This window comes from Pyrus communis, chromosome 9 (assembly GCF_041283825.1).
Source record: "Pyrus communis isolate YQ-2024b chromosome 9, ASM4128382v1, whole genome shotgun sequence".
Taxonomy (NCBI): Eukaryota; Viridiplantae; Streptophyta; class Magnoliopsida; order Rosales; family Rosaceae; genus Pyrus; species Pyrus communis.
In genome coordinates, this window is record NC_142573.1 from 20,737,719 (window position 1) to 20,809,807 (window position 72,089).

Consider the following 72,089-nt stretch of genomic DNA (forward strand, 5'->3'; position numbering starts at 1 on the left):
AACCATGATTATATTTGCAATATGAATTGATTACTTTCAGTTGTGATTTCATAAATTGTGAATACAATTTACTTAACTGTTTCATTAAGAACTTATTCTTGTGTGTTGATTAAAAGGGCCCGCTTAGTTTGTATGCATGAATATGATGCTAAAATATAAGGGAGTGTCACCTAATCGTTATGAACTTATATTTATAAGTAGTGGAGGTTGCAAGTCACGATCGTGTTAAGTAAATTCCTGGCAAGAGTTTCATGCTTTTCATAATTACGAATGCCTTATCAATGCTTATGATTTTCACAAAGCTTAATGATCTTTGATTGTATCTCTATTATGTTGTTCATGTAGGGAACGATTGAAGAATAATTTGGTTGCTGATGCGTATTCCATCCAATTCAATGACTTAAGGAAAATCTAAGGGTTAATTAGTGCTGTTTACGGTTAATCTGGGGTGTTGAGGTTCATGGTTTATTGGAAAAGCAACTGGAAATCAATTTGTATGCAAGTGTGTCATGTGTGGAGAAGGACCCTCTAGCTAGCTTATCACCATATTTTTCCTTAATTTCGTCCCAAGTTATTTAAGTCTTTAAATCTGTTTGTTTTTACCTTAATTTCGTCCAAAATCCAATCCCCCTTTATTTGGTTGTGTATTTTAGTTAGAATTTGTCCAAACTTGTGTTTTTAAGTGTTTGGGGTCAAGTTAGAAGAATTTTCGTCCAAATCATCCTTTAGTGTCTAGTTTAAGTCTATTTGATTATTTTGTGCTATTTTGAGTCTTTTTAGTTTGTTTTGAGTTGTTAGAGTCTAGTTTTCTGTTTTTGAGTCTAGTTTAGTGTTTTAGAGTTTAATTTGAGTATATTAGCATCCCTTCTAATCCCCGGCTTAAAACGATCCCTACTTTCATATACTACAATCATAGGGTTTTAATTTGAGTGTTAGAATATTTCACATCATTTGGTTGGGCCGGAGGTGGTTAAGGTTTCATTGGTGCGAATGGCCTTTGAAATATCCCAAGGGGTGGCTGTCGAAATCCTCCTTGTTGTTGGGTTTGTTGAGGCTTCCTCCACTTCATGTTTGGGTGATCTCGCCATCCCGGATTGTATGTGTTGGCGTACGGATCAAGCCTTTGTTGATTTTGGCCTTGAAACCCACGACATTGGCATTTTCCCATCACCTATTCTCTATCAATTGAGGACATTGATCACTGGAGTGTCTTTGCATAGTGCTGATAGGATTAAAAGCACACCACAAAGTCGCACACAAATGTCCTATTGATTTTCCTTAATAACACTAAGATTTGTCAATTGTAGCATATAAAAATAAGGGTCTTTCCCGCAGAAGATCGTTTTATCTAACTACTTAAAATGTCACAAAAACTGGGCTAATGTCCCCACTGACCAGCCACCGAAAAATAATTATTAGACTGACTTACACTTATCTAAAGTCTACGAAATTTTATATGCAGATACTAGACACACAGAGCTACACTCACACAATTTGTTGGGATTTTTGGAGTTGACTTGCTATTTAAATTAAATCGAACAAAAACAGAACAGAGACAGATTTTTGAGTAGTTCGCAAATTAAGAAAAACGAGTTAGGGGAATTGCTATCCACCACCAAATAATCATGCAAACATGTTATGTTTCATTCAAATTCCCTTCATTTCCAGATGAAGATGCTCAAGTTGGCTCAATGTTAGAACCCAACCTATTACTCTTTCTTACGTAATATGTTAAGAGAATGGCGTTTTCAGCTTAACTTAGTCCCTAACATGCAATCTAGAATGGTGTGTTCATAGATTTAACAAGTAGAAATCATTAAGAACGAAAAGAGTTTGGGTCATCACAAGGCATCGTAAGTACTAGCGTTGTCTTACTTATCCTAGAAATTGATTGACATGTTAATCGCAATTAACAAGTACTACTCTAGAACATATGTAGGTCCTCATTTGACAAGGGTAGGCACACACATATTCATAGCATTAGAATCCTAGATATGCTTACTAAGTATGCATCCGTAGAAAACACAAAAAGAATTCATCAATGAGACAAGTAGTGAACCAATTTTCATCCATTCGTAAAAGTAATTCAAACGAAATGTCATAACAAACTTGCAATCATATTCGGGGCTTCAAAACAGCCCCTAACTACTAAAAATTAGTTACACATAATTCTCAAATTAAACCAAAAGAAAGACATGAGTTTGAGAAGATAAAACCGAGATAAGAGAATGCCAAGATTTCCTTCTTCCTTTCCTTCCTTCCCCAACGCAGCAGCCTTTCCTTTTTTCCTTGCTTCCTTCCTTGTTTTTCTATATTTTTTTTCACACTTTTTCTCCCCCTTTGCTGCTGCAACCTGTAGGTCTTTTCTTCTTTTCTGCTGCCACAGTTTTTTCTCCATAACTCACCCCACTAACAGCCATTTAGTGATGACAATAAGTGGGAGGAAATGCTAAAACAATTGTAACTCTTTGGGCAGCCTTTATGCCCATTACCCTCACTTAATTTTTCATTTCCTCTGATATTTGAATAGGTGTTAGCTGGCTTGTTCTTGGCTGCATCAGTTTTGGCTGTTAGTTTTATGGGATTTATTGCTTTCAATGCTTTCTTGTCAGTTAGAAATTGCTCAGCCTCCTGGGAACCTTTCAGTGTTAGAACGACCATAACTTCTTCTAGAAAAATGATATTAACAATCCGTGAAATGCTCTAGACATCCGTAGTTTTCCAAGCATATAAGGCTCATTCTCTAATTCATTCTGAGCTGTCTGCAACTTGCTTCCAAAGTTAGCTGACCTGCACAGGCAGTTTTGACGAATTTATTACTTAAAATTCCACTTGTGTTATTTTTTTTTTCTTTACTTGACAAATCCTACAAAACACAAAAACAAAGTAAATAACTCAAAAATATAAGGAACTAACTAAGAAAAGACAAGTGAATTTGATATAAAATATATATAAATATGAGCTTATCAAGTGCACACGCTACAAACACTTGCTCTTTGCACTTTGGATCCATCAACAACCTGTGACACAAGAATAGTGAGATTAGCCAATTGAGATTGAATTTCAGAAATTGCACTTACCTCATTCACTTGTTGTTGTTGCCGTGGGGTGTCCCTTTGTCCAACTCCTTCGTATTGTTGTGCATTCAAGGCTCGATTTGCAATTAGGGTCTTGGCATCAATTGATGTTTTGCCAACCAAAGCACCTCCTGCCGAGGCATCTAACATTTGTCTCTCAATTGGAAGAAGTCCTTCGTAGAAATATTGAATTAAAAGCTCTTCTTTCATTTGATGTTGAGGGCATGATGCAACTAGAGTCTTGAAACACTCATAATATGCTAGAAAGGATTCTCCTTAGTTTTGCTGAATTCCATTAATCTTTTTCCTCAAAAGAATGACTCTCGAAGTTGGGAAAAATTTCTCTAAGAATGCTCTCTTCGTGCTTTCCCAAGAGGTGACGGTTCTAGGTGCCAATTCGTACAACCAATCCTTAGCCTTTTACAGAAGAGAGAATGGAAAAGCTTTCATCTTCAAAATGTTGCCATCCACGTTGATTGGGGTCATGCTTGAACATACCACTTCGAATTCCTTCAAGTTCTTGTTTGGATCTTCCATGGATAACCCATGGTATTTGGGAATATGATGCAGCAAGCTAGACTTCAATCCGAACTCATCGGTCTTGTCTTAAGCTGCACTAGGATATTGAATGCATAGGGGTACGACATTGTCCAATACCGAGGTTGAAAGTTCCTTAATTGTTCGATTATCCGTAGCCATAATTTGTTCTTCCTCTTCCTCGTCTTCTTCTTCAAACTCGGATTCAGAGCTAGAACTAGGTGGATTAGGTTCTAGCTCCTTCCTCTTTCTTCTCAAAGTTCGCTCAAAATCGTCGTTAAACTCCAAGATATGTGCACAAACAGATTGAGAACTTTGAGTCATAAACTAGTACCTAACATCAACAAAACAAAACAAAAATCAGAAACGAAACTAAAAGACATGAAAAAAAAAAAAAAAAAAAAACAGAGGTGATTAGCAATTTTGCTAATCCCGGGCAACGGCGCCAAAAATTTGATGTGATATAAAATAGCACACAAATTAAACCCTCTTTTTGACAATTGTAGTATGAATAAGTAAGGATAGTTGTAGGTTGGGGATTAGAAAGGACTACTAATATACTCAAATTAGATTCAATTACACTAAACTAGACTAAAAAACAGAAAACTAGACTCTAATAACTCAAAACAAACTAGAAAGACTCAAAACAGCACAAAACAAGCAAATTGACTCAAAACAAAAAATAAGGGTGATTTTGGATAAATTTTGACTTAACTTTGACTCAAAACACTAAAAGAAACAAAATTAAACAGGTTCTAATTAAGTAAACACAAAATATAGAAAGGGGATTGGGTTTTGACTAATTTAAAGTAAAAGCAAACATATTTAAATACTCTAAACAACTTTGGACGAATTGGGTGTTTTAATGGGTGATAGGCTAGCTAGAGGGTCTTTCTCCACACATGACACATATGCTTACAAATCGATTATTAATTATTATTCCAATAAACCATGAATGACAATGCCCCAAGTTAATCGTTAACTGCATAAATTAACCATCAGATTTCCCTAATTTCATTGAATTGGACTCAGCGACGCAATCAAATTATTCCTATCAAGTTCCCTATATGAACAGCATGATAGAGATACATATCAAAGATCATTAAGTTCTATGGAAATCATAAGCATTGACATGGCATTCGTAACTATGAAAAGCATGATACTCGTACCCAGAATTCACTTAACACGATCGTGACTAGCGACCTCCACTACTTGCAAATATAAGTTCATAACGATTAGGTGAAAATCCCTTATATTTTAGCATCAAATTCATGCATGCAAACTAAGTATGCATCCTTAATCAACATACAAGAATAAGTTATCAATTAAGCAGTTAAGCAAATTGCAATCACGATTTATGAAACAATAATTGGATGAAATCAATTCATATCACATATATGTTCATGGCTTTGAATTCTCCTTTAGCCAAAACGAGTTTAGCTCCTCATGTTCGCAATCAAACAAAGATAACTTAAATTAAACATTGAAAACAAAAGATAGAATACACCTGAGAACGTTCCAACTATCCAAACTTGAATGGCAAGCATGGCTAAAAGGGTTTCCTCTCCTTTCTCCTTGCAAAGTTGCTGCACAAGGGTGGTTGTCGTTGAAATTGGGTTATTGTGTATTATGGATGAATGGTGCGAATTCTGGTGGTAGAGGGATGAATGAATGGTGAATGGTTATGTCCCTTATGTACCGCAGAAAACTAAGAATAAGGAAAGAAGGCACGGCATTAATCAAATAATTTTAGGAAATATTTGCTCTCCACATCCCAAAAGAAAAAGGGTAATTAAATGTCAGAATCCAAGAGGAAAAGGGAAAGGGATATGCGGCAGGATCCTAGAGAGAAAGGGAAAGGGTTTTGCGGCAAGGGCAAGGGTGTTCTAGAAGGAAAGGTGCGGCACCCCTTTAGGAATAGGATTTGGCCTTCTAGAAACATATATTTAGGTGTCCTAATGTGAAATTGATTCTTCTTTGAAGCTGGAACTTAAGTAGGAAAAGATTAGGAAAACTAAGACAAAATAAGGTAACTTGGATAATGTTTCCTTCTTTGTAGCTGATTCCTTGTCTTCCAAGTGTTGATTTAATTTCTTCAACTCTTTAGCGCATTCGTAGCCCTTCTTGAACTTCAAATTAGTCCATCCACCTTGCTCCAAGCCCAAAGCTGCTCTAAAATGCTCCAAATTGCCTTCTCTTGCCACTTTAGCTAACTGAACCTACAAACACACGAAAATAGCTTAAATCACTATAATAGATGAAACTAAGTCACTAAATACAAGGAAATAGGCTAACAAAGTCACATAAATATGCTCCTATCATGCTATTTTATATCGCATCAGTGATCAAACATTAAGATTAACAAACAAATTATACTATAAAATCTGTGAATTAAACAAGAACACATATTGGTAATTTGAATACTTTAACTTAATAACATAGAATAGGTTTGCAAGGCTACATCAAAATCCCCAACTATGAACTTAATTACATAACATGATTACATAATACTATATATCAAGAACAACATGAGTGAAATTAAAGTTCATAGAAGAAACCCCCCTTGAAGCAATTCTGATGTTGAACTTCTCCAAGAACAGTGTGCTCGCATGGTTTCTTTGGTGGCTGCGGATGGTGAATGGAGAAACGATTTTGCTTCTGGAAGAAAGGTCAAAGAAAGAGAAGAGAGAGAGCTATGGGCGTTCCCAAGGGGAAGCTTATGTAAAAGTGGCTAAAACCCTCAGTTTTATAAGGTTAAAGAGGTTGTTATAGATTGCCAATACATCCCAGTAATTGGGCATTTAATTACCACATTTTTTTGTTGTTATTGGTCTTATAAAGAGCCATATTCATCACCATATTCAGTTTCCACTTTTAATTTTTTGTCTACATTAGCGGATTTGTTCAATTCTCCACTTTTAGCACCATTTTCCCTTATTTGTCCTCAACTAAGCTCCAAAATACAATTAGTTGCACACCAACACAAAAAAGGGTAAAATGCAACTAGTTTAACTTAAAAATATCACAAAGGGAGTAGAATGGATGGTATAAAATGTATGAAGTATATGAGTTATCAAATACCCCCAAACCTGGTTTTTGCTGGTGCTCGAGCAAAACTAAAACTGAAAACAAACAAAACATAGAAAAATCTAACTAAACCACTTTCGCTGGCTATACGATTACACTGAGCATGTGCAACAAGCCTTTAAACCTCTAGGTGTCCCTAGTAGGAGGAGTTGTGTCTCCTGAGGGTTTACAGCGATAACGCCCACAAACATGTACAGACTCTACAAACAAATTGGTTAAAGAATACTTGAAACAAACTAATAAGAACCAATGAATGCTTAGTCATACCATCAAACAAAACACTACCTCTTCAAAGAATCATATCATGTGTGTAGTGTAAAAGTATTGCACCATACTCAAATGCCAAAGATAGAATTCACCTCAACTCTATTCCTTAGAGATATCACTCAAATTTTCTGAGTGAATTCTCAATTCATGAAATCACAACTGGAAGTAATCAAATCATATTGCAAATATAGCCATGGTTTCGAAATTCCCCCTAGCCAAAAGGGGATTAGTTCCTCATACTCGCAAAACAAAGATTCTTGAAATTAAACATTGAAAAACACAAGAAAGATTACACCTAAAACGTTCCAGCAATTTCAAGTCGAATGGCATGCACGGCTAGGGCTCTCCTTCTTTTTCCTTGCTACGGCACAAGGTGTGGGTGATGGTTTTGGGGGTTATGAACAATGTATTCTTGCTTGGGATGATGAATGATGGCTGATTATGGTGGTAGGGTTGCGACATGTTGTATATGGAAGTGTATGGAGTGAATGAATGATGGAGAATGGAGGCTAGGGCTTGCGGCAAGGATTTTCTGAATGGCATAAGGGGTTCATACGAATTTGTGGCTGAAAATATGTTTATATAGTCCTAGGGTTATTTAGATTAGGGTTACACTTAGCAGATTTATTGGATTAGGGCCCTAGGGTTCGACACAAATGAGTTAAATCCACTTAGGAGAGGGTTTGGCCTAATTAGTTTCATAAAAGGATTTATATAACCCAAATCCACAATGAATAAGGCCTAATATATCAGAATCCAAAGGGAAAAAGGTTTAGGAAATTCGTCCAAAATTGGGCCTTCTAGAAACTAGGTGTTTTGTGGCTGATTTTGGGTTTTCTAGAAGAGATAAAAGGGGGAAGGGTGCAACACCCTTTTAGGGTTAGATAAGGCTTCTAGAAATCATGTTTTTAGGTCCACTTGCAGCTAGGATTAAGGTGGAACAAGATTACATTAGGATAGGATAAGATAAGATAAGGTTTTGGATCATGTTGAATAAGGTTTTGGATAATGTTTCCTCTTTTGAGGTAATTCCTTATCCACTTTGTCTTGAGTTTAATTTCTTCATCTTCTTATCAGATTTCTAGCCTTTTGAACTCCAAATTGGTCCATCCATGTTGGCCCATATACAAGCTATCCATTTAGTGCCCAAAACTGCTCCAAAATGCACCAAAATGCATTTTCTTGGTACTTTAACCCTTTGGACCTACAAACACACGAAAATGACTTGAAATACTACATTAACTAAGAAATAATAACACAAATGCAAAAGAATAAGCTAGCTAAGTCGCCTAAATATGCTCCTATCAGAAACAAACTAATAAGAACCAATGAAAGGAGCATATTTAGGTTACTTAGTTAGCTTGGTTTCTTACATTTATGTTGTTAGTTCATAGTTATTTTAGTATTTTAAGCTATTTTCGTGTGTTTATAGGTTCATTTGGCTAAGGAAGCAAAAAGGTGCACTTTGGAGCATTTTGGAGCAAAATTGGACTTGGAATGGATAACATATGCTTGAAGCAAAAGGAATGGATGAAATTGAAGACCTAAAGGTGTGAGGATTCCTAATCACAAAAGGATTCCTAATCAAAAGAGGAATCCTAGTCAAAGAAGGTTTCCTATTTGAAGTAGGAAAGTTAAGCCAAGGTTTCTTATTTTGGTTTAACCTTTCCTAATCCTAAAAGACCTTATGTTTCAGCAACATTGAAGACTCTTATGCATTTTAGGACACAAACCAAGCCTTCCTTGCAACCTAATTACCCTTGTCGTGCATCCCATAGACTTTCCCTTCCTTGCCGTGCAAGGGAAAGGCTTATTTCCTATTCTATGTCACAAAATCACATTCCTATTTCACCTTAGTTAATGCCGCACATTACATACCTTTTCCATCCTAAATCCTTGCCTAATTTCATACTTAAACCACATTCTTTTCATATAATTTATGCCGCAAGTTTCCTTCCTCTTTCCCTTGGATTTTCTGATTTTATATCTCCTTTTCCTTATGGATTTGGGGGTCCAATCCTCTCCTAAACTATGTAATAAACCTTAGGATTCTTTCTCTTAAATAAATACCAAAGCCACACCCTTATTCTACCCAAATCATTCACCCACACAATCTGCCATCCTTCATCCTTTCTCCAACCCTTTGTCGCAGCCTTCAACCCATCTTTCCACCATTCTCCTACTTCCATACCTTCACCCAAACACCCATACACCATTCCCAACCTTTGCCGCACCACCCTACTAACCTAGATCCATTCACGACCCAGAAATCCATCCAAAATCACCCCTAGACTCTTGTGCCGCAGCTTTGCAAGGAAGAAGAAGAGAAGAAGAAGCCTTGGACGTTTGTGCATTCAAGTTGGAGTGTTGGACGTTTTTAGGTGTAATCTATCTTTTGTTTTCAATGTTTAATTCAATTTTCCTTTGTTTTGTTGTGAACATGAGAGGCTAAACTCATTTTAGCTAGGGGAGGCTTTGAAACCATGATTATATTTATGATATGAATTGATTAAGTCCAGTTGTGATTTCATGAATTGTGAATGCAATTTACTTCACCATTTGATGGATAACTTATTCTTGTATGTTGATTAGGGAGGCCTACTTAATTTGCATGCTTGAATTTGGTGCTAGAATATAAGGGAGTTTCACATAAACGTCACAAACTTATATTCACAAGTAGTTAAGGTTGTTTTCACAATCATGTTAAGTAAATTTCTAGCATGAGTATCATGATGTCATAGTTACAAGTGCTTTATCAATACTTATGATTTTCATTGAACGTAATGATCTTTGATTGTATCTCTATTATGATGTCATGTAGGGAACTTTTGAAGAATGCTTTGGGTTGTCGTATGATGTCATCCAATCCAATAACTTAAGGAAAATCTGAGGGTTAATTAGTGATGTCACGGTTAATCTGGGGTGTTGAGGTTCATGGTTTATCGGAAAAGCAATTGGAAATCAATTTGTGTTTCAATGTATCATGTGTGGAAAAGTATCCTCTAGCTATCTAATCATCCATTGTTTTTCTCAAATTCGTCCAAATTGCATTTAAGTCTTTTAGTTATTTATTTTTGTTTTAAATTCGTCCAAAACCCAATCCCCTTTACTTACTTGTTTCAAATCTGTCCTAAAGTGTGTTTTTGAGTCTTTTGAATCAAAACCAATTCTATTTTCGTCCAAATTAAGTCCTAGAGTCTAAATTGAGTCTTTTTTTATTGTTTTGTGTTGTTTTGAGTCTTTTAAGTTTGTTTTGACTCATAAAAGTTTAGTTAAGAGTTTTTGAGTTTGTTTAAGTGTTTTTAAGCATATTTTTGTATCTTTGAGTCAGTTTTCATTAGATTAGCAATCCCTCCTAATCTCTAGCCTAGAACGATCCCTACTTATAGCTATACTACAATTGTCAAAAAGATGGTTTAATTTGGTGCTATTATTTATCACATCAAATTTTTGGCGCCGTTGCCGGGGATTAGCAAAGTTTGCTAATCCCCCGTTCTTTCTTTTTGTTTCCTTTTCATATATTTTTGTTTTAGCTACTAACCTTGTTTCTTTTCTTGTTTGTAGGTACTAGTTTATGACTTGTAGTTCTCAGCCTATTCGTGCAAACATCTTGGATTTTGACGACAATTTTGAGCGCACTTTGAGAAGAAAGAGGAAGGACCCAAAACATCACCCATCAAGTTCTAGTTCGGCCTCTAACTTTGAGGAGGAAGAGGAGCCCACGGCAAGGGAGGAAGAAGAGGTCCAAGCTATAGCAACGGACAACCGTACAATCAAGGAGCTTTTTGCCTCGGGAATGGACAATGCCGCACCATTATGCATCTAATACCCAAGGTCGGCTCAAGATAAAACCGATGAATTTGAATTGAAGTCAAGTTTGTTGCACCACATTCCAAAGTTCCATGGGCTGTCCATGGAGGATCCCAACAAGCATTTAAAAGAGTTCGAGGTGGTGTGTTCAAGCATGACTCCAATTAATGTCGATATCTATATTTTGAAGATGAAGGCCTTTCCATTCTCACTATTGGAGAAGGCCAAAGATTGGTTATACGAACTAGCACCCGGAACGGTCACTTCTTGGGAGAGCATAAAGAGGGCATTTCTTGAGAAGTTCTTCCCTACTTCAAGAGTCATTCTCTTGAGGATGAAAATTAGCGAAATCCAACAAAGTCAAGGAGAATCTTTCCTGGCGTACTATTGATAGGAGCTTATTTAGGCGACTTAGCTAGCTTATTCTTGTGCATTTGTGCTACTATTTCTTAGTTACTGTCGTATTTCAACTCATTTTCGTGTGTTTGTGGGTCCAAAGGGTTAAAGTACCAAGAAAGTGCACTTTGGTGCATTTTGGAGCAATTTTGGGCACTAAATGGATAGCTTGTATATGGGCCAACCTGGATGGACGAATTTGGAGTTCAAAAGGCTAGAAATCTGATGAGAAGATGAAGGAACTAAACTCAAGACAAAGTGGATAAGGAATTAGCTCAAAAGAGGAAACCTTATCCAAAACCTTATCCAACATTATCCAAAACCTTATCTTGTCTTATCCTATCCTAACCTTATCATGCCTTAATCCTAGTTGCAAGGGGACCTAAATAGATATTTCTAGAACCTATTTCTAGAAGCATTCTCTTCTAGAAGCCCCAAATCAGCCACAAAGCTCATTCTTTCTAGAAACCCTACAAAGGTGGTGCCTATTCCCTTCTAAAAGGCCTTGCCTTGCCTTGTAAGCCATTCCCTCCTTCCCTCCAATATGTGCCGCACCCTCTAGGCCCTATCCCTGATTGAATCTGATTTTTAAGGCCTCATTCCTTATGGATTTGGGTTACACAAATCCTTTTATGAAACTAAGTGGGCCAAACCCCCTCCTAAGTGGATTTAATCACCTATTGCCGAACCCTAAGGCCTTAATCCACTAAATCTGCTAAGTGTAACCCTAATCTAATTAACCCTAGGACTATATAAACATAATTTCAGCCACAATTTTGTAACACCCCCTTATGCTATTCAGAAACTTGTGCCGCAACACCTTAGCCTCCATTCTTCATCCTTCATCCACTTCATACACCTCCATACACAACCTGCCTCACCTTACCACCATAATCAGCCCTCATTCATCATCTTAAACAAGAACACACCATTCAAAACCCCCAAAACCACCACCCACAACTTGTGCCGCATCAAGGAAGAGGAAGGGAAGCCTAGCCGTGCATGCCATTCAACCTGGAATTGCTGAAACATTTAGGTGTAATCTTTCTTGTGTTTTCAATGTTTAAATTCAAGAATCTTTGCTTTGCGAGTATGAGGAACTAATCCTCTTTTGGCTAGGGGGAATTTCGAAACCATGGCTATATTTGCATTATGATTTGATTACTTCCAGTTGTGATTTCATGAAAGGTGAATTCAATTTACTTATCTATTTGAATTAAAACTTGTTTGTGTATATGAATTGAGAGTGCACACTTAATTTGCATGCATAAATCTGATGCTAGGGTATAAGGAAACTTCACCTAATCGTTGGGAACTTATATTCATGAATAGTTAAGGTTGTTAGTCATAATCATGTTAAGTAAAATCTTGGCATAAGTATCATGCGCTTTCATAGTTACGAATGCCTCGTCAACACTTATGATTTTCATAGAAATTAATGATCTTTGATTGCTTCTCTATTATGCGCTTTCATGTGGAGAACTTTTGAGGAATAATTTGATTGCAATGCACTAATTCCATTCAATTCAATGGCCTAAGGAAAATCTGAGAGTTAATTTAAGCGTACCTAATTAATTTGGGGTGTTGAGGTTCATGATTCATTGAATAAGCAACTGGAGATTGTTTTGTATGCAAGTATGCCATGTGTGGAGAAAGACCTCCTAGCCAGCCTACCATCCACTTAATTCTACCAATTTCGTGCAAATCTGCCTAGTTAAATTTCTTGCTTTGTTTGTTTTATTTTCGTCCAAAACCAAATCCCCATTTATTCTAGAGTGTCTAACTAGTTAGAATATGTTTTAGATTGTGTTTTCAAGGGTTTTGAGTCAAGTTAGAACCAAATTTCGTCCAATTTTGTGTTTAGAGTCAAATCTGCCCAGTTTGTATTTTTTAGGCAGTTTTGAGTGTTTTCAGCTCATTGTGAGTCTTGTGAACTTGTTTTGAGACTTTTGAGTTGAGTTAAGTGTTTAAAAGCTTTGTTTTATTTATTTGAGTCAGTTTAAAGTGTTTAGCAATCCCTCATAATCCCCGGTTTAAGAACGATCCCTACTTACTTATATGCTACAATTGTCAAAAGAGGGTTAATTTGTGTGTTAGTTAATTGTCGCATCAAATATGAGCATTTTAAAGCCCTTGTTGCATCATGTCCTCAACATCAAATGAAGGAGGAGGTTCTACTTCAATACTTCTATGAAGGCCTTTTTCCCATTAAAAGGCAAATGCTCGATGCTTCGGCGGGAGGTGCGTTGGTGGACAAAACTCCCATGGCAGCCAAGACCCTAATTGCAAACCGTGCTCTCAATGCACAACAATACGAAGGAATTGGGCAAAGGGACCCCCCACGGCAACAAGTTCATGAGGTAAGTTCTCAATTCGACATTCAATCTCAATTAGCTAATCTTACTTCTATTGTGTCTCATATGGCCGAAGGAATGAAGATACAAGGACCAATTGTATGTGGCGTATGTTCTATCCAAGGACACCCTTCGGAAAAATGCCCTTGATTGAGAATGGAGGATGGGAGAGTGCAAATGCCATTGGATTTCCAAACCAAAATCAGCCAAGGAATGATCCCTTTTTCCAACACATACAATCCGGGTTGGAGAGACCATCTAAACTTCAAGTGAAGGGAGCCTCAACAACCTCAACAACAAGGAGGCTTTAGGCAACAACCCCCGGGGTTCTACACCAAGCCATACGGCTCCAATCCAAACCAATCCCAACCTGCCCAAATCAATCAAGGTACGTCTTTGGACAATGATACACTTCTTAAGTTACTTACCAATTTGTCTCAGGGGCAAGAGAATCAAAACAAAGCATTGCAAAATCAAGATAGAGCAATGCAAAACCAAGACAAAAGGGTGGACCACTTGCAGAAGCAAATTGGGCAGATTGCAGAGTTTGTAGGGCAATTTCGAGACCAAGGCAAGCTCTCTCGTTCAACCATTATCAATCCAAAGAGAGGGTTCGAATGTGCCAAAGCAATCACCTTGAGAAGTGGAAAAGAAGTTGGCACTAATCCAAAACCATCCAAAACAAGTCCAAATCAAGACGAGAAGCTGCAATTGGAAAAAGAAGAGTCAAGCAAGGCCACAGCAAAGGTAGAAATACCCTTGCCGCAACCACCTAGAGACCCTAATGCATCCAATTCATCCAATTTGGCCACTAGAGGTAAATTCGATTAATTCTAACCCTATTCCACCCAATGTTCCTTTTCCTCACAGATTTTTGCAAGCAAAGAGAGAGGAGAATGAGAAAGACATTCTTGAGACGTTTAGGAAAGTTCAAGTCAATATTCCGCTCCTAGATGCCATCAAGCAAGTGCCCAAATACGCCAAATTCTTGAAGAAACTTTGCACTACGAGGAAGAGGGCTTCGAATAAAGAGGTGGTTAGGGTAAGTGAAAACGTTTCCGCTGTTTTACAAAGAAAGTTACCACCAAAGTGCAAAGATCCAGGTAGCTTTACAATCCCTTGCATTATTGGCCAAACTAAGTTTGAACATGCTATGTTAGACTTGGGAGCTTCAATTAACGTCATGTCATACTCTATTTATGCATCCATGAACCTTGGTGAATTGAAAAATGATGGTGTGATTATTCAATTGGCCGATAAATCTAATGCCTATCCAAAGGGAGTCTTGGAAGATGTTTTAGTGTAGGTGAATAACTTGATCTTCCCGACGGATTTCTATGTGCTTGAAATGGAAGACTCAGTTCATTCTCTACGCTTGCCAATCCTACTCGGAAGACCATTCATGAAAACAGCCCAAACAAAGATTGATGTGGCCAAGGGAGTACTAACAATGGAGTTTGGTGGTGATATAATTAAATTCAATGTTTCTGACTCTATTAAGAATCCTAATGATGTTCATTCTTGTTTTGCCATTGATTTATATAATGATATAGGGCAGGAACAATCCACACCTATAAAGAATGATGCATCAAGAACCACCATTGAAGAGGGAATTGGAGTGGTTGCCCTAAAACCACCCTATATGGCCAAGAGTAGGCATAGTGACATTGTTGATCGGGCTGCCACTTTTGAGCCATCATCACAATATGTTTGTAAGTCTTCAATCCCAATTCCAGTTCCCATTTCAACTAATAGGTTGTTACCTTCTTTGGTGCAGGTACCCAATCGATTTCAAGGTGGTGGGAGCATTTACATGGACTTTAGGAACCAAAACACCACAATCAGGGAGGATCACTATCCCCTCCCATTCATTGAGCCATATTATGAAAGTATTGAAGGGCAGGTTATGGAGGATGTCACCCTCCATGCCGTGGGGTCCAATTGATGCTAAGAAAAGAATTCGTCCGGTTGCAGGACGTTAAAGCAAGCGCTACTTGGGAGGCAACCCATGCATTCAACTAGAGAGGATTTGGGCAATTCAACAATTAATTCCACAAAATCAAATTTGCGTTCCTAACTCTCTATTTCTTTATTGTTTTTATTTCGGCTTGCTAGTTAGTTTAAGTTTCTTGTTTGATGTGAGTCTTTGTTTGCAACATTGAGGACAATGTTTGATTTAAGTGTGGGGGGGGGGGGTAAAGAAGTTGTTTTTGCATGATTTTCGTGGGATTTTATCAACTATCACTTCTAATGTTGTTTCTCACTATTTTTAAGTGTTTTTAGTGTGTTTTGAAGTGTTTTCATGTGTTTGGATCAGAAAATCCGAAACTTTTACAAAAAAATTGCAAAAGAGTTTTGAAAAACCCAAAAAGAGTTGTTTTAAAGTTGTTTTTGTGTGTTTGTTTGTGTCTTAGGGTACCTTCCAACACAATGATGAGGATTTGGTTTTTAATTGCATGACTATTAAAGAATGTTGTAAACATGGATGGAAGTTTGATTTATGTTTTGGTTTATTCTTGGTTATGGTTATAGTTTACGAATTCACATGTAATCACAAAGAAAAAAATCAGTTTTTGTAACATGCTTGAAGGAAGGAACTCAAACTAACGCCACATCCTTGAGAGACTTGAGCCTAAAACATCCTTTGGAGAGTATAAATCTGTGATTTCTTGTTTTCTAAAGTCGTTGCATGATTTCATTGTTCTTTGCTTGGTTGCTACTTAAAATGCGTTTTATCATTATAGTTCCAAATACTAGAACTCATGCCCATTTCATTCAAAGCATGATGATTGCATAACATACAATAAGATGAAGTTGTTTAGTTACACCAAAGCCAAAAAGCCTACGCTTTTGCATATGTATTGTAGGATTACCCCTTTTGAGGCTTTTCAAGCCTATTTTCTTTGTTAGCCACATTATCCTCACCTAACCTAGATTAGGACTTTCCATACCCTCATTCTTAAAGGATAGTGAAGCATGACTTAGAATGAATTCCTTTTTATCAACATATTGCAGAAAACAAGTGCGGGGGAAGGTAATAGGGCACGGCAAAGAAGAAATAAAAAAAAAAATCGTGGAAAAATAAAAAGAAAATAGAAAAGTGGTGAAAAGAAAGAAAAAGAGTTGAAAAATAAGTGAGAATGATCTCACAAGTGTTGGTTGTTGAAGAAAGGGTCCAAAAGTTTGAATTTGACCCTAAATGTTGCATGAATCTTCCCTTGTGTTTAAAAGTTAATTTCTGCCATCAAAAGTGAGTTTAAATGTCAATTTCATTACTTTGCTTCCTATTGTTTTATGAACATTTGTTTATCCTTTACCCTTCTTTGTTAGCCAATACCCTTAGCCCCGTTACAACCCTCAACTTCTATCTTGATGTTATGTGTTCAATATGTGGAGTTTGAATTTAGTATGAGCATATGAAATCACTGGTTCTCGTTCTAAGTAGTAGCATTCCATTCATGAGATCATACACATGTCATTGTCATAATTCCAGAACATGCTTTCTTTGTTATAACATATGTCAGTGTTAGTCTACATGTTTAAATCAATCTTCTCACATATACCTAGTGTAGGGTGTGTAGTTAGAAAATCTGTGTGAAAAAAGAGAGCATTCTAGTTAGGAATTGAGGGAATTCTCTAAGGCATGTTACTACATTCAAAACGTTATTTTAATTGATTAAATGTGAACTAGTAAGTGGTAACTATGGTTAAGTGTTTGCTCAAGTGTAAAGAAAGCTAAAAACTGTGGGAATGATGTTCTGTGATGTGTCATGTTCGTTGGAAATCCCTGAGGTACATGTTGGAAGGTTTAGAGTTTGTTTTGGTTGTGTTCTTGTTGTTTCTTTTATTTTGTTTTGCTCGAGGACTAGCAAAAGCTAAGTGTGGGGGGATTTGATAAGAGCATATTTAGGTGATTTAGTTAACTTGTTTTCTTACATTTATGTTGTTAGTTCATAGTTATTTTAGTAGTTTAAGCTATTTTCGTGTGTTTTTAGGTTCATATGGCTAAGGAAGCACAAAGGTGCATTTTGGAGCAAAATTGGACTTGGAATGGATAGCATATGCTTGGAGCAAAAGGAATGGATGAAATTGAAGACCTAAAGATGTTAGGATTCCTAATCACAAGAGGATTCCTAATCAAAAGAGGAATCCTAGTCAAAGAAGGTTTCCTATTTGAAGTAGGAAAGTTAAGCCAAGGTTTCCTATTTTGGTTTAACCTTTCCTAATTCTAAAATACCTTATGTTTCAGCAACATTGAAGACTCTTATGCATTTTGGGACACAAACCAAGCCTTCCTTGCAACCTAATTACCCTTGCCATGCATCCCATAGACTTTCCCTTCCTTGTCGTGCAAGGGAAAGGCTTATTTCCTATTCTATGTCACAAAATCACATTCCTATTTCACCTTAGTTAATGCCGCACCTTACATACCTTTTCCATTCTAAATCCTTGCCTAATTTCAGACTTAAACCACATTCCTTTTCATATAATTTATGCTGCAAGTTTCCTTCCTCTTTCCCTTGGATTTTCTGATTTTATATCTCCTTTTCCTTATGGATTTAGGGGTCCAATCCTCTCCTAAACTATGTAATAAACCTTAGGATTCTTTCTCTCAAATAAATACCAAAGCCGCACCCTTATTCTACCTGAATCATTCAGCCACACAATCTGCCATCCTTCATCCTTTCTCCAACCCTTTGTCGCAGCCTTCAACCCATCTTTCCACCATTCTCCTACTTCCATACCTTCACCAAACACCCATACACCATTCCCAACCTTTGCCACACCACCCTACTAACCTAGATCCATTCATAACCCAGAAATCCATCCAAAATCACCCCTAGACTCTTGTGCCGCAGCTTTGCAAGGAAGAGGAAGAGAAGAAGAAGCCTTGGACGTTTGTGCATTCAAGTTGGAGTGTTGGACGTTTTTAGGTGTAATCTATCTTTTGTTTTCAATGTTTAATTCAATTTTCCTTTGTTTCGTTGTGAACATGAGAAGCTAAACTCGTTTTAGCTAGGGGAGGCTTTGAAACCATGATTATGTTTATGATACGAATTGATTAAGTCCAATTGTGATTTCATAAATTGTGAATGCAATTTACTTAACCGTTTGATGGATAACTTATTCTTGTATGTTGATTAGGGAGGCCTACTTAATTTGCATGCTTGAATTTGGTGCTAGAATATAATGGAGTTTCACATAATCGTCACAAACTTATATTCACAAGTAGTTAAGTTAAGGTTGTTTTCACAATCACGTGAAGTAAATTCCTAGCATGAGTATCATGATGTCATAGTTACAGGTGCTTTGTCAATACTTATGATTTTCATTGAACGTAATGATCTTTGATTGTATCTCTATTATGATGTCATGTAGGGAACTTTTGAAGAATGATTTGGGTTGTCGTATGATGTCATCCAATCTAACAACTTAAGGAAAATCTGAGGGTTAATTAGTGATGTCACGGTTAATCTGGGGTGTTGAGGTTCATGGTTTATCGGAAAAGCAATTGGAAATCAATTTGTGTTTCAATGTATCATGTGTGGAAAAGTATCCTCTAGCTATCTAATCATCCATTGTTTTTCTCAAATTCGTCCAAATTGCATTTAAGTCTTTTAGTTACTTATTTTTGTCTTAAATTCGTCCAAAACCCAATCCCCTTTACTTACTTGTTTCAAATATGTCCTAAAGTGTGTTTTTGAATCTTTTGAGTCAAAACCAATTCTATTTTCGTCCAAATTAAGTCCTAGAGTCTAAATTGAGTCTTTTTTTATTGTTTTGTGTTGTTTTGAGTCTTTTAAGTTTGTTTTGAGTCATATAAGTTTAGTTAAGAGTCTTTGAGTTTGTTTAAGTGTTTTTAAGCATATATTTGTATCTTTGAGTCAGTTTTCATTAGATTAGCAATCCCTCCTAATCCCCGGCCTAGAACGATCCCTACTTATATCTATACTACAATTGTCAAAAAGAGGGTTTAATTTGAATGCTATTATTTATCACATCAAATTCCTCAATTCCTCACTGGATATACTTTCTATTTTCACACAGATTTTCTGACTACACTCCCTAAACTAAGTATATGTGAGAAGATTGATGTAAACATGTAGACTAGCACTCACATAAGTTATAATCAAAGAAGGCAATTTCTGGAATTATTAACATGTATATGATCTCATGAATGGAATGCCACTACTTAGATGCAAGAACCAGGGATACCATATGCTCAAACCAATTTTAAACTCCACATACTGAAACACATAACAATCAAGATCGAAGTCAAAGGGTTGTAACGAGGCTAAGGTATTGGTTAACAAAGAAAGGTAAGGATAAACAAAAGTTCTTAAAGCAATAGTAAGCAAAGTAATGAAATAAACACTTAGAATTCACTTTTGAATGCAGAAATCAACTTTGAACACCAAGGGATGATTCACACAAAACTTAGGGTCAAATTCAAACTTTTGGACCCTTTCTTCAACAATCAACACTTGTGAGTTCATTCTTACTTATTTTTAACTCCTTTTCTTTCCTTTCTTCAACTTTTTCTTCTTTTTCACGTTTTTTTTTTTCCGTGCCCATTTCTCTCTTTGGCACATAAATCATACATCCTCCTAGATTCCCACGAAAATCCTTCCCCCACACTTGTTTTTCTGCAAATTGTAGAACAAAAGGAATTCCCTCTAAGTCATGCTTTACTATACTTTAAGAACAAGGGTATGGATAGTCCTATTCTAGACTAGGTAAGGATAATGTGGGCTAACAAAGGCAATAGGCTAACAAAGGCTCAAAGGGGTTAACATACAATACATATGCAAAGGGTAAGGCTTTTTGGCTCTGGTTTTAACTAAACAACTTCATCTTGTTTTATGTTATGCACTCAATTTTATGCTTTGAATGAAATGGGCATGAGTTCTAGTATTTGGAACTATAGTGATGAAAAGTATTTGGAACTATAGTGATGAAACGCATTCTAAGTAGCAACCAAGCAAATAATAATGAGATCATGCAACAACTTAGAAAACAAGAAATCAAGATTAATAACTCTCCAAAGAATGTTTAGGCTCAAGTCTCTCAGGGTTGTAGCGTTAGTTTGAGTTTCTTCCTTCAAGCATGTTACAAAAACTGATTTTTTCCTTTGTGATTATATGTGAATTTGTAAATGTCAACTACAATTAAGCATAAACCAAAGAGCATATCAAACTTCCATCCATGTTTGTAACTTTCTTTAATAGTCATGCAATTGAAAACCAAATCCTCATCATTGTGTTGGAAGGTATCCTAAGACACAAACAAACACACAAAAACGACTCTTTTTGGGTTTTTAAACACTCTTTTTCGATTTTTTTCAAATTTTCGGATTTTCTGTTTAAGACACATAAAAACACTTCAAAACACACTAAAAACACTTAAAAACAGTGAATAACAACTTAAGAAGTGATGGGTGATAAAATCCCGTGAATTTTCATGAAAAACACTTTGTTTACCCCCTCCCCATACTTAAACCAAAAATTGTCCTCAATGTTTTAAGCATAGACTCACAAACAAACAACCAAATAATACAACTAACAAACATGACAAACATGGCAAAGGAAAAGCAATAAAGAGTAGGGTTTAGGAACGCAAATCTGGTTATGGAGTGCTGGAGCTCCCAAGAAACGCTTGCTTTAACGTCTTCCAGCCGAACGAGACTTCCTTTTAGGCTTCATTGGGGCCTACGGCATGGAGGGTTGCACCATCCACGACATGCTCCTCAAAGTTCTCATAGTATGGCTCAATGAATTGGAGGGGATAGTGATCCACCCTGATTGTGATGTTTTGGTTCCTATAGTCCATGTAAATGCTCCTACCACCTTGAAATCAATTTGGAACCTGCACCAAAGAAGGTAACAACCTATTAGTTGAAATGGGAATTGGAATTGGGATTGGAGACTTACTAGGATGTTGTGGCAATGCCCCTAGGGCAGCCACCATCTCGCCAATTTTATCCTTAAGCATGGCCATATTGGGTGTTTTTAGGGTAATGGCGTGCTCCTTGTGCTTCACTCCAATTCCTTCCTCGATGGTGGTTCTCCATGCATCTTTCTTGATTGGTGTTGAACGTTCTTGCCCTATATTTTTAATTATACCAATGGCAAAACAAGAACGAACATCATTAGGATTCTCAATGGATTCAGAAACTTTAAAGTTAATCATATCACCACCAAACTCCATAGTTATGGCTCCCTTGGCCACGTCAATCTTGGTGTGGGTTGTTTTCATGAAAGGTCGTCCAAGTAAGAGTGGCGATGGTAGAGAGTGGGTTGAATCCTCCATGTCAAGCACATAGAAATCTACAGGAAAAATCAAGTGGTCTACCTGCACCAAAACATCTTCCAAAACTCCTCTCGGGTATGCATTAGATCGATCGGCTAATTGAATAATAACACCATCATTTTTAAGCTCTCCTAGATTCATAGATGTATAAACAGAGTATGGCATGACATTAATTGATGCACCTAAATCTAGCATAGCATGATCGAACCTTGTATTACCAGTTACACAAGGGATAATGAAACTACCTGGATCTTTGCATTTAGGTGGCAGCTTTCTTTGCAACATTGCAGAGACATTCTCACTTACATGTACCACCTCTTTCTCCCAAATCCGTTTCCTTGTTGTACAAATCTTCTTAAAAACTAAGCATACTTTGGAATTTGCTTTATTGCATCAAAGAGCGAGATATTGACGTGCACCTTCCTAAACGTCTCCAGAATGTCTTTTTCATCCTTCTCTGTCTTAGATTGCATAAACCTGCTAGGAAAGGGCACATTTAGTGGAATAGAACTAGACAAATTCGAATTTGGACTTACCTTGGCGATTTGGGATGGTTTTGGTGCACTAAGGGGTTGCGGCAAGGTTTTGGCTTCCCTTGCCATGGCCTTTGCTCCCTTTTCTTCTTCTTGTAACAACTTTTTCTCCTCTTGACTTGTTTTAGACGGTTTTGGGTGGTTCCAACCTCCTTACCACTTCTCAACGTAATGGCCTTGGCGATTTCAAAGCTTCCCTTTTGATTCACAATGGTTGAACTAGAAAGTTTGCCTTGCTCTCGAAACTGCCCAAGGAACTTTGAAATCTGCCCTATTTGCTTCTTCATGTCACTCATCTCTTTTTCTTGGTTCGCTATTCTATTATTTTGATTTTGTAATCCCTGTGATATAAAAGTTAGTAATTGAAAAGTTTGATCGTTATCAATTAGGGAACATGAGTGTTGTTGGGCAGTTTGTGATTGAGGTTAAGATTGTGCAAATGGCCTTTGATATATCCCAGGGGGTGGCTGTCGAATTCCTCCTTGTTGTTGAGGTTGTTAAGGCTCCCTCCACTTGAAATTTGGATGATCTCTCCATCCCAGATTGTGTGTATTTGAGTATGGATCATTCTTTGGTTGATTTTGACTTTGGTACCCCACGGTATGGGCACTCTCCTATCCTCCATTCTCTATCAATTGAGGACATTGATCATTGAGATGTCTTTGCATAGAACACACTCCACATATGGCCGCACCTTGCATTTTGGATCCTTTAACAACCTGAGACATAAGCATAGTAAGATTAGCTAATTAAGATTGAATTTCAGAAATTCCACTTACCTCATTCACTTGTTGTTGTCGTGGGGGGTCTCTTTGGCCAACTCCCTCGTATTGTTGTGTATTCAAGGCTTGATTTGCAATTAGGACCTTGGCAACCACCGGTGTTTTGTCAACCAAAGCACCTCCTGCCAAGGCATCTAGCATTTGTCTCTCTATTGGAAGGAGACCTTCGTAAAAGTATTGAATTAGAAGCTCTTCCTTCATTTGGTGTTGTGGGCAAGATGCAACAAGGGCTTTGAAACGCTCATAATATGCTGGAAATGACTCCCCTTGGTTTTGTTGAATTCCGCTAATCTTCTTCCTCAAAAGAATTACTCTTGAAGTTGGGAAGAATTTCTCCAAGAATGCTCTTTTCATACTTTCCCAAGAAGTAACGGTTCCGGGCGCTAATTCATATAGCCAATCTTAGTCTTTTCCAAAAGAGAGAATGGAAAGGCTTTCATCTTCAAAATATTCCCATCCACGTTAATGGTTGTCATGCTTGAGCATACAACTTCAAACTTCTTCAAATGCTTTTTTGGATCTTCCATGGACAGCCCATGGTATTTGGGAATACGATGCAGCAAGCTTGACTTTAATTGAAACTCATCGGTCTTGTCTGGGGCTACCCTAGGGTATTGAATGCAAATAGGCACGGCATTGTCCAGCCCCGAGGTTGAAAGTTCTACGATTGTTCGATTGTCCGCCGCCATGCTTTCTTCTTCTTCAAATTTAGATTCAGACTCTGAACTTGAACTAGGTGGATTGGGTTCTAGTTGTTTCCTCTTTCTTCTCAAAGTTCGTTCAAAATCGTCGTCAAAATCCAATATGTTTGCACGAATAGGTTGAGAACGACGAGTCATAAACTAGTACCTGAGACAAAGAATAAAAACAAATCAGTAACCACTTTAAAGGGGCACGGTAACCATAAACAAAAAGACACAAAGACACACAAAAGACACTTTGACACGACACAAAACAAAAGGGATTAGCAAGTTTGCTAATCCCCGACAACAGCGCCAAAATTTGATGTGAAAATTAACTTGACACACAAATTAAACCCTATTTGTGACAATTGTAGTAGATATGTAAGTAGGGATCGTTCTAGACCGGGGATTAACTAGGGATGCTAATCAATACAAATAAGACTCAAAAACACTAAACTAGACTCTATAGACTCAAAATTAACTCAAGACACTTAAAACAGCAACCAACAATCAAAAAGACTCAATTCCCTAACAAGGGATTTGGACGAATATAAGACTTAACTTGACTCAAAAGACTTAAAGAAAACAGATTTATACTCAAATAATAAGACTAAATGAAAGGGGGATTGTTTTTGACGAAATTAAAACTTAAAACAAAAACTTTGTAGAAAACACTTTGGAAAAACGAATTTAAGTGAATTAAATGGGTGAAAGGCTAGTTAGCGTCCTTCTCCACACATGATATATGCATATGAACCAATTTCCAGTTATTATTCCTTTAGACTATGAATGACAACGCCCCAAGTTAGTTGCATCACTCAACTAACCCTTAAATTTTCCTTATTTCATTGAATTAGATGGAATACGCATCGCAACCAAATTATCTTTCTCAAGTCTTTTATATGAAACGCATAATAAAGATACATATCAAAAGTCATTAAGTTTTGTGAAAATCATAAGCATTGACAAGGCATTCATCACCATGAAACGCATGAAACTCATACCAAGGATTTACTTAACACGATTGTGACTAACAACCTCCACTACTTGTGAATATAAGTGAATAACTATTTCGTGAAACCCCCTTATACTCTAGCATCATATTCATGCATGCAAATTAAGTGTCGACCCTCAACCAACACACATAAACAAGTTTTGATAACTTAGATAAGCAAATCACATTCAAGACTTAAGAAACAATAACTGGATATAATCAAGTCATATAAAACATATAATTATGGCTTCGAATTCACCTCTAACTAAAAGGAAATTAGTTCCACATGTTCATCATAATTGAAAACCAAATTAATATAAACATTGAACTAAAACTAAGGATAGAATACACCTAGAAACTCTCCACACTCCAATGGCATGCACGACATTCCCTTGGATGGCAGATTGCACAAGTCTTCTTCTCCTTCCTTCCTTGCTTGCGGCACTAGTGACACACCCAGATCGAGGTCAGGGCATGCTGGCCGTCACGTGGAAGTGACGTAGCCATGTGCACAGTGCGGAAGCTAATAAAATAATAATGTAAATAGTGATACGAATAAATAAAAACTGATTTTACAATAAGTAATAATAAGTGCGACTCCTAGTCCAGAGCATAAGCCTAAAGCAGTCCAAATAAAAATGATACGACAACAGTGCACCCGAAGGTGGCCCTATGCTGGTGAATATCTGTCAGAAATGCGGGGAAGCCCTCTGGGAAACCACCGAACCTGCTACTCAACTAGAACCTGGAGGGGCGCAAAACAAAAGCGTGAGTGGGCAAAAACAAAGCTTTTCGAAAACCATTTAACAAATACGTTCTAACCCCTCGCCGTAAAACCTGTATACTTCCCAGAAAATAGATATACGTATAATATAAATACCAATCATGCTCAAGAATATGCCATGCCAAAACCTCATAATGAAATGCAAGTGCTCAGGTGTAAATCATATCAATAACGTATAATCTGGCAGCCGGAGTCACCTAAAGTGACCTGTACGGCTGCATCTAGAGCTCAAATCTCAATCTCAATAACTGGACCTGCACACGAGTCGGAACCACCTAAAGTGGTCTGTACGACAGGACTGGGTGTAATACATATATACACTCTAGTGCTACGATCACGTGAAGGCTGGGCGAATAATCGCGGGTCACCTACGAGTCGGAACCACATAAAGTGGTCTGTACGATAGGACTGTGCACCTAACTTAGATCCAAGCTGAGCGTGTGGTGCGGGAGGTGAACATCACGTGAAGGACTGTGCCCTACTCTGGGCGGGAGCACTAACACCGGGGGTGCAGGTTATGAGCTCTCCAAACATCTCGAATCACTACTGAATGTAAACATGCATAACACTTACCTGGCACTTACCTGTGCGTCCACAGCACCAAACATGCATATAAATATGAATGCAACTAACCAAGCATAATCAACGGCAATATATAATGCATGGCGTATAACCAATAATATTTCAATCAATTTCTGGGAAAATATATGTATATAGGTATATACGGAAAACCAAAAGCCTACTCACTGATATGTGGAAGGGTCGTAGCCCCCCTGCCTCGAGTGACCACGCTTGTCCTCGGGATAGGTATCACCTATATGCGAAACAACTACAAAAACGTCAATTTTAAAAGCACATAACCAACCATTAGAAATAACTTCTCATACAATGCTCAAATGGGGTATATGAATATACCAACGTGACCTACTCAACCTCAGGAACATCCCCATATTTTTAAAATAACTTTTCACCGTCGCACGCGCCCCCACGCGCCGGCCAAGGCACGGCCACACGCGCCAGCCACGCGCAGGCACGTGCCTGGCACGCTGACAGCGTCAACTAACGCCGTTAGGAATATTCCGTTATTCTTAACGGATTCCGTTAACGGCGTCAGGAATATTCCGTCAAACTTGACGGAATATTCCGTCGTCTTCTCCGGCGAGCCTCCGGCGCCGTCGCCGGCGCCGGAAAACCAGGAAATTTTCAAACTTCGATATCTTCTTCGTTTTTCAACCAAATTTCACAAAATTGGTACCAAAATGAAGCTTAGAACTAGAGGAACACAATCATACTACTTTCAAGTGCCAAAAACCACGAAATCTCACCTGCAAAATCACCCCAATTCCGGCCAACCTCGAAACTCGCGATCCCGACGTCCAAAACCTTCAAACGAACCACCCCGAGCCTCCTAGGGACCTCACCAAGCTTCCTACAAGCTTGGAATTTCCTAAAACGTGAGAAATCACGTGTGCATGAACAGTACGCGAAATCGGGCATTGTGGATTCGACGTGAAAACGAAGGTGTTCTTACCTGAAAATTGTATGGTTGGACTCCTACAAGCCTCACAAGCTCGAATATGGTCTTGGTTTCCTCGATCTGTGAAGGTTTGATAGGTTTGTGGGTGTGGTCCGTACGTTTCAAAGGAAATGGGAAGGGAGAGGGGACACGGGACAGTGCAGGGAAAAGAGGAAAATAGTGAGGGTGAGTGTGTGGTGCAAAACCAGCCACACTAAGCCAAAAAGAACAACTACACAACGAAAAATCACGCTAGGGGCAAAATCATCATTTCATGCGTACGTTTTTAAATTTCTCGGGACGGGCTGTCACAACCTACCCACCTTACAAGAATTTCGTCCCGAAATTCAAAACAACCAAATTACAACCCCTAGTGATCAAAGAACAACCGAGGATACAAATCCCTCATCCGATCTTCTGTTTCCCACGTAGCTTCCTCGACTGAATGATTCCTCCACAAAACTTTCACTAAGTTCACCGTCTTGTTCCTCAGAACCTTTTCTTTCCAATCTAGTATTGTCACTGGCTCCTCATCATAAGTCAAATCTGGATTAATTTCCAAGGGTTGAGGAGGTATCACATGAGACGGATCGGCAACATAATGTCGAAGCATAGACACGTGGAACACGTTATGTACTCTAGCTAACTCCGGAGGCAACTCCAACCTGTAAGCTACCTCACCAACTCGCTCTGTGACCATGTATGGTCCAATGTACCTGGGCCTCAACTTACCCTTCTTTCTGAACCGCACAACTCCTCTCCACGGTGAAAGCTTCAGAAATACCCAATCTCTAACCTCATACACTCTGTCCGTAGCATGCCGATCTGCTAAACTCTTCTGCCTGTCCTGGGCTGCCTTCAGGTTAGACTTAATCACCTGAACATTCTGAGTAGTCTCCTCAACAATCTCTGGACCCACTAAAACTCTTTCTCCGACCTCTGACCAACACAATGGCGTGCGACAAGATCTACCATACAATGCCTCAAATGGTGCCATGCCGATACTCGAATGAAAACTATTGTTGTAGGCAAATTCCATTAAATCTAACCGCTGGTGCCAAGCATCACCAAACTGTAGCACCGAAGCTCGCAACATATCCTCCAAAGTCTGAATGGTTCTCTCTGACTGTCCGTCCGTCTGAGGATGATACGCCGTACTGTAAAGTAGTCTCGTACCCAAAGCTTCCTGAAAAGCCACCCAAAACTTAGATGTAAATCGTGAATCACGATCCGAGACAATACTCACAGGAACACCATGGTACTTCACAATCTTCGAGATAAACAACTCCGCTAATCGGCCCAAAGAATACTTCTCCCTCACAGGAATAAAATGTGCTGACTTAGTAAGCCGATCAACGATCACCCAAATGCCATCAAAACCATTATGTGTACGCGGAAGCTTGTACACGAAATCCATAGTGATGTTTTCCCATTTCCACTCTAGAACGGGAAGCGGCTGCAATAACCCAAACGGCTTCTTCCTTTCCGCCTTAACTTGCTGACAAACAGCACACCTACTCACATACTCAGCTATCTCCCTCTTCATACCCGGCCAAAAATAAAATGGTCGAATGGTATGATACATTTTAGTAGCTCCTGGACGCATGGCGTAAGCCGAGATATCTGCTTCACCGAGAATTTCCTTCTTCAAATCCAAATTATTAGGCATGAACATCCTTCCCTCCTGCATTAACATGCCATCCGATTCACGAACTCTGAGGTCTCTCCTCCTTCCTCGGTCTCGAGCTTGAATTAATTCTTGAGTCTTCCTATCAGTTACTTGAGCTTCGAGCACACGATCAACTAAAATTGGCCTAACTTGAAAATTAGCAAGTAAAGCCACATCTCGGTCTTCTGCTTCCAACCTCACTCCTGTAGAACGTAAATCTGCCAGAAGAGGAATACGACTCGTATACAACGCATTAATGCGGCCCTGAGACTTCCTGCTAAGTGCATCAGCAACTACATTTGCACGACTAGGATGATAATCAATCGTGCAATCATAATCACTGAGCAACTCCAACCACCTCCGTTGACGAAGATTAAGATCTTTCTGCGTAAAAAGATATTGAAGACTCTTGTGATCTGTAAAGATCCTACATTTCTCTCCGTAAAGATAATGTCTCCATATCTTCAACGCAAAAATGATAGCTGCCAACTCCAAATCATGCGTAGGGTAATTCAACTCATGAGGTTTCAACTGTCGTGAAGCATAAGCAATCACCCTACCATGCTGCATCAACACACATCCCAGACCACTCAAGGAAGCATCACTATAAACCTCGAAATCACCACTATCGTCCGGGAGTGCCAAAACAGGTGCATGAGTGAGACAATACTTCAACTGCTGGAAACTCTGCTCACACTTATCATCCCACTCAAATTTAACGTCTTTCCTCGTTAATCTCGTCAGTGGTAAAGCAATCACAGAAAAATCCTTAACAAACCGCCAATAATACCCTGCTAAACCAAGGAAACTCCTCACCTTTGTGACGGTTCGCGGTTGTTCCCAATTCTCCACTGCTGCAACCTTCTGAGGGTCCACCAAAACATCCTGAGCCGAAATGATGTGCCCCAAAAACGCAACTTGGTCTAGCCAAAACTGGCACTGGCTAAACTTAGCATACAGTTGGTGTTCCCTCAACCTTTTCAACACCAAAGTAAGATGTCGAACATGTTCTGCCTTCGATTTAGAATACACCAGAATGTCGTCAATGAAAACAATAACAAACCTATCCAAATACGGCTGAAACACCCGATTCATCAAATCCATAAAAGCAACTGGTGCATTCGTCAACCCAAATGGCATAACCAGAAACTCGTAATGACCATAACGAGTCCTGAATGCCATTTTAGGAACGTCATCCCTACTAATCTTCAGCTGATAATACCCAAACCTCAAGTCAATCTTGGAGAATACACAAGCACCTCGAAGCTGGTCAAACAAGTCATCAATACGTGGCAACGGATAACGGTTTTTAATCGTCACCCGATTCAATTGCCTATAGTCAATACATAGCCTCAAGGTTCCGTCTTTCTTCCTCACAAACAATACTGGAGCACCCCAAGCTGAAGTACTAGGCTGAATGAAACCCTTATCCACTAATTCCTGCAACTGAACATTCAATTCCCTTAACTCAGCGGGAGCCATACGATAAGGAGTCAAGGAAATAGGATTAGTACCTGGAAGCAACTCAATAGTGAACTCCATGTCTCGGTCCGGTGGTAAACTAGGTAGATCCTCGGGAAAAACATCGGGAAAGTGCCTGACTACTCTCACATCCTCAACTCTACTAGGAGCGGCCTCATCCAACACCACATGAGCTAAGTACCCCTGGCAACCTTTAGACAACAACCTTTTCGCTCGCAAAGCCGAAATAACGCCATATCTCACCCCACTCTGCTCGCCCACAAAAGTAACCACAGGTAGTCCAGGACGATGAAACGTAACTATTTTCCCGTAACAATCAATATTGGCACGATTGAAATGCAACCAATCCGTGCCCAAAATCACATCAAAGTCAACAATATCTAACGGGATAAGATCAGCTGGCATAACCACATCCTCTACTATCACTGAACATCCTGGGTACACACAATCTACTATACATCTCTCCCCTCTAGGCATAGCGAACTCTAAATCATACCCTAGAGGTGTGGGGCGAGGTTGCGTCACTTGAGCAAATGTATGAGAAATCACAGAATGTGTAGCACCACAATCAATTAATACTCTAGCAAAATAACCAAGGATATTTAACGTACCCATAATCAGATCCGGATTATTCTCAGCATCCTGCAGAGAAATATTATGAATACGCCCCTGGGTTTGCGATCGTCCACCTCGACCTCTGCTCGTCTGGCCACCGCGACTCTGTGTGCCACGCCCCTGACTGGGCTGACCAGACTGCCTCGAAGACCCAGCACTGCTCGTAGCAATCTCTCCCTGCTGGAACTGTCCTCCCTGATACCACTGAGAACCACCTACCGGTGCTGGAGGATACGGCATATAGCTGCCAGGATACGGAGGATAACCACCCTGGGAATACGGGTCCTGGGGATACTGATACTGTCCCGGGGCATAAGGAACAGCATCACCCTGATAGTGATAGGCACCACCTCGACTTGCCTGTCTATAACTACCCGGACCCTGAATCTGCTGAATCGGCGCAGGTGGCGGCAAGAAAACCTGCTGCGGTTTCTGCTGCTGGCTCTGGAGACAATTTGCAGCCCAATGTCCCATCTTCCCACAAGTGAAGCAACCACTGCTACCACGCCTGCACTCACCAAAATGCCGGTTATTACACCTACGACAAACTGGGGCCCTGCCTCGACCACCATCACCCTGTCTCTGCCCTCTGGCACCACCAGCAAACCTACCTCCTCGTCCCTGACCAGTGGCACTAAAACCACCGCTAGAAGAGCTCGAACTAGTGCCACCCCTCTTAAAGTTCTGCGTCCTACGAGGTCCGAGCGACGCCTGACCTTTACCCTTATCATCTTTCTTCTGATTACCATCATTCTCTTCCTCCTCACTCTCGCTCGGCATGTTCTCTGAATCCTCAATCCTCAACAGTATCTCGTAGAAATCCTGGTAGGTATCACAGTGGGTAGTGGTCGCCATCGAACGCCACTTCTTCTTAGTACCTAGGCGGAAACGACGAAGCATCTCCGCTGGATTACCCGTAACATCTGAATGGTAGCGAGACATGTCAGTGAACCTCCGATAGTACTCATTCGCCGTCATCTTCCCCTATTTCAGCTTAGTGAACTCCTGCTTCTTACGATCAATGTACTCAGGAGGCACAAATCTTCTCCTGAATAACTTCTGGAAAACATCCCAATCAGTCCTCTCAGCTGGAGTCAAACGACGAGATTCCTGCTCCCACCAAGCTGCAGACTCCTTACCCAGAAACCAAGATGTCGTCTCAACCCACCTCTCAACAGGAAGGTTCCCCTGATTGTGCAACACACGAAAAGTCTTCTCAATATGCTCCAACCATCTCTCTGCACCCTCATGACCCTCACTACCTTCGAACTTATCCAATTTCAAATTGTACATAGTCTCCAGAGGAGTCCTCTGGGGAGGGCGCATCACTGACTGAATGGTTGTAGCAATAACTTCCCCCAGCTGAGCAACATCGGGGAAGCTAGGCTCAGTAGAGCGACGTGGTTCCCGACGAGGCGGCATAATTCTGACAGAAGACACCAAAACCATTAAAATACTCACAAAAACACAGGACTGCCAAACCTAGGCTCTGATACCAAACTGACACACCCCGATCGAGATCAGGGCATTCTGGCTGTCACGTGGAAGTGACGTAGCCATGTGCACAGTGCGGAAGCTAATAAAATAATAATGTAAATAGTGATACGAATAAATAAAAACTGATTTTACAATAAGTAATAATAAGTGCGACTCCTAGTCCAGAGCATAAGCCTAAAGCAGTCCAAATAAAAATGATATGACAACAGTGCACCCGAAGGTGGCCCTACGCTGGTGAATATCTGTCAAAAATGCCGTGAAACCCTCTGGGAAACCACCGAACCTGCTACTCAACTAGAACCTGGAGGGGCGCAAAACAAAAGCGTGAGTGGGCAAAAACAAAGCTTTTCGAAAACCATTTAACAAATACGTTCTAACCCCTCGCCGTAAAACTTGTATACTTCCCAGAAAATAGATATACGTATAATATAAATACCAATCATGCTCAAGAATATGCCATGCCAAAACCTCATAATGAAATGCAAGTGCTCAGGTGTAAATCATATCAATAACGTATAATCTGGCAGCCGGAGTCACCTAAAGTGACCTGTACGGCTGCATCTAGAGCTCAAATCTCAATCTCAATAACTGGACCTGCACACGAGTCGGAACCACCTAAAGTGGTCTGTACGACAGGACTGGGTGTAATACATATATACGCTCTAGTGCTACGATCACGTGAAGGCTGGGCGAATAATCGCGGGTCACCTACGAGTCGGAACCACCTAAAGTGGTCTGTACGACAGGACTGTGCACCTAACTTGGATCCAAGCTGAGCGTGTGATGCGGGAGGTGAACATCACATGAAGGACTGTGCCCTACTCTAGGCGGGAGCACTAACACCGGGGGTGCAGGTTATGAGCTCTCCAAACATCTCGAATCACTACTGAATGTAAACATGCATAACACGTACATGGCACTTACCTGTGCGTCCACAGCACCAAACATGCATATAAATATGAATGGAACTAACCAAGCATAATCAACGGCAATATATAATGCATGGCGTATAACCAATAATATTTCAATCAATTTCTGGGAAAATATATGTATATAGGTATATATGGAAAACCAAAAGCCCACTCACTGATATGTGGAAGGGTCGTAGCCCTCCTGCCTCGAGTGACCACGCTCGTCCTCGGGATAGGTATCACCTATATGCGAAACAACTACAAAAACGTCAATTTTAAAAGCACATAACCAACCTTTAGAAATAACTTCTCATACAATGCTCAAATGGGGTATATGAATATACCAACGTGACCTACTCAACCTCAGGAACATCCCCATATTTTTAAAATAATTTTTCACCGTCGCACGCGCCCCAGGCACTGGCCAAGGCACGGGCACACGCGCCTGCCACGCGCAGGCACGTGCCTGGCACGCTGACGGCGTCAGTTGACGCCGTTAGGAATATTCCGTTATTCCTAACGGATTCCGTTAACGACGTCAGGAATATTCCGTCAAACTTGACGGAATATTCCTTCAAACCAGGAAATTTTCAAACTTCGATATCTTCTTCGTTTTTCAACCAAATTTCACAAAATTGGTACCAAAATGAAGCTTAGAACTAGAGGAACACAATTATACTACTTTCAAGTGCCAAAAACCACGAAATCTCACCTGCAAAATCACCCCAATTCCGGCCAACCTCGAAACTTGTGATCCCGACATCCAAAACCTTCAAACGAACCACCCCGAGCCTCCTAGGGACCTCACCAAGCTTCCTACAAGCTTGAAATTTCCTAAAACGTGAGAAATCACTTGTGCATGAACAGTACCCGAAATCGGGCATCGTGGATTCGACGTGAAAACGAAGGTGTTCTTACCTGAAAATTGTATGGTTGGACTCCTCGATCTGTGAAGGTTTGATAGGTTTGTGGGTGTGGTCCGTACGTTTCAAAGGAAATAGGAAGGGAGAGGGGACATGGGATAGTGCAGGGAAAAGAGGAAAATAGTGAGGGTGAGTGTGTGGTGCAAAACCAGCCACACCAAGCCAAAAAGAACAACTACACAACGAAAAATCACGCTAGGGGCAAAATCATCATTTCACGCGTACATTTTTAAATTTCTCGGGACGGGCTGTCACAACTAGGGTGGTGTAGGGTGAATTGTGGTGTTTGATGGCTGAAAGTATGAATGAATGAGTGAATGGATGCTTTGAATGGTGCGGCATAGGGTTGTATTTATAGGCTAATTTATGCACAATTTCATAAGGAAAAGGATTGCACAATCCAATGGGAAAACGGTTAAGTCTTTCATAAACCAAAAGGGAAAGGGATAGGGAATTTTCGCTAGAAATTAAGGGCTTCTAGAAACTAGGTATTTTGTGGCAGAAATTAGACTTTTAGAAGGGATAAAGGGCAGATTTCTAGACCTAAATGGATAAAGACATATGATATAGGTGTAGGATATGAATTACAACTCCTAAACCTCCAAGGAATGACCTATATGCGGCACACAACGGATTAGGCTTCTAGACTCTGAGTTTAAGTGTGTAAATGTATAACTAATCCCTTCTAAATAGCTAGATTTAAAGCACAAACTGATTTGGATAAGATAAGATAGGATAGTGTTAGACTTAAGAAAGGATAAGGTTGGTTAGGATACGATAAGATAAGGTTGGATAAGGTTCCTTATTTCTTGCTATTTCCTTATCTTCTTTGCATTAGAACTCTTTCCACCAGATTTGTAGCCTTTCCTAGCCCTTCTTGACTTCAATTTCGTCCATCCACTTTGCTCCATGGTTAAGCTATCTAATCCATGCCCAAAATCACTCCAAATAGCTCCAAAATGCACTTTCTTGCTCCTTTTGCCTTTAGGACCTAAAAACATACGAAAATAGCTTAAAAGACTAAAATAAATAGTAATTAACTAACTAAATGCAAGGAAACAACATAACTAAGTAGCATAAATATGCTCCTATCAATTTCCAAGGAAGAAGAAAGTGAAAAAGACATCTTGGAAGCCCTTCCAAAGGTGCAAAGTAGGGAATATCAAGAATTCATCAAAGAGGATGTTCTTGAGACAAACAACCCCTAAGAAGTTGAATTTTATGACACAGGACAAGGAACAATCCTCACATCAAATCTGACTGAGTGCAAAGTTCCTGAAACGTTCAAAGAAGTGGTGTTTATCCTTGAATTCTTGTTGGAGCACATAGGTAAGCCACCTCTTCCAATTTCAATTTCATTTTCTACTAACAGGTTGTTGATGATTCAGGCACCCAATCTTGAATTTAAACCATTACCTGATCATTTCAAGTATCACCTTCCATTCAAAGATCAATTCCATGCCATGGGCTCCAATGAAGTTTAAAGAGAGGTTTCGTCTGGTTGCACGACGTTAAAGCAAGCGCTTCTTGGGAGGCAACCCATGCATTCAAATAAAGAAGCCTTAGGCAATCCAACAATTCATTCAAATAAATCAGATTTGCATTCCTAAACTCTTCTCTTTTGTGCTTTTACTTTGCCATGATAGTTGTGTTTGTTAGTTTATGTTGTTTGTTTGAATGTGAGTCTTTGTTTAAAACATTGAGGACAATGTTTGATTTAAGTGTGGCGGGGTAAACAAGCTGTTTTTGCATGATTTTCGTGGGATTTTATCACCTATCACTTCTAATGTTGTTTCTCACTGTTTTGAAGTGTTTTTAGTGTGTTTTGAAGTGTTTTTATGTGTCTTAAAGAGAAAATACGAAAATTTGAAAAAAAAATATTGAAAACAGTTTTGAAAAACCCAAAAAGAGTTGTTGTTTTTGTGTGTTTGTTTGTGTCTTAGGGTACTTTCCAATACAATGATGAGGATTTGGTTTTTAATTGCATGACTATTAAAGAAAGTTACAAACATGGCTAGAAGTTTGATTTATTCTTTGGTTTATGCTTAGTTATAGTTGTTGTTTACGAATTCACATGTAATCACAAAGGAAAAAAATCGGTTTTTGTATCATGCTTAAAGGAAGGAACTCAAACTAACTCTACATCCCTGAGAGACTTGAGCCTAAAACATTCTTTGGAGAGTTATAAATCTGTGGATTATTGTTTTCTAAAGTTGTTGCATGATCTCATTATTCTTCACTTTGTTGCAACTTAGAATGAGTTTTCATCATTATAGTTCCAAATTATCACATCCCGGCCCGGTGTGGACCACTTCCCGGGCTCGCTCCACCACCGTAGCACGATATTGTCCGCTTTGGGCTTACCATTCCCTCACGGTTTTGTTTTTGGGAACTCACGAGCAACTTCCTAGTGGGTCACCCATCATGGGATTGCTCTAGCCTCCTTTCTCGCTTAACTTCGGAGTTCATACGGAACCCGAAGCCAGTGAGCTCCCAAAAGGCCTCGTGCTAGGTAAGGATGGGAATATAGATATAAGGATCACTCCCCTGGGCGATGTGGGATGTCACAATCCACCCCCCTTAGGGGCCCGACGTCCTCGTCGGCACATTTCCGGCCAGGGATTGGCTCTGATACCAATTTTTCACATCCCGCCCCGGTGCGGACCACTTCCCGGGCCCGCTCCACCACCTTTGCACGATATTTTCTGCTTTGGGCTTACCATTCCCTCACAGTTTTGTTTTTGGGAACTCACGAGCAACTTCCCAGTGGGTCACCCATCATGGGATTGCTCTAGCCTCCTTTCTCGCTTAACTTCGGAGTTCCTACGGAACCCGAAGCCTGTGAGCTCCCAAAAGGCCTCGTGCTAGGTAAGGATGGGAATATACATATAAGGATCACTCCCCTGGGCGATGTGGGATGTCACACAAATACTAGAACTCGTGCCCATTTCATTCAAAGCATGATATTGATTGCATAACATACAATAAGATGAAGTTGTTTAGTTAAACCAAAGCCAAAAAGCCTAACCCTTTTGCATATGTATTGTAGGATTAACCCTTTTAAGCCTATTTAGCCTATTTTCTTTGTTAGCCACATTATCTTTACCTAGCCTAGAATAGGACTATCCATACCCTTGTTCTTAAAGAATAGTGAAGCATAACTTAGAAGGGAATTCCTTTTGATTATGCAGAAAAACAAGTGTGGGGGAAGGATTTTCAAAGTTTGTGTGTTTGTTAAAAAAATAATAAAGAAAAAAAAATTCGTGGAAAAAGAAAAAGAAAAGAGAAAAGTTTTGAAAAGAAAGAAAAAAAGTTGATAAATAAGTGAGAATGAACTCACAAGTATTGGATGTTGAAGAAAGGGTCCAAAAGTTTGAATTTGACCCTAAGTTTTGTGTCAATCTTCCCTTTGTGTTTACAAGATGATTTCTACCATCAAAAGTGAATTTAAGTGTCAATTTCATTACTTTGCTTCCTATTGCTTTAAGAACTTTTGTTTATCCGTTACCTTTCTTTGTTAGCCAATACCTTAGCCTCATTACAACCCTTGACTTCTATCTTGATGTTATGTGTTCAATATGTGGAGTTTGAAATTGGTATGAGCATATGGAATCCCTGGTTCTCATTCTAAGTAGTAGCATTCCATTCATGAGAACATATACATGTCATATTAATAATTCCAGAAAATGCTTTCGTGGTTATAACATATGTGAGTGCTAGTCTACATGTTTACATCAATCTACTCACATATACTTAGTGTAGGGAGTGTAGTCAGAAAATCTGTGTGAAATAGAGAGTATATCTAGTGAGGAATTAAGGGAATTCTCTAAGGCATGTTACTACATTCAAAATGTTGTTTTAATTGATTAAATGTGAGCTAGTAAGTGGTAACTATGGTTAAGTGTTTGCTCAAGTGTACAGAGAGCTAAAATCTGTGGGAGTAGTGATTTTTAATATGTCATGTGCATTGGAAATCCCTAAGGTAATTGTTGGAAGGTTTAGGTTGTGTTTTGTTTGTTTTGTTTTGCTCGGGGACTAGCAAAAGCTAAGTGTGGGGGAATTTGATAGGAGCATATTTATGTGACTTTGTTAGTTTAATTCCTTGCATTTAGTGAGTTAGTTTCTATTTATTTTAGTCTTTTAAGCTATTTTTGTGTGTTTGTAGGTCCAATTGACTAAAGTGGCAAGAAAGTGCATTTTGGAGCAGTTTTGGGCTTGGATTGGATAGCATATGCTTGGAGCAAGATGGATGGACGAAATTGAAGTCCAAAGGAGGCTAGGAATCTGCTAAGGAGATGGAAGAAATTAATTCAAGACTTGGAAGAAAAGGAATCAATCACAAAGAAGGAAATCTGAGTCAAACTTCCTTTTTTGACTTAGTCAATCCTAATTTTTTCCTACTTAATTCCCAGCTGCAACGAGGGTTCCTAATTGATTTGGGACACTTAAATATAAGTTTTAGAAGCATTAATCCCAGCCAAAGAAGGTTCCCGCACTTCCCTTTCCTTTTTCCTTTCCTTGTCGTGCAAGGAATCACATTTCCCTTTCCTATTTCTTATTTTCTATCCATGCCGCAACTTCCTTTCCTTTTCTCTCTTAGGATTCTGATTTGTTACCCTTCTCTTGGAGGATTTGGAGTCTTAAAACCTTCCCAAATTAATTAATTAATGCCTTAACTTTTCTCCTTCTATATATACACAATCTGCCACACATATTAGAGGGGCTAGACATCCAAATCCATCTTTCACCACTATCAAACCTATCCATTCACTCCACCATCCACCACAAGCCGCACCAACCATCCATAATACACCACAACCCAATTTTTAGCCATTCCACACCTTGTGCCGTAGCCTAGCAAGGAAGAAAGAGAGAGGAGAAGCCTTGGACGTTTTGGCCATTCAAGCTTGGATTGTTAGAGCGTTTCTAGGTGTAATCTATCTTAGTTTTAATGTTTAATTTATATTCTCTTTGTTTTGCTGTAAACATGAGGAGCTAAACTTGTTTTAGCTAGAGGACACTTTGAAACCATGATTATATTTACAATATGAATTGATTAATTCCAGTTGTGATTTCATAAATTGTGAATGCAATTTACTTAACCGTTTGATTGAGAACTTATTCTTGTTTGTTGATTAAGGGTGCACACTTAGTTTGCATGCATGAATTTGGTGCTAGAATATAAGGGAGTTTCACATAATCGTTACAAACTTATATTCACAAGTAGTTAAGATTGTTTTCACAATCATGTTAAGTTAAATTCCTAACATGAGTATTATGATGTCATAGTTACAAATGCTTTGTCAATACTTATGATTTTCATAGAACCTAATGATCTTTGATTGTATCTCTATTATGATGTCATGTAGGGAACTTTTGAAGAATGCTTTGGCTTGTCAAATGATGTCATCCAATCCAATAACTAAAGGAGAATATGAGGGTTAATTAGTGATGTCACGGTTAATCTGGGGTGTTGAGGTTCATGGTTTATTCAGAAAGCAACTGCAAATCAATTTGTGTTCGAATGTATCATGTGTGGAAAAGATCCTCTAGCTAGCTAATCATCCATAGTTTTTCCCCAAATTCGTCCAAACTTTATTTGAGTCTTTACGTTACTTGTCTTACTTTAAATTCGTCCAAAAACTCAATCCCCTTTAATTTGTTGTGTCTAAATAGCTAGAATCTGTCCAAATTGTGTTTTTGAGTGTTTTGAGTCAAAACCAATTCTATTTTCGTCCAAATTAAGTCTTAGAGTCTAGTTTGAGTCTATTTGGTTGTTTTGTGTTGTTTTGAGTCTTTTCAATTTGTTTTGAGTTATATAAGTTTAGTTAAGAGTCTATTTAAGTGTTTTCAAGCCTAGTTTTGTATTCTTGAGTTAGTTTTCATTAGATTAGCAATCACTCCTAATCCTCGGCCTAGAACGATCTCTACTTACATCTTTACTACAATTGTAAATAAAAGGGTTTAATTTGAGTGCTATTATTTATCACATCAACAACCAAAATCAAACTAACTGAAGTCATAGAGGTAGACGACAAGTGTAGGGATGCGTCAACAACATCACCTTGCAGGTTTCTCAGAGTAACCCCGATTTGATCACGGGTACGTTGAATGTTCTTGGGCATTTTGCTAGAATATTAATTGACCTAGGTGTTACTCATTCGGTTATTTCTCATATGTTTGTTCAAAAGACTCAACCTCACCCTACTCTCCTCGGTTATGATTTGGAGTTCTCGATGCCTAGGGGTAAGGTTTGCTATGTTAGTTAGGAATATCAAAGATGTCCCGTACTTATCGAAGATGTCGTAATGCCAACTAATCTTGTTCCCTTGACATCTTTGATTTCAATGTTATCTTGGGCATAGATTGGTTAGATTACAACCGTGCCATGTTGAATTGTCATCAGAAAATTGTTACCTTCCATCGACCGAGCATACCTGTTGTAACTTTGGTGGTGAACGTAATGGTCTAAAACATGGAGTTATCTCTGTCATGAGGGCAAAATGGATGTTGAGGAAGGGTTGTCAAGGTTACTTAGCTCATGTAGTAATGACTAAGGAGACTTCCGCTCGTGTGGAAGACGTTCGAGTAGTTGGACGCTTTCCTGATGTTTTTCCCGATGATTTACCTGACCTACGATCGGATCATGAAGTGGAGTTCACTATCGACCCAATTTCAGGTACCAACCCTATTTCTTTAACTCCTTATCGTATGGCTCCTGCAGATTTGAGGGAATTAAAAACCCAATTACAAGAACTTGTTGAAAAAGGGTTTATTCAGCCGAGCTCTTCCCCTTGGGGAGCTCCAGTCTTGTTTGTGAGGAAAAAAGATGAAACGTTAAGGCTCTGTATCGATTACAGACAGTTAAATCGAGTGACGATTAAAAATCGTTATTCGTTGCATCGTATCGATGATCTTTTTTATCAGTTTCGTGGTGCTTTTGTTTTCTCAAAAATTGATCTAAGGTCTAGCTATTGTCAATTGAAGATCAGAAGTGATGATGTTCCGAAAACAGCCTTCCAAACTCGATATGGTCATTATGAGTTTCTTGTGATGCCGTTCGGGTTAACTAATGCTCCGACAACTTTTATGGACCTAATGAATTGGGTATTCCGTTCGTACCTTGACAGGTTCATAATTGTCTTCATCGATGACATTCTGGTGTATTTTAAGAGCGAGGCTGACTATGCGAGACATTTACGTCTGGTTTTGAAGAAGCTAAGAGAGAATTAATTGTACGCCAAATTTAGTAAATGCTAGTTCTGGCTTGATAAGGTGTCCTTCTTGGGACACGTGATATCAGCTTAAGGGGATTCTTATGGATCCTTAGAAAGTGGCAGCAGTGGAAAATTGGGAGCAACCTCAGACTGTAACTAAAGTACGGAGTTTTCTTGGTCTTCGTGGCTACTATCGACGCTTTGTGAAAGACTTCTCAGCCATAGCCCTGCCTCTAACAAGGTTAACTAGGAAATAAGTTAATTTTGAACGGAGTGATGATTGTGAACGAAGTTTCCAACAGTTGAAGTACTGTCTCACTCATGCGCCTGTTCTGGCACTTCCCGATGACAATGGGAATTTTGAGATCTATAGTGATGCCTCTCGGAATGGTCTGGGCTACATGTTGATGCAACATGGAAAGGTGATTATGTATGCTTCATGACAATTAAAGCGTCATAAGATGAATTACCCAACTCATGATCTCGAATTGGCAGCTATTGTTTTCGCTTTGAAAATCTGGATACAATATCTTTATAAGGAAGTGTGTTGAATCTTCACTGACCATAAAAGCCTCAAGTATATCTTTACTCAGAAGGAATTTAATCTCCGGCAACATATATGGATGGAATTGATCAATGATTATGACCGCATTATTGAATACTACCCTGGTCGTGCAAATATTATAGCAGATGCTCTCAACAGGAAATCTCAAGGCCGACTTAATGCTCTTTATGCATGTCGTGTTCCTTTTCTAACTAACCTAAGATCCACTAGGGCGGTTTTGGGAATAGATCAACAGGGAGCCCTACTTGCCAACTTTCAAGTTAGACCAGTTTTGTTGAATTGTGTTCTCGAGGCTCAGATGAATGACTCAGAATCCCAAAAGTTAAAGCAAGCGGTGTTGAACGGCAATAGGGGAGATCTCAGGATTCGAAGGCCTGATGGTATGCTTATACAAGGCGATCGAATGTATGTACCAAAGGTGGAAGAACTGAAGAAATAAATACTTGATGAGGCGCATATCTCAGCTTATGCGATGCATCCCAGAAGTACTAGAATGTATCATACTATTCGACCTTACTACTACTGGCCAGGAATGAAAAGAGAAATTATGGACTACATGAGTCGTTGTTCGGTTTTCCAGCAGGTCAAAGTAGAAAGAAAGAAACCATTCAGGTTGCTACAACCACTTCCCATACCTCAGTGGAAATGGGAAGATATCACAATGGATTCCGTGTACAAATTGCCTCGTGTATGTAATGGCTATGATGGTATTTGGGTGATAGTAGATCGATTTACCAAGTCAGCGCATTTCTTACCTGTGCGTGAGAACTACCCGTTGAGTCGGTTGGCAAAACTTTTCGTCTCTAAAATTGTCAAGTATCATGGTGTTCCAGTTAGTATCATTTCTGACTGGGATCCCAAATTTACTTCAAAATTTTGGATAGTTTTTCAAGAAGCGCTAAGTTCGAAATTACTCTACAACACCTCCTACCATCCTCAAACTGATGGGCGATCAAAAAGAACTATTCAAACGTTGGAGGATATGCTGAAATATTATGTCCTGCAGTTTGGAGACGCATGGGACAAGCGCTTACCTTTGATAGAATTTTGCCTACAACAACAGCTTTCACTCCAGCATTAGTATGTCACTATTTAAGGCGCTTTATGAGAAACCATATCGTACCCCATTGTGTTGGTCCGAAGTCAGCGAAAGAATTTTGGTGGGCCCTGAAATCGTGGATGAGACGACACAAAATATTCAAGTGATAAAGGCTAATCTAAAAGCAACACAAGATCGAGAAAAGAGTATAGTAGACAAACATTTGACCGACAGAGTATATAGGTTGGAGATTGGGTATTCTTAAATCTGTCGCCGTGGAATGGCGTGGTATGTTTCAGGAAGAAAGGAAAGTTAAGTCCTCATTACATCGGACCTTATCAGATTATTAACCGAGTTGGTGAAGTTGCTTACTGACTTGCTCTACATCCAGAGTTGTCAACAGTGCATAATGTGTTCCACATGTCCATGCTATAGAGATATGTCTCTGATCCGTCACATGTGATTCTCCCTCAGCCACTAGAGATTAACCCAGATTTGACTTATGATGAGGTTCCAGTGACGATTCTTGACTGGAAAGACAAACTTCTCAGGAACAAAACCATTCGTATGGTGAAAGTCTTATGGAGAAACCACTCTGTTGAGGAAGCTACCTGGGAGATAGAGGAGCATATGCGAGATATTTATCCACGTGTGTTCTTTGACTGATCTTTAGTGGTGTTGAAATTTCAAGGATGAAATTTTCTTAAAGGGGGTAGATTGTGACAACCAGTCCCTAATTTTCTATGTAATTTCGCCCAAGTATGTAAAATGACGTTTATGTCCTTGTTGGTAAAGTGACGTGGATGTGGTTATTCGACTTTAAATTATTTTTCTCATTATTGTAATTAATTAGTACTCGTTGTTACGAGTGCAAGAGCGCGAGTTAGGCTCTAATCGGACTTGTAACGAAAAAGTTAAGCTTAGTTAAAGTGTGTTATCAACGGGTAGATTTGCACACTTGTGCACTAATATTTCAATGTTGGAAACATTGTTTTTGATAGGGTATGTTAGATTACATCGGATTTCGAATTGTACAATCTTATCACTTTTTCTCTTTTAAATCTGTCGTGTGCCTTATTCACCCTCACCAACCAATTAATTCATTTCCCACACCTTCTCCCTGATGTGAAAATTATCTTGACACACAAATTAAACCCTATTTGTGACAATTGTAGTATATATGCAAGTAGGGATCGTTCTAACCGTGGATTAACTAGGGATGCTAATCTACTCTAAACTAACTTAAAAACACAAAACTAAACTTAAAAACACTTAACTTGACCTATATGATTCAAAACAAATTAAAAATACTCAAAACAACACAAAACAATCAAATAGACTCAAATTAGACTCTAAAGGGTGATTTGGACGAAATTTAACTAACTTAGACTCAAAACACTAAAGTGGACAGATTCAAACACTTTTCTAACTAATCTAATACACTTACTAAAATGGGGAATTGATTTGGACGAAATTAATTAAATTGGACAAATTGTAAACTAAACAGATTAGGCACTAAATTAGGTAAATTGGATGGGAAAAAGGCTAGTTAGAGGGTCCTTCTCCACACATGCACATATGTAACACAAATTGATTTCCAGATTTTATCCCTTTAAACCATGAATGACAATGCCCCAAATTAATTGTGAAAAGCACAAATTAACTTTCAGATTTTCCTATTTTCATTGAATTGGATGGAATACGCATCGACAATCAAATTATTCTTATCAAATTCCCTACATGAATTGCATAATAGAGATAAAATCAAAGATCATTAAGCTTTTTGAAAACCCTAAGCATTGACTAGGCATTCATAACTATGAATTGCATGATACTCTTGCCTAGAATTTACTTAATACAATCATGACTAGTGATTTTCACTATTTGTGAATATAAGTTCATAACAATTAGGTGAAATTCCCTTATATCCTAGCATCAAATTCATGCATGAAAACTAAGTATGCATCCTTAATCAACACACAAGAACAAGTTCTCAATAAATCAATTAAGTAAATCACATTCACAATTCAAGAAACAAAATCTGGAGGAAATCAATTCATGTAAAACATATGCCCATGGCTTTGAATTCACCTCTAACTAAGAAAAACTTAGTTACACATGTTCATAACAATTGAAAAGCAAATTAAAATAAACATGGAAACGAAACGAGGGAAAAAAAAAACTCTGAAAGTCTCCAAGGGTTGCAGATTCCTTGCAGCACAAGGGTCTCCTCCTCCTATGGAAGCCACGGCACTTCTTCTTCTCCCTAGGACTTGCGGCACAAGGTTGTATTTTCTGAATGGATGGTGTGTGTGTGAATGAATGAATTGAATGATGAATGGTTGCATAGGGTGTGTAAGGGGGTGCGGCAACTTAAGGTTCATATATATATAGCATGGTAAAAACCCTAGGAATCAGAATTAGGGTTAAACCTAGCAGATACAAGTGATTGGGGCCCCTAGGGTGCGGCACATTGCTTGGATTTTAAGTCTTAGCCCAATTCATTTCAGATATGGACTTATACAATCCAAATCCAATAGGAAAAGGGCAAAATTAAATCAGAATCCAATCAGAAAAGGGTTTAAGAATTTCATCCAAAATTGGGCCTTCTAGAAACTAAGTGTTTTGTGGCTGATTTTGGGTGTTCTAGAAGGCATAAAAAAGGGGAAAGGTGTGGCACCCTTTTAGGGTCAGATAAGGCTTCTAGAAATTAGGTTTTTAGGTCCACTTGTAGTTAGGATTACGGGGGAACAAGATAAGGTTAGGATAAGATAGGATAAGGTTTGGATAAGATAAGGTTGTTAGGATAAGTTTCCATATCTTCTTTGTCTTGAACTTTCCTTTTCTGATTTGTAGCATGTTTCTAGCCTCTTTTGACTCCAAATTCGTCCATCCACCTTGCTCCATATACAAGTTATTGATGTGATAAAAGATAGCACTCAAATTAAACCCTCTTTTTGACAATTGTAGTATAGATATAAGTAGGGATCGTTCTAGGCCGGGGATTAGGAGGGATTGCTAATCTAATGAAAATTGACTCAAAGATGTGAAAATATGCTTTAAAACACTTTAAATAAACTCACAAGACTCTTACTAACTTGTATGACCAAAAACAAACTTTTAAAGACTCAAAACAACTCAAAACAACCAAAAGGACTCAATTTAGACTCTAAGACTTAATTTGGACGAAAATACACTTGGTTTTGACTCTAACGACTCAAAAAGACTCTTTTGGACAGATTTGGAACAACTAAGAAAAGGGGTTTTGATTTTGGACGAATTTAAAAGAAAACAAGTAACTTAAAACTTTAAAACAGATTTTGGACGAATTTAAGAAAAACTAATGGATGATGGGATACCCAAGGGATACTTCTCCACACATGATACTTTCAAAACATAAATTGATTTCCAGTTGCTTTTCCGATAAACCATGAACCTCAACACCCCAGATTAACCGTGACATCACTAATTAACCCTCAGATTTCCCTTAAGTTAGTGGATTGGATGACATCATACGACAACCCAAAACATTCTTCAAAAGTCCCCTACATGACATCATAATAGAGATACGGTCAAAGATCATTACGTTTAATAGAAATCATAAGTATTGACAAAGCACTTGTAACTATGACATCATGATACGCATGCTAGGAATTTACTTAACATGATTGTGAAAACAACCTTAACTACTTGTGAACATAAGTTTCTGACGATTATGTGAAACACCCTTATATTCTAGCACCAAATTCAAGCATGCAAATTAAGTAGGCCTCCCTAATAAACATACAAGAATAAGTTATCCATCAAACGGTTAAGTAAATTGCGTTCACAATTTATGAAATCACAACTGGACTTAATCAACTCATATTATAAATGTAATCATGGTTTCAAAGCATCCCTAGGCTAAAACGAGTTTAGCCTCTCATGTTCATGACAAAACAAAGCAACATAGAATTAAACATTAAAAATAAAAGATAGATTACACCTAGAAACGTCCAACATTCCAACTCGAATGCACAAACGCCCAAGGCTTGGTCTTCCTTCTCCTCTTCCTTGCTAAGTCACGGCACAAGGTCTAGGGTGGTTTTGTGGATGATTTTCTGGGTTTTGGATGGATTTAGGCAGGTAGGGTGGTGCGGCAAGGTTTGATGGTGGTGTATGGAGGTTGGGATGGAGGTGTGGAAGTAGGGGAATGGTGTAAAGTGGTTGTAAGGTCACAGCAAAGGGTGGATTTCTGAATGAATGTATGAATGTTGTGTGAAGGGGTGGTCATCTAAATGGTGCGGCAAGGGCTGTTTATATAGGCTAATTTGGCACACTTAGTGAAGGAAAAGGATTGCATACTCCTATTGAGAAAGGGTTAATTCAAGGCAGAAATCAAATGGGATTTGGAATAGGTAGTGCGGCTAGGATTTAGGGAGTTCTAGAAGGTTAGGTGCGGCACACATGTAGGGAGAGGATAAGGTGTTCTAGAATAAGTGTTTAAGGTAGATTCCTAATCCTAAAAGGCCTAGGACATGTGATATAAGAGTAGGAAAAGGATTGTGATTCCTAAACCTACAAGGAATGGTGTCTTGCGGCATTGGTATGGATAAGTCTTCTAGAAACTGAAATAGGTGTTTAGATGTGTGATAGGAGCATATTTATGCTACTTAGTTATGTTGTTTCCTTGCATTTAGTTACTTAATTACTATCTATTTTAGTCTTTTAAGCTATTTTCGTATGTTTTTAGGTCCTAATGGCAAAGGGAGCAAGAAAGTGCATTTTGAGGCTATTTGGAGCAGTTTTGGGCATGGATTGGATAGCTTAACTATGAAGCAATGTGGATGGACGAAATTGAAGTCAAGAGAAGCTAGGAAAGGCTAAAAATCTGGAGAAAGAAGTCCAAATGCAAAGAAGATAAGGAAAGAGCAAGAAATAAGGAACCTTATCCAAATTTCCTTATCTTATCCAAAACTTATCCAACCTTATCTTATCCTATCCTAATCTTTTCCTACCTTAATTCCAACTTCAAAGAGGACTCCTTTTCACATTAAATCACCTAAATATCAAGTTCTAGAAGCCTTATTTTCATGCATTAAGTTTATGACACATGTAACCCTTCTAGAAGTTCTAGAATCTGCCACAAGGACCATTCCTTGTCCTCCTTGGAATCTATTTGAAAGTATCCTTGTTCTTTGGTGATTTGGAGTCCTAATTCCTCCTTTTCAGCCCAAATTCGTGCCTCCCCTTCACCCTATAAATACTTGATGCCACAACACTCAAAAACTACCACCCTCTACCACAAATTCACACCACACCATCCACCGCACCTCAAAAGCCTAAATTCACACAAATCCCCATTGTTGGCAGCAAGGAAGGAAGGAGGAGCCACCTGGAGTGTTTCTAGGTGTATTCTATCTTTGTTTTCAATGTTTAATTTATATTCTCTTTGTTTTGTTGTAAACATGAGGAGCTAAACTTGTTTTAGCTAGGGGAGACTTTGAAACCATGATTATATTTGCAATATGAATTGATTAATTCCAGTTGTGATTTCATAAATTGTGAATGCAATTTACTTAACCGTTTGATGGATAACTTATTCTTGTTTGTTGATTAAGGGTGCACACTTAATTTGCATGCTTGAATTTGGTGCTAGAATATAAGGGAGTTTCACATAATCGTTACAAACTTATGTTCACAAGTAGTTAAGGTTGTTTTCACAATCATGTTAAGTAAATTCCTAGCATGAGTATCATGATGTCATAGTTACAAGTGCTTTGTCAATACTTATGATTTTCATAGAATGTAATGATCTTGGATTGTATCTCTATTATGATGTCATGTAGGGGACTTTTGAAGAATGCTTTGGGTTGTCGTTATGATGTCATCCAATCCAATAACTTAAGGAAAATCTGAGGGTTAATTAGTGATGTCACGGTTAATCTGGGGTGTTGAGGTTCATGGTTTATCGGAAAAGCAACTGGAAATCAATTTGTGTGCAAGTGTGTCATGTGTGGAGAAGAATCCTCTAGCTATCTAATCATCCATCGTTTTTCCCAAATCCGTCCAAATCCTATTCAAGTCTTTTAGTTACTCGTTTTTATCTTAAGTTCGTCAAAAACCCAATCCCCTTTATTTAGTTGTGTCAAATCTGTCCTAATTAGTGTTTTGAGTCAAAACTAAACCTATTTTCGTCCAAGTTGAGTCTTAGAGTCTAGTTTGAGTCTTTTTGATTGTTTTGTGTTGTTTAGAGTCTTTTAAGTTTGTTTCGAGTCATATAAGTTTAGTTAACAGTCTTTTGAGTTTGTTTAAGTGTTTTGAAGCATATTTTTGTATCTTTGAGTCAGTTTTCATTAGATTAGCAATTCCTCCTAATCCATGGCCTAGAACGATCCCTACTTATATCTATACTACAATTGTCAAAAAGAGGTTTTTAATTTGAGTGTTAGAATATTTAACATCAAATACACTTCAAAATACACTAAAAACACTTAAAAACAGTGAAAAACAACTTTAGAAATGATGGTTGATAAAATCCCACGAATTTGCATGAAAAACACTTTGTTTACACCCCCCCCCCCCCCCAACACTTAAGCCAAACATTGTCCTCAATGTTTTAAGCATAGACTCACAAACAAACAACCAAATAACACAACTAACAAACACGACAAACATGGCAAAATAAAAGCAATAAAGAGTAGGGTTTAGGAACGCAAATCTGGTTATGGATTCCCCCAAATTAGCTAGGTTTAAGTCCCAACCTGATTTGGATAGGATAGAATAGGATAATGTTAGAGTTAGGATAGGATAAGATAAGGTTGGATAAGTTTGGATAAGGTCCCTTGTTTCTTGCTTCTTCCTTATCTTCATTGTATTAGGACTCCTTTCACCAGATTTGTAGCCTTTCCTAGCTCTTCTTGTCTTCAATTTCGTCCATCCTCCTTGCTCCATGGCTAAGCTATCCAATCCATGCCCAAAAATGCTCCAAATAGCCTCAAAATGCACTTTCTTGCTCCTTTTGCCATTAGGACCTAAAAACATACGAAAATAGCTTAAAAGACTAAAACAACTATGAATTAACAACATAAATGCACGAAAACAAGCTAAGTAGGTCGCCTAAATATGCTTCTATCAAATTCCCCCACACTTAGCTTTTGCTAGTCCTCGAGCAAAACGAAATAAACAAAACAAACAAAACACATTCTATACCTTCCAACATGTACCTCAGGGATTTCCAACGAACATGACACATTAACGAACATCATTCCCATGGTTTTTAACTTTCTTTACACTCCAACAAACACTTAATCATAGTTACGACTTATTAGTTCACATATAATCAATTAAAACAATGTTTTGAATGTAGTAACATGCCTTAGAGAATTCCCTCAGTTCCTCACTAGAATGCACTCTATTTTCACACAGATTTTCTAACTTCACACCCTACACTAGGTATATGTGAGAAGATTGATGTAGATATGAAGACTAACACTCACATATGTTATATCAAAGAAAGCATTTTCTGGATTTACGACAATGACATGAATATGATCTCATGAATGGAATGCTACTACTTAGAACGAGAACCAGTGATTCCATATGCTCATACCAAATTCAAACTCCACATATTTAACACATAACATCAAGATAGAAGTTGAGGGTTGTAACAAGGCTAAGGTATTGGCTAACAAAGAAAGGTAAGGATAAACAAAAATTCTTAAAGCAATAGTAAGCAAAGTAATGAATTTGACACTTAAATTCACTTCTAATGGCAAAAACCAACTTTTAAACACAAGGGAAGATTCATGCAACATTTAGGGTCAAATTCACTCTTTTGGACCCTTCCTTCAACAACCAACACTTGTGAGTTCATTCTCACTTATTTTTCAACTCCTTTTCTTTCTTTTCAACACTTTTCTATTTTCTTTTGATTTTTCCACGAATTTCTCTTCTTTTCTCACTTATTTTTCAACTCCTTGTAAGTAACGTACAAGATCTATTTTAGACTTATCAACTTCAATTCTTTTTTCAGATATGATATGACCCAAAACTATGCCTTGTTTAACCATAAAATGACATTTTTCCCAATTCAAAACAAGGTTAGTTTCCATGCATCTTTTCAAGATTAAAGTAAGATTATGCAAGTAATCATCAAAGGAGTCCCCAAAGACACTAAAATCGTCCATAAATACTTCAATTATCTTTTCAACATAATATGAGAAGATACTTACCATGCATCGTTGGAAAGTGGCCGGTGCATTGCATAAACCAAATGGCATACGACGATATGCAAAAGTACCAAATGGACAAGTAAAGGTGGTCTTTTCTTGATCATCCGGCGCTATGACAATTTGATTATAACCCGAATAACCATCAAGAAACCAATAAAAAGAATGACCGGCTAACCTTTCAAGCATTTGATCGATGAATGGCAAAGGGAAATGATATTTCCTTGTTACGGCATTTAGCTTTCTATAGTCAATGCACACCCTTCAACCAGTTTGAATACGTGTAGGCACAAGTTCATCTTCTTCATTCTTCACCACCGTGACTCCGGACTTCTTGGGAACCACTTGGACCGGTGAAACCCAACAACTATCCGAGATGGGATAGATGACGCCACAATCAAGCAATTTGATGATTTCCTTCTTCACTACTTCCATCATTGGTGGGTTGAGTCGACGTTGGGCTTCCCTTGATGGTTTGGCGCCTTCTTCCATGAGAATGCGATGCATGCACGTGGTAGGACTTATACCTTTGATATCGGCCAAAGTCCACCCAATGGCTGTCTTGTGCTCTTTGAGAACCCTCACCAATTTCTCCTCCTCTTGTGCCGTGAGTGATGAAGCTATAATGACGAGCAATGTGTCTTGCTCACCCAAAAACACATACTTCAAGTGATTTGGCAACGATTTGAGCTCAAGTGTAAGTGGTTGTTCTATAGAAGGAAGCAACTTATTAGTCGAAATTGGAATTGACATTGGACTAAGGGACTTACCTTGGAGCCGTGGCAATGACTCTAAGGCTGCCATGGTCTCAATTATGTCTTCATCAAAGGCCACGGCATGGGTGTTCAATTGTGTGTCGTGGTTTGTTATGGTGACATCCATGTGATCCTTCATTTCTATGCCATTTGTAATGACCGTTTCAAATGCATCGCCATGTAATTGATCAAGGTGTGCCTGCGCCAAAGAATCAAGAATATCAATAGAGAAACATGAGTGATCATCATTAAGAAATCTCATAGTTTCAGAAATATTAAAATCAATCACTTCCCCCATCGAATTTCATTGTTAAAGTGCCTTTAAACACGTCTATCTTAGTTCGGGCCGTCTTCATGAATGGCCTCCCAAGAAGAATCGGCAAGGAAGGAGCCTGGGTGGTTTCCTCCATTTCAAGGACATAGAAATCCGCTGGGAAGATCAAATTATTCACCTGCACTAAGACATCTTCCAATACGCCCTTTGGATAGGCATTAGATCTATCGGCCAACTGAATAATCACACCATCATTTTTCAATTCACCAAGGTTCATTGAAGCATAAATAGAGTATGGCATGACGTTAATTGAAGCTCTTAAGTCTAACATAGCATGTTCGAACTTAGTTTGACCAATAATACAAGGGATTGTAAAACTACCTGGATCTTTGCACTTTGGTGGTAACTTTCTTTGTAAAACAGCGGAAACATTCTCACTTACCCTTACTACCTCTTTATGTGCCGCCCTCTTCCTTGTAGTGCACAATTCCTTCAAGAACTTAGCGTATTTGGGCACTTGCTTTATGGCATCTAGGAGCGGGATATTGACTTGAACATTCCTAAACGTCTCAAGAATGTCCTTCTCATGCTCCTCCTTCTTTGTTTGCAAAAATCTGTGAGGAAAAGGAACATTGGGTGGAACGGGGTTAGAATTAATCAAATTTGAACCCAACTTACCTTTGGTGGCCGAATGAGATGGCATGGATGAGTTTTGGTCTTTTTGGGCTTGCGGCAATGGAAGTTGTGTCCTTGCCGTGGGCTTCCCTTCCACCTCCTCTTCATGTTGCAATGTTTCTTCTTTGTTAGGACTTGTTTTGGGTGGCGTGGATGTGGTGCCAACTTCTTTTCCACTCCTCAAAGTGATTGCTTTGGCAGATTCGAACCCTCCCTTTGGATTGACAATGGTTGAACTTGAAAGCTTGCCTTGGTCTCGGAATTGTCCCACAAACTCCGTAATCTGCCCTATTTGCTTTTCTAAGTGGTCCACCCTTTTGTCTTGGTTTTGCATTGCCTTGTTTTGATTTTCTTGCCCCTGAGACAAACTAGTGAGTAACTTAAGAATTGTAGCATTATCTAAAGATGTACCTTGATGGTTTTGGGTGGATTGGGGTTGGTTTTGGTCTTGGCCGTGGGTTTTGGTGTAAAACCCCGGGGGTTGCTGCCTAAAGCCTCCTTGTTGGTAAGGTTGTTGAGGCTCCCTCCACTTGAAATTTGGATGGTCTCGCCAACCCGGATTGTATGTATTGGAATATGGATCATTCCTTGGCTGATTTTGGCTTGGAAATCCAATGGCGTTGGCACTCTCCCATCCCCCATTCTCAATCAATTGAGGGCACTTTTTCGAAGGATGACCTTGAATAGAACATACGCCACATACAATTGGACTTTGAATCTTCATTCCTTCGGCCATCTGAGACACAAGAGAAGTAAGATTAGCTAATTGAGTTTGAATGTCAGATTGAGAACTTACCTCATTCACTTGTTGCCGTGGGGGGTCTCTTTGCCCAATTCCTTCGTATTGTTGTGCATTGAGAGCCCGGTTCTGATAGGAGCATATTTATGCGACTTAAATGGCTTGTTCTCGTACATTTACGTTATGTTTCTTTAGTTATTTTAGTACTTTAAGCTATTTTCGTGTGTTTGTAGGTCCAAAGGGCTAAAGGAGCAAAAAGATGCATTTTGGAGACTTTTGGAGCACTTTTGGGCTAAGGACGGATAGCTTATGCTTGAAGCCAAAGTGTTGGACGAAATTGAAGACCTAATTGGAGCCAAAGTGTTGGAACCTTGTTCTCTTTAGTTTTAGGACATTTAAACCTTTCCTAATCCCAATCATGCCATGCATAACACACATCCATTCTAACACATTGTCATTGCACATGCATTTCCTTCATTAGTTAACCCACATGCACTTATCACTTATCATCACCACATATCATATCACTTAATCACTTATCACTTATCATCACCACTTAACCACTTATCATATCATAACCACATATCATATCACTTATCACTTATCACTTAACATAACATCCACCTACTTCACCTACAACATCCACCTACTTCACCTACAACATCCACTTCACCTACAACATCCACCTACTTCACCTACAACATCCACCTACTTCACCTATAAATGACATAGCCATATGTTCCCTCCACTACTCCTATAAATACCCTTGCATTCATTCATTCATGGACATCTCATTCCATTTCACAACACAACACCCCTCAAACACTTCCATTATTCCCTAACCGTGAGTCCCCCTTCCACCATTCCTCATCCATTTCCATAATTCCCCAAACCTCACCTTAGACCTTGTGCTACAACAACGAGGAAGATAAGAGGGCCTAAACGTTCATACAATTCAAGTTTGAGTTGTTGGAATGTTTAGGTGTTTCTTTGATTTCAAAGTTTAAATTCAATTCTCTTTGTTTTGTACGTATGAGGAATGGAAGAGAAGAATGCCTAAACGTTCATACAATTCAAGTTTGAGTTGTTGGAATGTTTAGGTGTTTCTTTGATTTCAAAGTAATGAGGAACTAATCCCCCTTTAGCTAGGGGATGATTCGAAACTATGTTTATATTTGCAATATGAATTGATTACTTTTGGTTGGAATTTCATAAGTTGTGGATTCAATTCGTTTAACTGTTTGATTGATAACTTATTTATGTATGTTCATTGAGATTGCAAGCTTAATTTTCATGCATGAATATGACGCTAGAATATAAGTGAGTTTCACCTAATCGTTATGAACTTATATTCACAAGTAGTGGAGGTTGCTTATAAACAATCGCGTTAAACGAATTCTTGGCATAAGTTTCATGCGTATTCCATAGTAACGAATGCCTCGTCAACACTTCTAATTTTCATTGAACTTAATGATCTTTGTTGAATGTCTCTATCATGCGTATTCCATAGTTAGGGACTTTGATTAAGAATAATTTGGTTGTAATGCGTATTCCATTCAATCCAATGAATTTAGGGAAATCTGAAAGTTAATTTAAGCGGACCTAATTAACTTGGAGCATTGAGTTTCATAATTTATCGAAAGACCAACTGAGAATCAATCTTGTATGCAAGTATAACATGTGTGGAGAAGAACCCCTTAGCTAGCCTTCATTCCATTTATTCCATCATCCATATTCACATTTACATTCTGCTTAGTTTATTAACTTGTTTTGTTATTTCAATTTTCGTCAAATCAAAACTCTTCCCCCCTTTTTCCTTATTGTTCAATTTAGTTTATGTTTTAAAGCATTTTGAGTCTTTGGTTTGTCTTAGTGATTTAAAGTTTAGTTTTGCATTCTTTGAGTCTAGTATAGTGTTTTAAACTTTATTTTACGTTTTTGAGTCAAATCCAAGTGATTAACAATCCCTCCTAATCCCCGGTCCAGAACGATCCCTACTTATACATATACTACAATTGATAAAAAGAGGGTTTAATTTGTGTGCGTATAAATCACGCATCAAATTTTGGCACCGTTGCCGGGGATTAGCAACTTTGCTAATCCCTTGGTTCTTTTCTTTTTTTTTGGTTTAGTTGTTTTCGTTTTAGTTTCTAACTTAATGTTGTTTTCTTTGTTTGTTGTTACTTTTGATATTTGATTTAGTTCTCTTTCTTTGATTTTAGGTACTAGAGAAGTAAGATATGGATTTTGCTAGCATTCAAGCTCAATTGGCAAATCTTACTTCTAAATTGTCGCCGTATGCCGAAAGGACCACAATGCAGAGTGTCCCTACATTTGGTGCTTCATATAGGCAAGGATTTCAAGCCAATCAATGTCCACAAAGAGATTGGAGGGATCATTCAAACTCTATATGGTGGGAAGATCAACAAGTTCAACGTGAAGCATATTGGCAACCATATGAGGAGTTCTATTCAAGACCTATGCAGCCACCACAACTTCATATGCAATATGCTCAATTAAATTCAAGTTCGCCAATAGATTATAATCAAATTCTTAATGAAATAAATTCTTTGGCGCAGGGGTCACAAAATCAAGCCAAGGAGGCTCAACAAGAAGCATATTGGCAACCATATGAGGAGTTCAATACAACACCTATGCAGCCACCACAACCTCCCCCACAACAATTCCAATCAAGTTCAAGTATGTCCATGGATAATGATAAAAATTTTCAATTACTAACCTCTTTGGCGCAGGGGTCACAAAATCAAGCCAAGGAGTTGGGTAAATTGGACGAGCAATTTGGGCAGATTATGGAGTTCATGAAACAAATTCAAGAGCAAAGTGAACTCTCCAACTCAACTATTGAAAACTCGAAGGAAGATTTTGAAATCCATAATGCTATCACTTTGGGAAGTGCTATGGAGGTTGGAGCTGACCTAAAAATGTCCAAACATAGCCTAGAAGTGGATGAAGAGCTGCTAATTGAGGAGGAGGAAGAAGACATGCACACGGCAAGGGTAGAACAACCCTTGCCGCAGCCCCCTAAGCCCTCTAAACCACCCACCACCAGTAAGGACGTCCCAATTCCATGTTATTCTGATGTTATTCCACCCAATGTCCCTTTTCCTAGCAGGTTTTTGATTCCCAACCAAGAAGAGAGTAAAAAGGACATCGTGGAAGCCTTCCCAAAGGTGCAAAATGCTATTCAAATTCTTGGTGCAATGATGTGAGCATTATACGCATACAAATTAAACCCTATTTGTGACAATTGTAGTAATGATGTAAGTAGGGATCGTTCTAACCGGGGATTAACTAGGGATGCTAAACACTTGACTTAAATAAATAAAACTAACTTTTAAAACACTAAGACAAACTTAAAAGACTCAAAACAAGTTCAAAAGACTCCAAATACTTTAAAAACATAAAATAAGACAAATCAAATGATTAAGACTTAACAAAATAAGGGGGGGGGGGAAGTTTGATTTGACGAAAATTGAAATAACAAAACAAGTTAATAAACTAAGCAAATTGTAAAACGAATAAACGTAAATATGAATGTGATGAAAAATATGGATGATGGAATAGCCAAGGGGTTCTTCTCCACACATGTTACACTTGCAATACAAGATTGATTTTCGGTTGGTCTTTCGATAAATTATGAAACTCAATGCTCCAAGTTAATTAGGTTCGCTTAAATTAACTTTCAGATTTCCCTAGATTCATTGGATTGAATGGAATACGCATTACAACCAAATTATTCTTAATCAAAGTCCCTAACTATGGAATACGCATGATAGAGACATTCAACAAAGATCATTAAGTCCAACGGAAATCATAAACATTGACGAGGCATTCGTTACTATGGAATACGCATGAAACTTATGCCAAGAATTCGTTTAACGCGATTGTTTATAAGCGTCATATTCATGCATGAAAATTAAGCTTGCAATCTCAATGAACATACATAAATACGTTATCAATCAAACAGTTAAACGAATTGAATCCACAACTTATGAAATTCCAACCAAAAGTAATCAATTCATATTGCAAATATAAACATAGTTTCGAATCACCCCCTAGCTAAAGGGGGTTTAGTTCCTCATAACCTTGAAATCAAAGAGACAACTAAACATTCCAACAACTCAAACTTGAATTGTATGAACGTTTAGGCACTCTTCTCTTCCATTAGAAAACAAAGAAAATTGAATTTAAACTTTGAAATCAAAGAAACACCTAAACATTCCAACAACTCAACTTGAATTGTATGAACGTTTAGGCAATCTTTTCTTCCTCGTTGTTGTGGCACAAGGTCTAAGGTGAGCTTTGGGGATTATGTGAAGTGTTTTGGAGGGATGGGAAGTGGTTGGATAGTGGCTGAAATGGAGGATAAAAACTGCACAGATTGGAAGGGAATTTGCGGCACAAGGGTTGTGTTTGTGTGGTGTGAAGTGTATCAAATGAGATGCCAATTGAATGAATGAATGCAAGGGTATTTATAGGAGTGGTGGAGGGAACATATGGCTGTTTGTTTAAGATGCAAGTGGCTAATTAATGATGGAAAATCAATTAGGAAAACATGTGAAAACTGGAATTGCATGTGAAGGTGTTGGAATGTGCTGAAATGGTGAAGGGGATACACGGCAATGTTTGGAATGTGGAGAAAAGGGTGCATGTGGTTGTAATGTTTGTTGGTTAAAGATGCATGTGGATGTATTATACAATGGGAAAGTATGTGATTTAATTAAAGGATGCAAAGTGAATGAATCATGAATCATTGTGGATGAAAGGTGGAAGTGCATGTGTTGATGACTAGGTTAGTGGGTGGAAATCTGAAAATGGCATATAGGAATGGGAGCTCACGGTTTGAATGTGTAAAGTGTGTGTGAATGCATGTGAAGATGCAATAAATAATGCATGTAGGGTTAGGAAATAATGAAGAAATGCATGTGAGATGTTTGGAAAGGAAATGGGAACCCACGGCAATGAAGTTGTTTTGTGTTGTGAATTATGATGAATGCATGTGAGTTAAAGAGGGAGAATGTGGTGAAATGATGAAGTAGGAAGGTGGAAATGCATGTGAGATGTTTGGAAAGGAATAAAGAATGAATGGTGGAAATGTGAGTGAATGATGTGCATGTGTGAGAATGCATGTGGAATTAAGAGGAGTATGGAAGTGAAATAAATGAATGATATGTTAAGTGATAAGTGAATGATATGTGGTGAGTGATAAGTGAATGGTTTGATAAGTGATAAATGAACTAGTTTAAAGGGCTAGGGTTTAAATACATAGAATGGGCCTAAAATAGGTTGGTTTGTATGGCATAATGTGTTATGTGATTGGGTTAGGGCCATTGTTTTGTGTCTTCAAGTGCATACAAGGCCTTCAAATTCGTCCATCCTCTTGGCTCCATGGATAAGCTATCCAATCCATGCCCAAAAATGCTCCAAATGGCCTCAAAATGCACTTTCTTGCTCCCTAGGCCCTTAGAACCTGAAAACACACAAAAGAAGCATAAAGGACTAAAATAACGAGAGAAACATAACGTAAATGCATGACATGTTAAAAATCATCATTCTCACAGATTTTAGTCATCTTCACACTTAAGTACATTCTTAATCATAGTCACCATATACTAGTTCACAATTAAGCATTTAAAACCATGTTTTGAATGTAGTAACATGCCTTAGAGAATTTGCTCAATTTCTTTCAAGATATGCACTCAATTTTTACTCAGATTTTCTAACTACACACCCTAATCTAGTCATATGTGAGAAGATTGATGTAAACATGAAAACGACACTCACATATATGTATCACAAAGAACGCAAATTCTGGAGTTAATAATCAAGTTTAGATATGATCTCATGAATGGAATGCTACTACTTAGACGTGAGAACCAGTGACACCATAAGCTCATACCAAGTTCAAACTCCACAAATTGAAATACACAACACTCAAGATAGAAGTCAAGGGTTGTAACGGGGCTTGGGGTATGTGGATAACAAAGAAGGGATATGGAAAACAAAGGTTCTTAAAGAAATAGTGAGCAAAGCATTTGAATCAACTTAGAATTCACTTTTGAATGAAAACTCAACTTTTGAACAAAAAGGGAGAATTTAGACAATTTACGCCCAGAATTGGTGTTTTGGAACCTTTCTTCAATCACTTATTCTTTTTTTTTTTTTTTTTTTTTTATTTTATTTTTTTTTTTTTTCTTTTTTTCTTTTGAATCTCAAAACAAAAACACTTAAACATTCTCTCCCCCACACTTATTTTCTTTCATAATGTAACTCAAAAGGAATTCAATTAAGTCATGCTCACTATCTTTTAAGAACAAGGGTAAGGACGGTCATATTCTAGGTTAGGTGAAGATAAAGTGGGTTAACAAAGAACATGGGTTAACATGGCTCAACGGGGGTAAAACTTACAACATATACGAAATATGGGAAGCGAGGTTATTTGGCTATGGTGGCAACTACACAACTTCATCTTGATATATGTTATGCAAATCAATAACATGCTTTGAATGAAATGGGCATGAGTTCTAGCATTTGGAACTATATGATGAAACGCCTTCTAAGCAGTAACCAAGCAAAGAATAATGAGATCATGCAACGATTTTAGAAAACAAGAAATCACAGATTATACTCTCCAAAGAACGTTATAGGCTCAAGTCTCTCAGGGTTGTAGCATTTGTTTGAGTTCCTTCCTTCAGGCATGTTACAAAAACTAAATTTTCTTTTATGATTGCATGTGAAGTCATACATTATAACCATAACCAAGCATATACCAAGAGTAAATCAAACTTTTCTCTATGTTTATAACTCTTTTTAACAGTCATGCAATTACAAACCAAATCCTAATCATTGTGTTGGAAGGTATCCTAAGACACAAACACACACACAAAAACAACTCTTTTTGGGTTTTTCAAAACAATTTTTCAAATTTTTATGGGATTTTCGAATTTTTAAGACAAAACACACTAAAACAGTTTTTAAAACAATGAGAAACAACATGTGAAGTGATAGGTGATAAAATCCAACGAATTTGCATCAAATATACTTAGTTACCCCCCACACTTAAATCAAACATTGTCCTCAATGTTTTAAGCATAGATTCACACAAAGCATAAGTAAATACACAAAAAGCACTTAAACATACTAAACATGGCATAATCTGGTTATAGAGTGTAAATTCCCTCTTCTCCTTGGTGATTGCATTGAGGCTTGATGTTGTTGATTCCACAGGGGTTCTCTCGAACTGGTTGCCACCCATCGTTGATTTTCCTTTGTGCTACTCTTGATCTGGGCAGCAGGATTCCCTTTAGGGTCTCCCCCGAAGGTCTGAGCTTATCCCTTTTATATGTTTCTTTGTTCAATCTGTGCAGGAGTGGTCCCTTCTCTGGAAGTGTATCAACCGTTGAAGATGACTACTCGAGAGCAACGCTAGGTAAGCAATCAGGAATAAGTTCCAGGCAGTTGGCTCCAGATCGGAAGACTGACTCCAAGTGCCGGCTGATTGCTTCTTTCACTTTGCCATGCGAGTAAGAACAAGGACAAAGAAAAAGACAGGGAAAAAGCATGATATGAGATACTTTTGCTTTTGACCTTGATGATATGAGATACCTTTGCTTTTGAAGAAGCGGTGAATGAATCAGCGTATTTCAATCCGCCGTTTCCTCCTGGGTCATCTGTACTCCAGGCATCTGGTATCATCTTTGGGGAAGAAGAAAGAATTGAGTATTTCGAAAGGCTTTGCTGGGAGTGCTTCCTCAGAGGTGAGGAAGAGTTGGGCATTTTCTTCAGGTTTTACCTTGCCAAAAACAAAATGAAGGTCGACATATATAGAGATAATAGCAAGTGGTGGTACTTTTTACCCTTGTCGACAAACGTTTTGATCTCGCAAATCCGTCTTTTTGAAATAGTGGCGCCTCTTCGATCTTTGAATACGCCTCTTCGATTTCTGAGCAGGCACCCCTTCGATTTCTGAACGACGCCCCTTCGCTTTCTGAATGACACGTGGTAGTGCAGATGCGGCTCCTTTTGACAAAGCTGCACGCGTTTTCTGAAAAGCAGAGAAAGCGTCGCCGAACTTTGCGCTTGTCGGCTAAAGATGTGTAGTTGCGATGATGGCCTCCACGTGTTGTCTGAAAAGAAGAAATCTTTTGACAAAGTTGAACACGTCTTCTGAAAAGCCGAGAACGCGTCGCCTAACTTACGCCGGAAAATCCGGCTCTTTGAATCGGTGGACGCGTTGCCTTGGCTTCTTATAGAGGTATTGATCACCGCCAACATACACACTCTGAAGATTTCCCATTTCTTGAACATCGTCTCCGGCCCTTTGAAATTTTAACTTCATCCTCCCCTTCTCTTTGAACACTTTTGAAAATGGCAAACTCATCGAACCTTAGCTTGGAATTGAGCCTTAGCAGTGATACGGGCGCGCCGCGTCAAGGTAACGTATGGCGCCCTTCTTTCTTTTCTTCTAACGGTCCTCTCACAGGTGAAGACTCCGTGATGCAGGACGCCACAACAGCTACAATAGTAGCTAAGAACCTCCTCACTCCAAAAGATAGCAGGCTGCTGTCAGGACGGTCCGATGAGTTGGCCGTTCAAGAATCCCTCGCACTTAGTGTTCAGTGTGCGAGTTCTGTGTCCAACATGGGCCAACGCCTGCTTGCCCGCTCCCGTCAGGTGGAATCATTGATGGCTGAGGTGGAAAGTCTCAAGCAAGAGATCAAGCAGCTGAAGTATGAGAATAGAAGTTTGCATGTGCTTGCAAACAACTATTCGACGGGCATGAAGAGGAAGCTTGATGAGCTGCAAGAATCCAATGTTCGAATGCAAAGTGACCGTCAAAGTGACCGTCAAAGGCTTTCGGCTTACTTCCAGAGGCACATTTTTCCTGGCTCGTCCAGCGTTTGGCCAAGTATTGGGGCCTGGAATGCTCCCGCTCCGATGCCTTCCGCTCCGATGTCTTCCGCTCCGATGCCTTCCGCTCCGATGCCTTCCGCTCCGAGAGTTTTTCCCAGTAGTGGGGCTTCAAGTAAACGCCCTTTGTGAAGGCTCCATCTTTCTTTGTTTAGCAGTACCTATCAATAAACAAAACATTTTCTTAATGTTACAATCATAGACTCACACAATTAATAAACAAACAAACAATAACAACTAAACAACCTAACAAGGCAGAAACGAAATATCAACAAAGAGAAGAGTTTTTAGGAATCTGGAATTGGAGTGCTTTCTAAGTCTTCCTTTGTTGAATGCATGGGTTGCCTCCCAAGTAGCGCTTTCTTTTACGTCTTGCAGCCGGACGGTACCTCCGTTTAAGCTTGACTAGGTTCCACGGCATGGAGGGGTACCTCCTCCACGACATGCTCCTCAAACGTCTCGTAATAGGGCTTCAATCGATGCCCATTCACTTTGAATTCTTGCTGCGTCCTTGAACTTTTGATTTGTACTGCACCATAAGGTAAAACGTTAGTAACAACAAACGGGCCAATCCATTTAGAACGCAACTTACCAGGAAACAAACGTAGGCGAGAGTTGAAAAGTAACACTTTCTGCCCAACTGTGAAGGTCTTGGTTCGAATCATTTTATCATGGAATGCTTTGGTCTTGGCTTTGTACACCCGGGCATTCTCATAGGCTTCATTCCGAATCTCCTCAAGTTCATTCAATTGGAGCTTCCTATGAACTCCCGCTGCATCTATGTCCATGTTGAAAGTCTTCACGGCCCAATGTGCCTTGTGTTCTAACTCTACGGGCAAATGACATGGCTTACCATAGACGAGCCGAAAAGGTGACATCCCAATGGGTGTTTTGTATGCCGTACGATATGCCCACAGTGCATCATCTAAACGTAAGCTCCAATCCCTCCTTGTTGGTCCAACGGTCTTCTCCAAAATTTGTTTGATTTCTCGGTTAGACACCTCGGCTTGGCCATTTTTTTGAGGATGGTAAGGTGTGGAGACCTTATGGTTGACATGGTACTTTCTTAGCAACGCCTCAATGGTCCGATTGCAAAAGTGAGACCCTCCATCACTTATGATTACCCTCGGCATTCCAAACCTAGCAAAAATGTTAGTTTTCACGAAATCTGCAACCACCTTAGAATCGTTAGTACGGGTGGCTTTTGCTTCCACCCATTTAGAAACATAATCAACGGCTAGCAAGATATAAGTGAAACCATAAGATGGAGGGAAAGGGCCCATGAAATCAATGCCCCAAACATCAAAAATTTCAACATTAAAGACAGGGGTTTGCGGCATTTGGTCCTTGGTACCTATGTTACCCATTCGTTGGCAACGATCACAAGACATACAAAAGGTTCTAGCATCCTTAAATATAGTCGGCCAATAAAAACCACACTCTAGAACCTTGAGGGCAGTGCGTTGTGTGCCAAAATGACCACCACATGCATATGTGTGACAAAAGCTTAGAATTGAGTGAAATTCAGAATCATGCACACATCTACGTACAATTTGATCTGAGCAATACTTCCACAAATAAGGGTCATCCCAAACATAGAAACGTGCATCATTTTTAAGCTTATCACGTTGGTGCTTGTTTAGTTCATTTGGAAATTGTTTAGCCACCAAGTAATTCACTAAATCTGCATACCATGGTTCACTTACCTCAATGGATAGCAGCTGCTCATCGGGGAAAGTTTCAGGGATAGGTACGGCATGTTCATGCTCCTCGTGGATCATTCGGCTTAAATGGTCAGCCACTACATTCTCGCTTCCTTTCTTATCCCGGATTTCAATATCAAATTCTTGAAGAAGAAGAATCCAACGGATAAGCCTCGGCTTTGCTTCCTTTTTCGTGAGCAAGTACCTCAAAGCTGCATGATCAGAATAAACGATTACTTTAGTACCAATTAAATATGAACGGAATTTATCTAAAGCAAAAACCACAGCTAGAAGTTCTTTTTCCGTCGTGGAGTAGTTCAATTGGGCATCATTGAGAGTCCGAGAGGCATAGTATATGACATGCGGCCGCTTGTCTCTTCTTTGTCCTAGAACAGCTCCTAATGCATAGTCGGATGCATCGCACATGAGCTCGAACGGAAGGCTCCAATCTGGAGGTACAATAATGGGGGCCGAGACTAGCTTCTCCTTGAGTTGGTTAAATGCCGAATTACACTCTTCATCAAACTTGAATGGCACATCTTTTTGAAGCAATCGGCAAAGGGGGTTGGACATCTTGGAGAAGTCCTTGATAAAACGCCTATAGAACCCTGCATGGCCAAGAAACGAACGTACCTCTCTAACCGAAGTAGGAGAGGGTAAGTGACGTACAAGGTCTATTTTTGATTTATCTACTTCAATTCCTTTTTCTGAAACAATATGTCCTAAAACTATACCTTGTTTCACCATAAAATGACATTTCTCCCAATTCAAGACAAGGTTAGTTTCAACACATCGTTTCAAAATTAAGGTCAGATTATCCAAGCAATTATCAAATGAACTCCCAAATACACTGAAATCATCCATGAAAACCTCAATGATCTTTTCAACAAAATCGGAAAATATACTTACCATACACCTTTGGAAAGTGGCCGGTGCGTTGCATAAGCCAAATGGCATGCGACGATAAGCAAATGTTCCAAAGGGACATGTGAATGTGGTCTTCTCTTGATCATCCGGGGCTATCACAATTTGGTTATATCCAGAGTATCCATCAAGAAAACAGTAAAAAGCATGACCGGCTAACCTTTCGAGCATCTGGTCGATGAATGGCAAAGGAAAGTGATCTTTCCTAGTCATGGCATTTAGCTTCCGGTAATCGATACATACCCGCCATCCAGTCTGAATGCGTGTAGGCACGAGCTCATTCTCATCATTCTTGATAACAGTTACTCCGGACTTCTTGGGAACGACTTGAACTGGAGAGACCCAACGGCTATCGGAGATAGGGTAGATCACTCCGCAATCCAAAAGCTTGATTATTTCCTTCTTCACCACTTCCATCATTGGAGGGTTGAGACGGCGTTGAGCCTCTCGGGATGGCTTAGTCCCCTCCTCAAGAAGTATACGGTGCATGCATGTGGTAGGGCTTATTCCTTTAATGTCGGCCAAAGTCCACCCTATGGCCGTTTTGTGCTCTCGCAGCACCCTCACAAGCTTCTCCTCCTCCATTGCCGTGAGACTTGATGAAATGATGACGGGCAATGTTTCGCCTTCTCCCAAAAACACATACTTCAAATGGTCCGGCAACGGCTTAAGTTCAAGCGATGGTGCCTGAACAACAGAAGGTAGCATCTTAGTGGAAACTGAATTTGAAAGTGAGAGTGGAACCTTACCATATTGTTGTGGCAATGACTCAAGGGCTACCACAACCTCAATTATTTCTTCACTAGAACCCATGGCAAAGAATTCCTCCTCCTTGCCGTGGCCTTGCATTGGCCAAAATCCTTCATTTTTGCGCTCTATGGCCTTAGTGATGGTTGTTTCCAGGGCGTCATCGTTCAATTCTTCAAGGTATACCTGCGCCAAAGAATCGATAACATCAATGGAAAAACAAGAATGGTCATCAACGGGATATCTCATAGTTTCAGAAATATTAAAATCAATCACTTCCCCATCGAATTCCATTGTTAAAGTGCCTTTAAACACGTCTATCTTAGTTCGGGCCGTCTTCATGAATGGCCTCCCAAGAAGAATCGGCAAGGATGAAGCATGGGTGGTTTCCTCCATTTCAAGGACATAGAAATCCGCCGGGAAGATCAAATCATTCACCTGCACTAAGACATCTTCCAATACGCCCTTTGGATAGGCATTAGATCTATCGGCCAACTGAATAATCACACCATCATTTTTCAATTCACCAAGGTTCATTGAAGCATAAATAGAGTATGGCATGACGTTAATTGAAGCTCCTAAGTCTAACATAGCATGTTCGAACTTAGTTTGACCAATAATACAAGGGATTGTAAAGCTACCTGGATCTTTGCACTTTGGTGGTAACTTTCTTTGTAAAACAGCGGAAACGTTCTCACTTACCCTTACTACCTCTTTATGTGACGCCCTCTTCCTTGTAGTGCATAATTCCTTCAAGAACTTAGCGTATTTGGGCACTTGCTTTATGGCATCTAGGAGCGGGATATTGACTTGAACTTTCCGAAAGGTCTCTAGAATGTCCTTCTCGGCTTCTTCCTTCTTTGATTGTGCAAATCTGCGAGGGAAAGGAACATTGGGCAGATTAGTGTTCGAAATCACAACATTTGGGACAACATTACCTGAGATGGACGGATGGGAAGGTTTAGATGGTTGCGGCTTGGGTGGTGCTACACTCGCCGTGGGGTCGGATTGCTCATCTTCCTTGTTTTGGGCAGATTCATGTGCTTTGCTTCCCGCTTCTTTTCCACTTCTTAGGGTGATAGCTTTTGCAGATTCGAAGCCACCCTTTGGATTGACCTCCGTAGTGCTTGGTAACTTACCATTCTCACGAAATTGTCCCAAAAATTCGGCCATTTGTCCCATTTGTTTCTTTAGTTCATTCACCTCCTTTGCTTGGGTCTGCATTCCCTGCGCCATTGTGGTTAATAATTGATATGTTTTATCATCATTCATAGACGTACCTGAGTTGGTTTGGGATGATTGTGCTTGAGGAGGTGGTTGTGGTGCCATTGGCCTTGGAAAGAAACCCGGAGGTTGTCGGAATCCACTTTGTTGGGCAGGTTGTTGTGCATCTCTCCATCTGAAATTTGGGTGATCTCTCCAACCTGGATTATATGTGTTAGAATATGGGTCGTTCCTTGGTTGGTTTTGATTCCCATAGCCCATGGCATTGGCAGATTCCCACCCTCCGTTCTCAATTAATTGAGGGCATGTCTCGGATGGATGCCCTTGAATGGAGCATACACCACAGATTGTAGCTCCTTGCGCTTTGGGGCCCTCCACAAACTGCGACAACATAGATTGAAGGTTAGCCATTTGGGATTGTAATTCGGAAATAGAACTTACCTCATTTACATGATGCGGCCGTGGGGCGTCTCTCTGCCCAACACCTTCATATTGTTGTGCATTTAGAGCACGGTTTGCAATTAGGGTCTTGGCTGCCATAGGTGTTTTGTCCACCAATGCACCTCCCGCCGAAGCATCGAGCATTTGCCTTTCAATGGGAAGAAGACCCTCATAGAAGTATTGAAGGAGAAGCTCCTCCTTCATTTGATGTTGAGGACATGATGCAACAAGGGCTTTAAAACGCTCGTAGTATGCCGGAAAAGATTCTCCTTGACTTTGTTGGATTCCGCTAATTTTCTTCCTTAAGAGAATGACTTTTGAAGTAGGGAAGAACTTCTCTAAGAACGCTCTCTTCATGCTCTCCCAAGAAGTAACGGTCCCGGGTGCTAATTCATAAAGCCAATCCTTAGCCTTTTCCACAAGAGAGAATGGAAAAGCCTTTATCATCAGAATGTTCCCATCAACATTTATGGGTGTCATGCTCGAACAAACAACCTCGAACTCCTTGAGATGCTTGTTGGGATCTTCCATGGAAAGCCCATGGTATTTCGGAATGTGGTGCAACAAGCTTGACTTCAACTCGAATTCATCAGTCTTGCCTTGGGCAGCCTCGGGGTATTGAATGTAAAGAGGGGCTGCATTGGCCAAACCCGAGGCATAAAGCTCTTTGATGGTTCGATTGTCATTGGCCATGGTTGGTACTTCTTCTTTAACCCAATCTGGGGCTTCCTCTTCTACTTCAGGTTCGGGACTAGGAGGATTAGACTCTTGCAATTTCTTGTTCCTTCTCAAAGTCCTCTCGAAATCACCGTCAAAGTCGGAGATATGCTCACGAACAGGTTGTGAGCTACGGGTCATAAACTAGTACCTACACACAAAAGTAAACAAGATAAATAACCAACTTAATAGACTTGGCACAAGTAAGAAAACAAGTTGCCACACACGGCACAAAAACAAAACACATACACACGGTGCAAAAATTAAAAAAAAAATAGAAACTAAACAATTTAAACAAGACTCAAGACAAGGGATTAGCAATTTTGCCAATCCCCGGCAACGGCGCCAAAATTTGATGTGAGCATTATACGCATACAAATTAAACCCTATTTGTGACAATTGTAGTAATGATGTAAGTAGGGATCGTTCTAACCGGGGATTAACTAGGGATGCTAAACACTTGACTTAAATAAATAAAACTAACTTTTAAAACACTAAGACAAACTTAAAAGACTCAAAACAAGTTCAAAAGACTCCAAATACTTTAAAAACATAAAATAAGACAAATCAAATGATTAAGACTTAACAAAATAAGGGGGGGGGGGGGGGAAGTTTGATTTGACGAAAATTGAAATAACAAAACAAGTTAATAAACTAAGCAAATTGTAAAACGAATAAACGTAAATATGAATGTGATGAAAAATATGGATGATGGAATAGCCAAGGGGTTCTTCTCCACACATGTTACACTTGCAATACAAGATTGATTTTCGGTTGGTCTTTCGATAAATTATGAAACTCAATGCTCCAAGTTAATTAGGTTCGCTTAAATTAACTTTCAGATTTCCCTAGATTCATTGGATTGAATGGAATACGCATTACAACCAAATTATTCTTAATCAAAGTCCCTAACTATGGAATACGCATGATAGAGACATTCAACAAAGATCATTAAGTCCAACGGAAATCATAAACATTGACGAGGCATTCGTTACTATGGAATACGCATGAAACTTATGCCAAGAATTCGTTTAACGCGATTGTTTATAAGCGTCATATTCATGCATGAAAATTAAGCTTGCAATCTCAATGAACATACATAAATACGTTATCAATCAAACAGTTAAACGAATTGAATCCACAACTTATGAAATTCCAACCAAAAGTAATCAATTCATATTGCAAATATAAACATAGTTTCGAATCACCCCCTAGCTAAAGGGGGTTTAGTTCCTCATAACCTTGAAATCAAAGAGACAACTAAACATTCCAACAACTCAAACTTGAATTGTATGAACGTTTAGGCACTCTTCTCTTCCATTAGAAAACAAAGAAAATTGAATTTAAACTTTGAAATCAAAGAAACACCTAAACATTCCAACAACTCAACTTGAATTGTATGAACGTTTAGGCAATCTTTTCTTCCTCGTTGTTGTGGCACAAGGTCTAAGGTGAGCTTTGGGGATTATGTGAAGTGTTTTGGAGGGATGGGAAGTGGTTGGATAGTGGCTGAAATGGAGGATAAAAACTGCACAGATTGGAAGGGAATTTGCGGCACAAGGGTTGTGTTTGTGTGGTGTGAAGTGTATCAAATGAGATGCCAATTGAATGAATGAATGCAAGGGTATTTATAGGAGTGGTGGAGGGAACATATGGCTGTTTGTTTAAGATGCAAGTGGCTAATTAATGATGGAAAATCAATTAGGAAAACATGTGAAAACTGGAATTGCATGTGAAGGTGTTGGAATGTGCTGAAATGGTGAAGGGGATACACGGCAATGTTTGGAATGTGGAGAAAAGGGTGCATGTGGTTGTAATGTTTGTTGGTTAAAGATGCATGTGGATGTATTATACAATGGGAAAGTATGTGATTTAATTAAAGGATGCAAAGTGAATGAATCATGAATCATTGTGGATGAAAGGTGGAAGTGCATGTGTTGATGACTAGGTTAGTGGGTGGAAATCTGAAAATGGCATATAGGAATGGGAGCTCACGGTTTGAATGTGTAAAGTGTGTGTGAATGCATGTGAAGATGCAATAAATAATGCATGTAGGGTTAGGAAATAATGAAGAAATGCATGTGAGATGTTTGGAAAGGAAATGGGAACCCACGGCAATGAAGTTGTTTTGTGTTGTGAATTATGATGAATGCATGTGAGTTAAAGAGGGAGAATGTGGTGAAATGATGAAGTAGGAAGGTGGAAATGCATGTGAGATGTTTGGAAAGGAATAAAGAATGAATGGTGGAAATGTGAGTGAATGATGTGCATGTGTGAGAATGCATGTGGAATTAAGAGGAGTATGGAAGTGAAATAAATGAATGATATGTTAAGTGATAAGTGAATGATATGTGGTGAGTGATAAGTGAATGGTTTGATAAGTGATAAATGAACTAGTTTAAAGGGCTAGGGTTTAAATACATAGAATGGGCCTAAAATAGGTTGGTTTGTATGGCATAATGTGTTATGTGATTGGGTTAGGGCCATTGTTTTGTGTCTTCAAGTGCATACAAGGCCTTCAAATTCGTCCATCCTCTTGGCTCCATGGATAAGCTATCCAATCCATGCCCAAAAATGCTCCAAATGGCCTCAAAATGCACTTTCTTGCTCCCTAGGCCCTTAGAACCTGAAAACACACAAAAGAAGCATAAAGGACTAAAATAACGAGAGAAACATAACGTAAATGCACGAGAACAAGCCATTTAAGTCGCATGAATATGCTCCTATCATGCAACACAGCAAGTTTTAGATGGTGTTGAATTCTTCAAAGGACTTTGTACACCAAGAAGAATGATTCAAGAGAAGGTAGTGGCTGGAGAAGATGTAGAAGGCATCAAAGAGGACATATTTGAAACCACAATTCCCAAGGAAGTTGGATTTTATGACACGGGACAAGTCATAACTTTCGAAGGGGTGTTTATTCTGGAGTTCATTTTGGAGCACACAGGTAAGCCGCCTCCCCGAATTTCAATTTTCTTTTATACTAACATGTGGTTAATGATCCAGGCACCCACTTTAGAATTTGAACCAATGCCGGTTCACTTCAAGTATCACCTTCCATTCAAGGACCAATTCCATGCCGTTTGATTTTATTTATAAAAAAAAAAAAAAAAAAAAAAAAAAAAAAAAAAAAAAAAAAAAAACATGGCAGAATGATGGAGCTTCACAAAGGGCGTTTACTTGAAGCCCCACTACTGGGCAAAACTCTAGAAGCAGGAGGCATAGATGCGGAAGGCATCGGAGCAGAAGGCATCGAGGCGGAAGGCATCGGGGCGGAAGGTATCGGAGCGGGAGGCATCAAAGAAGAGGCCTCAATACTTGGCCAAACGCTGGATGAGCCCGGAAAAATGTGCCTCTGGAAGTAAGCCGCAAGCCTTTGACGGTCAGTTTGACGGTCACTTTGCATCCGACCATTGGATTCTTGTAGCTCATCAAGCTTCCTCTTCATACCCGTCGAATAGTTGTTGGCAAGCACGTGCAAATTTCTATTCTCGTACTTAAGCAGTTTGATCTCCTGCTTGAGACTTTCCACCTCTGCCATCAAAGATTCCACCTGACGGGAGCGGGCAAGCAGGCGTTGGCCCATGTTGGACATAGAACTCGCACACTGAACACTAAGTGCGAGGGATTCTTGAACGGCCAACTCATCGGACCGTCCTGACAGCAGCCTACTATCTTTTGGAGTAAGGAGGTTCCTAGCT